The sequence below is a fragment of the Cnephaeus nilssonii genome (assembly GCF_951640355.1).
Source record: "Cnephaeus nilssonii genome assembly, chromosome: 4".
In the NCBI taxonomy this organism is placed as follows: Eukaryota; Metazoa; Chordata; class Mammalia; order Chiroptera; family Vespertilionidae; genus Cnephaeus; species Cnephaeus nilssonii.
In genome coordinates this window covers 106369737-106438259 of record NC_137075.1, presented here as the reverse complement: position 1 = coordinate 106438259, position 68523 = coordinate 106369737, and the positions used below count along the sequence as shown (strand labels likewise).

The window sequence follows — 68523 nt, the reverse complement described above, 5'->3', positions numbered from 1 at the left end:
CAGATACGTTAGGAAATGACAGTTCACATGGGGCTATGGGCCCTGGTAAGGCAGCGGTTCCTGACCTGGGCAGGGTGTGTGTGTGTGTGTGTGTGTGTGTGTGTGTGTGAGAGAGAGAGAGAGAGAGAGAGAGAGAGAGAGAGAGAGAGAGAGAGCAGGAAGGGTTCTTGAAGAGGTGGCACCTGTGGACCTGCAACTATGGCTTCTCCACTTGAGAGCAGACTTGGCCTCAGTCACCTTTGCATCTGCCCTCGGCCTAGCACAGAGCCTCGCACTTGGTGGTTGTGCAACGACCATGGCCCTGGGCTACCACCTTCTCGGGCACCTCAGAGGACCCCTCACTATCTCAGCCATGGCTTTCGCCTTTCTCTAGCTTGCTCACTCCCTAAGCCCTAGGTTAATGCGTTTATGTTTGTTTAACTTTGACTTGACGATTTTGTAGAACCCATTCAAAACCATCTTCCCGGTTCTCACCACGTCTTGGAAAAGGAGCTTTTCCACTGGGGGTCTGAGCAGAGCCGGGCACCCTGGGCCCCATCATTGCCCTGAGACTCCTCAGACCAAGTCCTCCTGTCAGCACCTGTCGAAGGTTCAGGTCAGTCAAGGGGCAGATGGCAGGGCACGAGGGGACAGGTGCCCACCGTCCTCCACTGTCAGCAACAGGGCGGCTCTCTCGACTTGTGGGTCTGCACCCGCTCACACTCCCGGCTGTGTGGGTCTGCACCCGCTCACCCTCCCGGCCATGTGGGTCTGCACCCGCTCACACCCCCGGCCGTGTGGGTCTGCACCCGCTCACCCTCCCGGCCGTGTGGGTCTGCACCCGCTCACCCTCCCGGCCGTGTGGGTCTGCACCCGCTCACACTCCCGGCCGTGTGGGTCTGCACCCGCTCACACTCCCGGCCGTGTGGGTCTGCACCCGCTCACCCTCCCGGCTGTGTGGGTCTGCACCCGCTCACACCCTCCCGGCTGTGTGGGTCTGCACCCGCTCACACTCCCGGCCGTGTGGGTCTGCACCCGCTCACACTCCCGGCTGTGTGGGTCTGCACCCGCTCACACCCTCCCGGCCGTGTGGGTCTGCACCCGCTCACACCCTCCCGGCCGTGTGGGTCTGCACCCGCTCACACTCCCGGCTGTGTGGGTCTGCACCCGCTCACACCCTCCCGGCTGTGTGGGTCTGCACCCGCTCACACCCTCCCGGCTGTGTGGGTCTGCACCCGCTCACACTCCCGGCCGTGTGGGTCTGCACCTGCTCACCCTCCCGGCCGTGTGGGTCTGCACCCGCTCACACCCTCCCGGCTGTGTGGGTCTGCACCCGCTCACACCCTCCCGGCTGTGTGGGTCTGCACCTGCTAATAGGAGTTTTTTGTTTTTGTTGTTTTTTTTGGGGGGGGGCAGTAGTTTCCAGGAAAGGAACACGAGTATCAATGAAACTCATTATGTCAGAAAGAGGAAAAAACACCTACTTTATGTATGAGCTACATTTTGAATGACAGCCTTTTTAAAAATATACCCAACAAAAGAAAACGTAGACAACGTGCCTAAGAGCCACTTGTTACGAAGACCTAATTTATCGAGCTGCGTCACGTGCATGCTCCAGCACCCGGCTGGGGCGGAAGCTGCGTACCTTGGATGTGGATCTTCCTTGATCTCTGCTTTCATGGTGTCCCCTTTCTGCTCAAGAGCCTGACCTCAGGCCTAAACCCCATGACAGCCAGTCCACGGTCTCACCCCTGCACGGCTTACAGCGAAGCTCCACCCCGCTTAGCCTCTACCTCCCCCCGACGGTGGCCACTGCTGCTGCCCTCAGCCACGCTCCGCCGGCCTCCTGCATCTGGCTATGCTCTCCCACCGGGAATGTCGGTCTCTTTTCTCCATGAAGAGTTGTCCCCCACCTCGCCCTTGACAGTTCAATTCATGTTTCCTTTCCTTCTGGAACCCTCTCGGATCCTCTTCAGCTCCTCCTCAATCCGGATGCCCCACCGTGAGGCATGTAGTCTGCTCCAGTCCTTCACACTCCGTGTTTGGGTCTCTGTGGGAGATGTGGAAGGCAATAGAGGGCAGCAGGCAGCCTGAGGCTGACTCCTAGGCCCTGCGGACTTGGAATTGAGCCTCAACTCTGTAACCTATTTCCTGTGTGACCTTGGGCAAGTTACTTAACCTCTCTGGATCTCAGGTTCCTCATCTATTAAAAAGAAAAAAAATGACAATAATATCTACTTTGGCCCTCACCAGTGTGCTCAGTGGTTAGAGCGTGAGCCCTCACACCGAAGGGTCTCAGGTTTAATTCCAGTCGAGGGCATGTACCTGGGTTGCAGGTTTGATCCCTGGCCCCTGTCGGGGTGCGTGCAGGAGACAACTAATCGATGTGTCTCTCTCACATCAATGTTTCTCTCTCACTCTCTTTTTAAAAAATCAATGGGAAAAAATAGTTCTCAGGTAAGGATTAACAAAATAATAAGAAGAACAATGATAATAATATCTACTTTGCAGGATGGTGGTGATTGTTAGAGGTAATGGGTGTAAATGCGCCTGGCAAACAGGGACTTTAATAATGATGGCCACCTTGGTGTTAATGATCGCTCTTCTGGCCTGGCCTTTTTTTCTTAAAGGAGTGATTAGAGAGAGCTGGCGGGCTGCTGCACAGACAGGAAGGCCTGACCTCTTCCTGATCCCCATCCTGTCTGCACATGCAAACCCTCCCCACCTGCTCCCCTTCCTCCCGCCACACACAAAATGCCGTTGTTGGCTCTGGGATAAATTGTGCACTTTTAAATGTATATATTTTTATTGATTTCAGAGAAGAAGGGAGAGGGGGAGAGAGACAGAAACATCAATGATGAGAGGGGATCGGCTGCCTCCTGTACGCCCCGCACTGGGGATCGAGTCCACAACCTGGGCATGTGCCCCGACCGGGAATTGAACAGTGACCTCCTGGTTCATAGGCCGACGCTCAACCACTGAGCCACACTGGCCGGGCTGGAGGGTTCTTTGAGAAAGCCAAGCAGTGCCGTAAAGCAGGCTCCGGATGGGGTGGGTGTGGAGATGGGAGGAGGCCATTCTATAAAGACCATTGCCCACGGGTAGCGGGAGCGCCTGTGGCTGAGCCGTCAGGAAGGGCTATTTCCTGTGCCTCCAGAGCCCCGTGCCCCTCAGCGGACAGAGGAGCTCGCCAGCTGCCCTGAGCCGCAGAGGGAGCCCCACCCCAGGGCTCTCGCCGCACCGCTCTGCTCAGGACAGCAGAGCCCGGGGGGGGGGTGCTAGAGGGAGCCCCCAGACCAAGCCACACACAGTCAGCCTGTCCCAGACCTAGCTCCAAGCCAGATCTGATTGCTTTTTAAAAATAAAGACATGGAGCCCTGGCTGGGTTGGCTCAGTGGACAGAGCGTCCCGGGTTCGATTCCAGTCAAGGGCATGTATCTTGGTTGCAGGCACATCCCCAGTAGGGGGTGTGCAGGAGGTGGCTGATCGATGTTTCTCTCTCATCGATGTTTCTAGCTCTCTATCCCTCTCCCTTCCTCTCTGTAAAAAATCGATAAAATAATTTTTAAAAAATAAGTAAATAGAGATAAAGACCTGGAACAGCTCTTGAGCTTCACTGTTGTGGCAGAGAATGCAGTTGTCACCTCCTATTTTGCAGGAGAGGCAATGGCCATCCAGAATGAAGGCCTGGTTTCCCAGATTCCTTTGCCGTCAGATGTGAGCAGAATGTCCAGGTCCTGCCCTTAAGGAAAGGGGCAGGAGGACGGGAGTTTATTCTCACTCAGCTCCACGCTGGGCAGCCCCCGGGGCCCGTGCTCCCGCAACCCCTGGGACCCCGCCTTCATCTGCAGGGCCCAGGGTTGCGTGGGCTCCCCACCTGGGTCTGCATTCAGGGGGTGACCGGGGCTTCAGCGCTGCCTGTAAATTATAGCGGGGGTTACACAAACCTACACACGTGTTAACTATACACCAAAAGGGATGAAAAGTCCATTTTACTGCATAATTTAAAGAACGAAATGAACGCACACAGACCTGTGTGTGTACATGTACGGGGGTGCAGGCACGCACTGTTTGTATACGTAGTGTTGGGCGCAGACCGGCAGCCCCAGTGTTGCCAGGATCAGATAGGGCCTCTTGCTAGATCAGTCAGCTCCATTGCGAAACACACACTTTAGGCTGTAGCCTACTTTTCTTTCTTTTCTTTTCTTTTCTTTTTTTTTTTTGGGGGGGGGGGTGTTAATCTGTACCCAAGGATATTTTCCATTGATTTTTTTTTTTTTTTTTTTTAGAGAGAGAGAGAGTGAAAGGGAAGTGGCGGGGTGGGGGGAGGGGGTGGGGGGACATCAATGTGAAAGAGACCCATAGATTGGTTGCCCCCTGCACAACCAGGGCCGGAGATCAAGCCTGCAACCAGGTACATGCCCTTGACCAGAATTGAACCCGGGACCCTTCAGTCCACAGGTCAACGCTCTATCCACTGAGCCAAACCGGCCAGGGCCCGACTTGTGATTTTAAAGCAAGACTTTCTTACTGACGTTAACGGTGTGTTGATTTACGTTATGGTGCGAGCTCCTGTGGTAGACGCAGATGGGCGCTTTGAGTAGCCCTGCTCCGGGAAGGGTGGCGACAACACCCGTGTTATGTACGTAAGGGCACTGTCACCGTGTTATGTACGTAAGGGCACTGTCACCGTGTTATGTACGTAAGGGCACTGTCACAGTGGGCAAGGAAGGCAGACATGGCATTGCCCTCCAGTGGCCAGTGCTGGGCACAGGGCCTGGCTGGTGACAGCAGGTGCCTAATCGGGTCGGTTGGAGAAGCGAGCAGGGCCTGAAAGGAGAAGGCGCTTCACACACAGCTCATTCCCGCATTCACCTGATGGATTTGTTGACCGCAGACAGACAGATAACGGACGCCATGCAAGGCCCACTGAAACGCCCGCTGAAGATGGCCCAAGAAGAGAGCCTGCACGAGGACCAAAAGGGTGACAATCTGTTGACATGTGTATCTTTCCTGATCGCAGAAAGGTTTCCTTGTGCACCCCCAGAATGAGCCCTTCTCTCCTGCCGCCCTGTTGTAAATCCAGAGACCTGTCCTGCGGGCGAAAAGTCAGACAAGACCGGCCCCTGAAAAGGCCAAGAGGTGAAGCAGGGGAGACACCATGGCTCCGCAGCCAGCACCCTGGCCTCAGTGCTGCCCACAGGAAGCAGCTGGCCCGGAGCAGGTGCCCCCGTGTAAGACCTGTTCCCCCAGCCGCCCAGCTGGCCTGGAGCAGGTGCCCCCGTGTAAGGCCTGTTCCCCCAGCCGCCCAGCTGGCCCGGAGCAGGTGCCCCCGTGTAAGGCCTGTTCCCCCGCCGCCCAGCTGGCCTGGAGCAGGTGTCCCCGTGTAAGGCCTGTTCCCCCAGCCGCCCAGCTGGCCTGGAGCAGGTGTCCCCGTGTAAGACCTGTTCCCCCAGCCGCCCAGCTGGCCTGGAGCAGGTGTCCCCGTCTGAGGACCTGTTCCCCCAGCCGCCCAGCTGGCCCGGAGCAGGTGTCCCCGTGTAAGACCTGTTCCCCCAGCCGCCCAGCTGGCCTGGAGCAGGTGTCCCCGTCTGAGGACCTGTTCCCCCAGCCGCCCAGCTGGCCCGGAGCAGGTGCCCCCGTCTGAGGACCTGTTCCCCCAGCCTCCCAGCTGGCCCGGAGCAGGTGTCCCCGTCTGAGGACCTGTTCCCCCAGCCGCCCAGCTGGCCCGGAGCAGGTGTCCCCGTCTGAGGACCTGTTCCCCCAGCCGCCCAGCTGGCCCGGAGCAGGTGTCCCCGTCTGAGGACCTGTTCCCCCGCCGCCCAGCTGGCCCGGAGCAGGTGCCCCCGTCTGAGGACCTGTTCCCCCAGCCGCCCAGCTGGCCTGGAGCAGGTGTCCCCGTCTGAGGACCTGTTCCCCCAGCCGCCCAGCTGGCCTGGAGCAGGTGTCCCGTGTAAGGCCTGTTCCCCCGCCGCCCAGCTGGCCTGGAGCAGGTGCCCCCGTGTAAGGCCTGTTCCCCCAGCCGCCCAGCTGGCCCGGAGCAGGTGCCCCCGTCTGAGGACTGTTCCCCCAGCCGCCCAGCTGGCCCGGAGCAGGTGTCCCCGTCTGAGGACCTGTTTGTCCAGTCGCCCAGATGGCCTGGAGCAGGTGTCCCGTCTGAGGACCTGTTCCCCCAGTCACCAAGCGGATGAGCAGGGCTCTCATACTTCCTCGCCTTCCCCACCCCTCCCTGACTTTCTCAGATTCCTTGGGGCTCACATTGTCACTCATTGATTAGACCCTTCCCATCCTCTTTTCCTGCCCTAGATCTGCAGCTCTGAGTATTTTGGTTCTTTGCCAAAGGCCAGTAAGCTTTGCCCGCAGAGAAAAGCACGCGTCCCTGCTGATAGCAACTCCAGAAGCTAAACACCTGCCCTCCACCTCCCCGTCCTGCTTGAGTTCTCTGGGTGCCCCTGGCACAGCCCACAGTGCCCGGCCTCTCTGCCATCGCAGACCTCCTGGCAGATGGCGGCAGCGTCTGCTATTTCAATGTATTATTTATGTGGCCCATTTCCACCGCCAAGGCCAGCCCACAAGGCATGCTGGATCCTGCGCCAGGAAACCACGCGCCCCCCCCCCCCCCCCCCCCCCCCGCTCCGCCCGCAGTGTGTACGCGCTCCGCCTCCGGCCGCACCTACCTCGCCCAGCCTTTCGCTTTACTGGGGCACCTCACTAGGCAGGAACAATGGGACCTCGGATAATAGGACAGTCACCGCAGTGCACGGCGGCTCTCCAGGCAGGGCGTGGGGGACACAAACACAGGATGGTTCGCGGCAGCTGCCGAGTTGTACCTGGCAGGCTGGAGCCCGGGGCTTCACGCAGTTACGTCTTAGAGCGAGCAACGCGTCATGCCATCTCTCTGGACTGCAGCCTCCCCACCTGTAAAATATAAATGCACTAGCTCCGCCCTGCCGGCCTCGCTGGGTGTGGCAAGGCTCAAGAGGAGCAGTGCGGCCTGGCCGGCGTGGCCCCCTGCACCCCCTGCATGGGCACCGTGACCTTCTGTTCAGTGGGGCGTGCAGGAGGCTGCCAGTCAGTGATTCTCTCTCATCGTTGATGTTTCTCTCTCTTCCTCCCTCTCCCTTCCTCTCTGAAATCAATATTTTAAAAATAATTTTTTAAAAAAATATATATTTTATTGATTTTTCACAGAGAGGAAAGGAGAGGGACAGAGAGCTAGAAACATCGATGAGAGAGAAACATCGACCAGCTGCCTCCCGCACACCCCCTACCGGGGATGTGCCCGCAACCCAGGTACATGCCCTTGACTGGAATCGAACCTGGGACCCTCCAGTCCGCAGACCGACGCTCTATCCACTGAGCCAAACCGGTTTCGGCTAAAAATAATTTTTTTAAAAAGAGGACTAGCTAGCCCTAGCCAGTTTGGCTCAGAGGATAGAGCGTCGGCCTGCAGACTGAAGGGTCCTGGGTTAGATTCCGGTCAAGGGCGCGTACCTGGTTGCGGGCTCCCGGCCCTGGGTGGGGGCACGCGGGAGGCAACCAATCGATACGTCTCTCTCACATCAGTGTTTCTCTCTGTCTCTCCCTCTCCCTTCCCTCGCTCTAAAAATCAGTGGAGAAGTATCCTCAGGTGCGGGTTACAAAATAAAAAAGGAATGGTGCGTGTAGAAGCTCACTGTAGGCCACACCGCTCCGGCTGCTCCGAGTGTGGTCCGCGGGCCGCAGCGTCAGCATCACCCGGGAGCTTGTTCCACACGCAGGCCCCAGGCCCCTCCCGACCCGCTCCTCAGGACGCTTTGTTTCTCTGTGTGGGTTTCTTACTGAGACCCCAGGCGATGTGCAGGAAGCACTGTGACATGCAAACACACGTGTGCTTTGGCGGGAGGAATGCGCAGTTCCGTGCGTGGAGCTTTCAGTTCGAATTCAGCTCCGCCCCTGACCGCCTTCGCGGCCTTGGGAAAGCGCTGGAGCCTCGGCTCCTCTGCTGGAAAACACTGTCACACACTGTCACACAGGACTGCGGGATGGCCCGGGCCGGTGGCTCAGTGGTTAGAGCATGGCCACTGCACAGGGAAAGAAAAGGCTGGGGCCCCAAGCGTCCCCGTTTCCCCGGGCTGGAGGGTCTGCAGGCTGCCCCCTAGCCACCGAGCACCCCATGTCCGGCACCTGGGGGCCCAGGACTGAGGTCAGCAAGTGAATGGTGGCGGAGGGAGGGAGGAACCATGAGCAGCCGATTTTTTACTAAGCAAACTTTTTAAAAATATATATATTTTTATTGATTTCAGAGAGGAAGGGAGAGGGAGAGAGAGATAGAAGCATCCATGATGATGGAGAATCATGGATCGGCTGCCTCCTACAGGCCCCACACTGGGGATCGAGCCCCAAACCTGGGCATGGGCCCTGACCTGGAATCGAACCGTGACCTCCTGGTTCATAGGTCGACGCTCAGAAGCAAACGGGATACAGCTTGGAGCTGCGCACACTTGGCCTGTGTTTCCAACGTCCCCGCAATGCTGGGCAATGGACTGCGCCAGGCCCGGCAGGGCCCCGTCCCAGTCATCGCCCGGCAGAGGGAGTGTCCCAGTCATCGCCCGGCAGAGGGAGTGTCCCAGTCATCGCCCGGCAGAGGGAGTGTCCCAGTCATCGCCCGGCAGAGGGAGTGTCGAGGGCCGCGTTTCACGGGCTTAAAACACCCGCTTTCAGGGCTGTGGTGAGCGGGCAGCGAGGCGGCACCGCCCTTGGCACGGGCCTCAGGAGAAGTCGCGGCTGAACAGAAAGCCTCCCTGAGCCCGGGGGCCTGTGCGTGGCCGCCGCCCGGGCAGCTGTGTTTTCCTGGCTCTGCTAATCCATGATTCCGGCCCACACGGAGCCTCGGGCCCCGATCCGCAGAGTCCCGACTCCTGGAGGCTGGAGCTTTGGTGGTGGTGGTGCTTTGTTTTCAGAAAAAGCTCAGCTATTTGTTTCAAGGACCCAACTAGTGTGGCCCTCTGAGCTTTCTGCCCTCCCAACAGAGCCTTTGAGGAAATCGAGTTAAGGAAATTCTCACAGACAGTAGTTTTATATTTTTAAATATATTTCTTATTGATTTCAGAGAGGAAGGGAGAGGGAGCGGGAGAGATAGAAATATCAATGATGAGAGAGAACCATCAATTGGCTGCCATCCTGCACACCCCACACTGGGGAGCCTGCAACTCACAACTCAGGGAATAGGCCCCGACCAGGACTCGAACTGTGACCTCCTGGTCCCTAGGCCAGGCTCACAGACAGAAGCTGTAGCTGCCCCTGAGGGCATCCTCCAAACCTAGACAATGGGCAGGTCAGCATGTGGGTCAACTGGACAGGTACCTCTGAGCACCGCCAGGGGGGGGGAGATTGAAGGACCACCCCCAGTTCTTCACCCCCTCTGTATTCACACCCTTGCCACGGCCTCATGTTGGGCAGAGAAATTCCCACTCCTTGATTTGGAGCTTGACCACGCTGCTTGCTTTGGCCCGTGAAATGGAATGCCAAGTTCCAAGCCTAGGCCTTCAGCACTTCCCCGGGCAGCTGCTGCGCCACCGTTCTGCCACGAGAGGGCGCGCACAAGCAGGAATGGAGCTCTCCCGAAATCCCGCCCTCAATTCCTCCAGGCCCAACGGGGTAGCAGCAGGGGTTCTAACAGGGTGGGACCCAGGGTCTCCCGCTCTTGGCCTGCTGCCCAGAGCGGAATTAATTTATTTACTACTTTAATTTAGTTTATTTTTTCAGGGTTCCCATTTCTTCTTGGATCAGTCTGTTAATATCTCAACGAATGTCCATTTTCTTTATACTGTCATAAAGAGGCATAGAGTTATTTATAATTTTTTCCTTGGTCTCTTTTAAATGTGATCAAGTACTCTTATTCTTGATGATGGTAGTTTTGTTTGTTTGTTTGTTTGTTTGTTGTTGTTTTGATGATGGTAGTTTTTGTTTTCTCTCAACTTCTTATTTCATCAAGGAAAAGTCTAGCCAGGGTTTTAACGTGTTATTCAAATAAAAGTTGAGATTGTTCATTTTTTTCTATTGTGTTTGTTTTCTGTTTCATTGATTTCTGCCCTTATCTTTATTTCTTTTCTCCCACGTACTTTGGATTTAATTTGCTCTTCTTAATTTGGACACATACTTTATTTTAAATCTTTCTTTTCTTCTAATACAGACATTTAAAGCTACACAAGAAATATTTCTATGTGCTGATTTGGTCACATCCTACACATTTTGGTGTTTTATTCATGCAAAATATTTTCTAATTTCACTTGTGATCTTTTTTACATATACATCTTTTTAAATTGTTTAATTATTTTTTTTAACTGTAAGAGAACATTTATTGGGTAAATTACAGAAGCAGAAAAAGTGATTCCTAGAAGAGATGGGCTGAGGAAACAAGTTCTAGAGGCCAAGGGAGGGCCCTGGGAGCTTGGGAGTGAGGAAGCTGATGGCATGTTGCCTGGGGCCAGAGGGGGGGGGGGGAGGGGGGGAGGATGCGGGGGAGGAGGAGTGGGAAGGGAAGGGAAGGGAAGGGAAGGGAAGGGAAGGGAAAGACACAGGCATGCTCCCAGGAGGGAAAGTGCCTAAATCTACATCTTTTTAAAAATATGTTTTTCTTAATTTCAAATAGAGGAAAGGAGAGGGAGAGAGAAACATCGATGGGAGATAAACATCTATCGGCTGCCTCCTGCACACTCCCCTACTAGGGACCCAACCCTGTGACCTACTGGTGCATGGGATGATGCTCGACCCACTGAGACACACTGGCTGGGCTCACTTGTGATTTTTAATTTGTCCCATGGATTATTGAGAAGTATGATACTCGATTCTCACCTATCTGAGGATTTCTATATATTTTGTTGTTATTGATTACTCATTGAAAAGCTCTGTGGCCAGATAATGTACTCTGTATATGTGTGAACTTCTGAAATTCAGGAGACTTATTTTGTGACCCAGTATGTGGTCTATCTCGGTGAGTGATCTATATGCTTTAGCCAATATTTTAGCCAGTATTTTTCAACTATCATTTTTCACCTATTATTTCTCTCCTCACCAATTACATGTGTGTTTTCACCTATTATTTCTCTCCTCACCAATTACATGTGTGTTGGGCCACTCAGTCCTATTGCACAAGTTACCAAAGCACGGTTCACTTTTACCATTTTTTTCCTTTTCTCTGATTTAGTTGGATTATCTTTTTTATCTTTCTTCAAATTCAGTTCTCTTATTGTGTCCAGTATGCTGTTAATCCCATTCCATAAATTTATAATGTCATATATTGTATTTTTCAGAGCCATGATTTAGCTCTTTTTTAGGGGATCCAACTCTCTCCTTGAATTTCCAATCTTTTCAATTTCTTACATATTCTAGGTTCTTATGTATATTTGTCAAAATAATTTTAGCCTTAGCTGGTTTTGCTCAGTGGATAGAGTGTTGGCCTGTGGACGGAAGGGTCCTGGGTTCAATTCCGGTCAAGGGCAGGCTCCTCCCCAGCCCAGGGCCTTCACAGCTCATGCAGGAGGCAACCAATAGATGTGTTTCTCTCACATTGATGTTTCTCTCTGTCTTTCCCTCTCTCTTCCACTCTCTCTAAAAGTCAATGGAAAATATCCTCAGGTGAGGATTAAAAACATTATTAATAATAATAATTTTAAAGTATATTTCTGATAAATCCAACATATGGGTCATCTGTGGAACTGTGTCTATTAACTGATTTTTTTTCTTGATTACAGGTTATACTTTCCTGTCTCGTTGTATGTCTTGTAAATTTTTTTAATGCTAGATATTTTATCTGGGAAGAGTTCATCTCTGGAGTTTAGTTATTTTACATTTCTTTACCCACGGCTCTTTGATGACTTTTAAGCAGGGGTTGGCCAATGATAGCCCATAGTTCAAATCCAGCTCACAACCTGTTTGTGTACAGATCATGAAATGAGAATGGCTTTTGCATTCTTAAAGGACCATGAAGAAAAAGGGGGCGGGGAGAGGGGAAGAAAACAAAACAAAAACAAAGACCATGTGTGACAAAATATTTACTCTCTCGTCCATAACATAATATTTGTCAACATTGGATTTAAAGAAAAAATTTTTGTTTATCTGTTGATTTCTTGTTTTTCAGCAGTAACATCCTTCCACATCTTAGCCAGAAGCAGCACTCACATTTAATTTCTATTTCCTGATTCGTGGAGATTGCACATCTTTTCATATATGTACTAGAGGCCTGGTGCATGAAATTCATGCACTCGGGGGTGCGGTCCCTCAGCCCAGCCTGCACCCTCTGGCAGTCTAGGAGCCCTTGGGGGATGTCTGACTGATGGCTTAGGCCTGCTGTGCTCTAAGCCATCAGTCAGACATCCTTAGCGTTGCCACGGAAGCAGGAGTGGCTCCCGCCACCGCCACTGTGCTCGCCAGCCATTAGCCCGGCTTCTAGCTGAGTGGCGCTCCCCCTGTGAGAGCACACTGACCACCAGGGGGCAGCTCCTGTGTTGAGTGTCTGCCCCCTGATGGTCAGTGTGCGTTACAGCAACTGGTCATTCTGCCATTCAATTGATTTGCATATTAGCCTTTTATTATATAGGATTGGTTATTTGAATAACCTCATTGTTGTTGTTTTTTATTTGGTTTCTTAAGTCTCTTGAATGTTTTTTCTACTAGACAGTTTGACTTTTTAATGATTTGTAGGAGTAATTTATATATTCTGGATATCAGTCCTCTGTTGGTTACATTTGTAACAAATGTTTTCTTCCATTGTGTTGGCTTGACTTTTCATTCTTCCCATAGTGACTTTATTGAATAGAGTTTCTTAATGTTAATGTATTCAAATTCATAACCTTTTCCTGTATGGTTCAGTGCTTTTCTTGTGTTTGGTTTAAGCATATGGTCTTCATTTACAAATTCCAGGAGACCAGAGCCGAATCCAGTTGGCACTGCTCAGTGGAGAGACTAAGAAGGTGGATGGGCTCCACCAGTGTAGCTCAGTGGGTGAGCGTCTACCTATGAGCCAGGAAGTCACGGGTTCGATTCCCCATCAGGGCACCTGCTCAGGCTGCAGGCTCAATACCCTGTAGAGGGCGTGCAGGAGGCAGCTGATCAATGATTCTCTCTCATCGTTGATGTTTCTATCTCTCCCTTCCTCTCTGAAATTAGTAAGATTATTTTTTTTAAAGAAGAAGGTGGGTGGTATACATTGGATTATAGGCTAGCCTCGAAAGTAGCTTTTATAAACAGTAAGTCTATTTGTGGTTTGGGTCCTTTTTAAAATTAACATTGAATTTATTGAAATAAAAATTAAAAGCTAATATCCTTAAGTTTTTATTAAGTTCTAATTAAAACCTTAATTTTCTATCTATAAATCTAAGAGGATCTTTACAACCTAGTTAATTAAATCCCCTAAGTAGTTTAGGTTGAATATATATTAACATAACCTATTTTCTTTTTAAGCATATATCTATAATTCCATTTTTAAACACTGCATTTGTTTCTAACAAGCAAAGCCTTCCTATGAACGTGGTGAATACTATAAACTTAATAAAAAAACATTTATAATTTTGAATGTTCATCTTTATAACGACCATTAAATCTCTCCCTGAAGTACTGTACTCCATTAAAAATGGATTCATAACTAATCTGTCACATATACCAAATTTGTGTGCACTAATATTCAATATACACAAATTATTCTTAAAATATTCCAAAAAATAATATCATTGGCTTTGTATTTTATTTTTTTCTTTAAATACTGTAATTATAAACATGCCTCTGTTTTTAAGTTACCTTCTAAGGTGGTAGTTTTTAACTGGGATGGTACTGCCCTCTAGGGGACATTTGTAGAATTTGATGGCATGTTTTTAGTAGTCATAGTGATGGAGGGATGCTCTAGTATTAGGCACAGAGGGGTCAGGATGCCTGCCGCCCTGACATACGCAGGACAGTCCTCACAGCTAGAAGTTGTCCTGTATGGATGTCAGAGGTCCCTTCATGTGAACAAAAAATTCATAGTTCCCCGCGCCTAGAGCTTCACCACGTTTTACACATAGGTATTTTTGTCTGGTTTTGATATAGATTGAATTTCCAGGAACTGCAATTATCTTGCAAATCAGGGAGACACTGTACTTTGATGTGTCCTGAACGTTACCAAGATCTGTTGACAATTTCAGAAAATGGTGCTCTGAGTAGCGATGTCCCTCGTGGCACCGGAGTCAGTCTGTGTGCAGCGTCACACTCAGGATGCGCAGTTCATGGGGAGGGATTATAGATGCATTCCTCAACCCCTCGTTTCAATGATCAAATATAAAAACTTCATAACTGTCAATTACATATTGTATTATCTTAAATCTAAACTCAAATGAAGCAACTGATTTGTTATACCTTCTGCTTTATTATATCTAGTACTTGAGCATTTAAATATTGAAATGAATAACTTTTATTTCTCTTCTATATTACAGTTTTGGCAGTATATTGTGTGTCACTAGATGATGTTGTGTATGAATTCCATTTCAGGATAGAGAGATTATTACAAAGTATTTTTGAATCTCAAACAATCTATAGGCAGCCCTGGGTTGATGGTTAAGATACTGCTGTCCTGACCCTGGGATTGAGCAATCAAGCGAGTGGGTGAAGGTGGAGGCCTAGAAGCAGCAACAGCCGGGTAACAAGGAACGCACCTAGCACCAGAGAGACCCCAAACCCAGGGGGACCCGCCCGCCGTGGGCAGGAGAGCGGCGGGAGCGGGCGGGGTGCGGTGCTGCCGCGGGCCACGGGGGGCGCCCTCGGGTCGCCCGGGAAGCCAGGCCCACGGAGCAGCCCTTCCAGCGCTGAGCGGGCACCATGATCAGTGAGTTTCGCTTTCCCGCGGGGCGGCGACCTGGGGGGGGGGGGGGCTGGCCTCCCCGACTCCCACCGCCCCCTCCAACAGCTCACTGACCCCCCCTTGTGTCCCTAGAGAAAGCGGCTGCTGCTGCGGTGGGAGGAGGTGAGTTACTGGGTCCCCTCCATCGCCAGCCCTCCGCGGCCCCCATCCTGGGGGTGGGGGCTTACCCACCCGCCTGCACCCCAGCTGCCTGCGGGAACCTTAGGGGCGGAGGGCCCCCCTCCCGCGGGCGGTCACCTGGGTCCCCGCTAGCTGCTCCTCTAGTGCTCCCTGGTGATGAGCATGCGGAAAGGGGGTGCAGTGGCTGCTTTCACCCCCCGCCTTTGCGCACACACACCCCGAGCCCAGCGGGGGCTGCTGACGCCCTCAGGGTCACACAGCAAGTCAGAGACCCGGCGGCGCCGCGCCCGCCCCGCACCCCACCTTGTCCTTGACCTCGGGCCCCTCCGAGCTGCCGTCTCCCAGGCGCGCAGGGCAGGCGGGTCCGGAGCCGCCGAGGGGGTGCGCGCCCCGGCGCCCCGTCCCCACCGGCCTCTCCCCGCAGCCGTGGCCGTGGGCGCCGTGCCCCTGGTGCTGGGCGCCGCGGGCTTCACCAGCGCCGGCATCGCCGCCTCCTCCCTGGCCGCCAAGATGATGTCGGCGGCGGCCGTCGCCCACGGGGGCGGGGTCCCCGCCGGCAGCCTGGTGGCTGTCCTGCAGTCCGTGGGTAGGTGTCCTGGGGGGCGGGGGGGGGGGGCGGGAGGGAGGGCCTGGGTCCGGGCGGGAGGGCCTGTCCCGCCCCAGCTCCCTGGTCCTTCGTCTCTCCCTGTCTGTCCTCCTTGTGGCTCCTGAGTGAGGTGGGGGGCGGGGTGGGGAAGGGTGGTGGTGGAAGAGGAGGTTCAGGGAGGGAGAGAAAGGAAGGAGCCCAGGGTGAGTGATGTCTGGGCTACGGGTCCAGCTCTACCCACAGCTGACACCTGGGTGGCCCTGGGTGGGTCCCCTCACTCTTGGGGCCTCAGGGGCCGCCTGTGTAAAGTGAGGGGGGACCAGTAGGGGCGGGAGCCTGTGGCCAGCTCTCCTCTGCCCCCACTTCCCAGGAGTTCCCCATCTCCTCTCTCCGCCGCCCCAGCATCCTCCACCCAGAGCAGAGCCTGCGGGTGTCAGGACCTACAGGAGGGACCCAGGTGGGGTCTCTGGGCCTGGGACCTCCGGAGGGTCCCCCACGCTCACCCTCTCTTCTCCCCCAGGGGCAGCTGGACTCTCCACGTCGTCCAACGTCCTCCTGGCCTCCGCTGGGTCCGTTCTGGGCGCCTTGCTGGGAGGTTCCAAAAAGGCGGCCCTTCCCCCTCCCCCAGCTGGCCCCGGGGCTGAAGGGGACCAGCCAGGAAAGAACACACCCCAGGTGAACCCTCCGAAACCCCCCCTCAGCTCCGAGAAGCCTCAGAAATAAAGGTCACGTGCACATGCGCCTCCCTGTCCTCGTTCCTGCAGGCCTGGTTGGGATGTTGTGAATTAGAGGCTCCTGGTCCCCCCATTCTCCGACCTGCCTTGTCATTGTCATGCGGCGGGGGGGGGGGGGGGGGGGTGATCAGGCACAGAATCGGTTGGCAGGAGGCTTGGCTGGTCCTGGTCTTACCAGGATGGGCTGTGTGACCCAGGGCCCCTCCCGGGCCTTCTTGGGCCTCTGCCCTCACTCAGGGGTGGGGTTGACACAGGTTCCTGCTGGGAGGCCGGGGTGAAGGGGCGCCAGGATGCATGTGGCGCCACGGACCCCAGAGCCCTTGGCCCTTCCTCCTCAGCGGGCACTAACAGCCAGCGCTGACCGACGCCCGCCTGCCGCCGCCGCGGGATGCCAGGGCGGGGGGAGGCTGGCAAGCAGCCCGCCAGACGATGCGCGATGCCAGGTGCTGCGGGCTCGGGCGCTGCAGGGGGAGGAGACGGAACCCAATGTCACTGGGAAATCCAACAGGAACTGACAGTCACCAGCTCCTACCCTGGCGACAAGGGCTTTGGGGTGTCCCTGAGTCTCCACTCACCCCCAGGACGAGGTCTTTTCCTGCCAGTGAAGTGTCATTTTCTGGAGTTGTTTGTTTGTTTGTTTGTTTGTTAAAAGGATTGAGTTGTAAACTAAATAAAAAATAGGGGTTCTGTCCTAGCTGGTTTGGCTCAGTGGATAGAGTGTCAGCCTGCGGACTGAAGGGTCCCGGGTTCGATTCCGGTCAAGAGCACATGCCCAGGTTGCGGTCTCGATCCCCAGGGTGGGGTGTGCAGGAGGCAGCCAATCAATGATTCTCTCGCATAATTGATGTTTCTCTCTCTCTCCCTTCCTCTCTAAAATCAATAAAAACATATTTTTAAAAATGCACTTACATAAATAATAAATGAAATAGGAGCGCTAAGACTTCTGCTTGCCCCCGTGGGGGGCCTTGAGGAGGCCCCGGCAGCACACGCTGCGTTGTGTAGACCGCGCCAAGGCCAGGTCCACTCAGAGCGTGGGGAGCAGGGAAGCGGCCACGCCCAGCGCCCAGAGAAAGCCCGAGGACCCACACAGCCTAGCTCTCCTGGCCCGGAGGGGTGAGTGCAGGCGGCAGCCGGCCCAGCGCCCACAGGACGAACCCATTCATTCTGGGCCCTTGCTTGGCGGCCTGTCTTCCCCGGTCTCAGCCTCCCTCCCCCGTCTGTGCTCCCTGGAGTCACCTGCATAAAACATTTGCACTCAAATCCCTGTTTCGGGGTCTCAGCCCCACTCAGGAGCCCACAGGGCTGAGCCCGAGACAGCCACAGCGCCCCATCGGATGGTTCCTGGAATCCGGTTCAGGCTGGTCCTGTCTCCTTCCCTCAGGATGAGGCGCGGGCAGGGGGCTCTACAGCCTGTCTCATTAGGACCCAGCTGGTGGGCACCCCCAGACAGGCCCAGGTCTGTCAGAATCCCGGCAGAGAACACAGCTCTGCCCCCCCAGCCAGGTTACCCTGGACCATGCCATGGGCTGAAGGCCTGGGAGGAAATCACTCCAACCAGCAGGCCATCCCTAAGTCTGCAATGTGTCAGGGAAAGCGTTGTGCAATTTCAATTGGAAAATGTTCCTTCTCACTGACCTTTCCTCTTGCACTAAAGATGCTCAGGAGAGTCAGGCGGGGTCGGCCCGGAGACAGTTGACACCGATGAGCCACTCCACCCTCCCTGCGCCTCCCCTGCCTCCTCACTCCTTTGAAGGTGCCTGACTCACGAGGAAAACAGTTTCATCTCCTGAGCACGGGGAGCAGCTGGGAGGGAGCCGGTGCGCCTGCAGCCGCTTAAGGCCCCACAGCGGGAAGAACCCACGCGGCGGCCACTCAGCCTCTGGGAAGGTGGCCATCTTCAGTAGCAGCGGGAGTTGGGGACGTTGGGCCATTTCTCTCTTTCTTTTTTAATTGATTTTTAGAGAGAGAGGAAGGGAAGGATAGAGAGATAGACACATGCATGAGACAGGACCATCACTGACCGGCTGCCTCCTGCGCGCCCCACGCTGGGGATCGAGCCTGCAAGCCAGGCACCTGCCCTGACCGGGAATCGAACCTGCGACTCTCGGTTCCTGCGCCGATGCTCAACCCCTGCGCCACGCCAGCCGGGCTGGGTCGTTTCTTACAGGGTCAGGTCATTTCTTTTAACAACATCCATCCAACGGGCGGGCGGCATCCTCTTCTTGGAACGGTGTGTGGCTTTTCTGTGGAGAGTCACGGACCGTGTCCTGACGGCAGCGAGTATCTTCTGGGTGCTGCTTTGATCCTCTGTGTCCGTGCTTTGGGAGCTGCCCTGTGGGCATTCAGGCTGCCCCAGAAGTTGCCGGGGGGGGGTGGCGGGGGGCAGGAGGACAGGGGGCAGGGCTCCTAGGGAACATGCCCTCCCCTGCCCTGGTCCAGGGGCTAGGAAGGCATTGCACCTCCATCCACATCCCTTCTGGGCCACTACACTCCCCTCGCCTCAGGACCCGTCTGTACCGTTTTCCACCGTCACAGACCAGCACTGTAGCTCCCACCTCAGGTCCCTGCCCGAGGGGGGAGTGCCCAGGGCGGGGGTGCAGGAGAGAGAAGGCCAGAGCCGTGAGGGGCTGAGACTTCGTGAATGTCTGATGACAGGCTGTGCCACCAGTGTCTCTTGCCGACTGAGAATCCCGGCAGAGATTCTGCAGGGTAGCCTGGGGGGGGGGGGGGGGGGCGCAGGTTCTGACCCTGTGACCTCCCTGAGCTTTTCCACGGGCACGCCCCCACCAAGGTGTGGGAATGTGAGCAGTTCTTTCCTTGGGCTGGTAAGGTTCCCCAGAAGACTTCCTCCCTCTGATCTGAAAGTCACAGCCCGGCCCGCAGCGTCCTGGGGGCCAATGGATGGAGATCACCGAGGGTCTCTTTACCTGGATGGACACTCATTTTTAGTACAAAGCTCCTGGCACCCCCTGGCACAGAGACCCACCTTGCCAAGGATAAAGCTCCGGTCTGCTAACGCGGTGCTTGGGGAACTGCCCGCTTCCTGCGGGGACTTCCAGCAGCCCTCCCGCCGCCAGCCCACCTTGATGGTCATCCAAGAAAGGAGAGAAAGAGAAAGAAGCAAGCAGTGAATTAATCCATACCCCAAGGGGGGGGCGGGGGGCGGGGGGTATGGATTAATTCACTGCCAGTGTGCTTAGTGGCTAGAGCTTTGGCCTGCACACTGAAGGGTTGAGGGTTTGATTCCTGGCCAAGGGCACATACCTGTGTTGCAGGTTCACTCTTCACCCCCAATCTTCCTTTCTCCCCACCTCCCCCCCAAAAAAAAAAACCACAATGGAAAAGTATGCTGTGGTGAGGATTTTAAAAACAATACCCAAGGGCTTTATTTTCATGGCTGCCTAGCAACCATGCATCACTGGCCCAAGTAGGAGCCACGGGAGGACACAGCCGCGTTCTTTAACTTCCTGCAATGCCCGCTGGACCCGCAGGGTTAGTGCCTGTTGGCAGCGGAGATCCTGTGAGGCTGCGGGAGGGCCCGGGCGGAGGGTGCAGGCTGTGAGGTCTGCGACTGGGTCACCCTCATGTTGGAAACCCTCCGTCTCTAAAACGCTCAAGGTTCGAGTGCAAGCTCCCTTTCCCCACATGCCTGCTACGGTCTGAATGTTCGTGCTCCCCCCTCCCCCCGAATTCATGTTGAAGTCCTAACCCCCAAGATGATGGCTTAGGAGGTGCCTAGACCACGAGGGTGGAGCCTCCCTGCCCGGAATCGAATGCCCTTGAGGAGACCCCAGAGAGCGCTATTGCCCCTTTGCTCAGGGGAGGGCACCCCGAAAAGATGGCTGTCCAGGAAGCAGGCCCTCACCAGGCACCTCTGCCGGTGCCTTGGTCTCTGGCTTCCCAGTCTCCAGGCCTGGGAGACATCGATGTCTCTTCTTTATAAGCCACCCAGTCTTTGTGATATTGGTTGCAGCACCTAATGCGTGAAGACCCTGCTGTCACCTGCCTTCCCCTGGGCACCCCTCCAGCAGTGCCCCCTCAGGGGCCATGCCTCTGGCCACGCGCCTGGTGATCCATGCCTCTAGCAGACCAGGATCACTGCCAGGAGAAGGCGGGGTCCCTGGCACCCAGCCCGGGGCCCTGACCCACCGCACTTGCTCAGAGTTGGGGGAAAGGTTTGCGTTGTGGGGGAGCGGGGACTGGGCCTGGTGGTGAGTTTCTCCGCGACCTTGTTCTGGGAAGAGAAGCACATTTCAAGACCAAGGCCCTGAAGGAGAACCAGAGCCCGGTAAAGCACGTGTCCCTCTGCCCCAGCTGTCCCTCTGCCCGCGGGGGGGCGCCGGCCACACGGGGCAGTGACCTGGCCGAGCCCGTGCTGTCGTAGGAAATGGCCGTTGGCTGCAGAGGCCAGGGGTGGGGCGCGTGTGCAAATGAGACTCTGGCTTCCACACAAGAGCTGCAAACAGGACGCACCCCCCCCCCCCCCCTTCTCCTGGCTGCACACAACCGGAGCCAGCACCCGTCCCGGCTGGGGTCTGTGAGCGCCTTCAGGTCAGCTCCCCCTAGAGGGGCAGCCGCCGGCCCACAGAGACGCTGCCCGGCTGGGCGGGGGGGTGGGGGCACATTCAGAGGCAGAAGCCGGGCAGGGGCAGCATCCAGTCTTCCCATTTAGGTTCCTCCCAGCTTACGGCACCCCAACACCGTGTGGCTCGGGAAAGAGGCACCCCAACCCCATGTGGCTCGGGAAAGAGGCACCCCAACCTCATGTGGCTCGGGAAAGAGGCACCCCAACCCCATGTGGCTCGGGAAAGAAGCGAGGCTTCCCCCACATGACTGCAAGCGAGAAGGAAGGAATCGAGAGGGGTGGCAACACCTTGTTTTTATTCTTTATTTTTTTCGGGGGGCGCGGCATGTGGCACACCGTCACCCCGGGTCTGGACCCCGCTGCATCAGGCACCCGGTCCTCTTCTCCGTACCGGGAGCGACAGGAAGCTAAACGACCAGGGACACCAGGGCCCCAGCGCTGCCCACGAGGACTTTGGACGACAGGGACATCCCGGCGGCTCCTGCGGAAGGAAGAAGCGGGCTGAGCTGAGCAGAGGGCCCAGCTGGCAGGGACGGGGCCTCTCAGGGGAGCCTGGGGCCCAGACACCCAGCCAGCACCCTCCTGGGTTTCCCACACCCAGGACCTCTGCTCTGGGCGGGCTGCTGCAGGCAGCTCCCCAGTGGGGTGAGTTCCGGGGTCACCCCGAGAGCGGGAAGCTGCCCTCCTCTCCAGGGGGGGCTGAGCCCCAGGTGGGGTGAAGACGCTCCAAGTAACCCGGCGAACCCTTTGGGCAGCGCCCACGGAGCCCACACAGCCCGGGCCGGGGCTCCCCCCGCCCTCCAGCGAGAGGACCCGGAGGGTGACACAGGCCCGAGGCCCGCTGGGCCAGGACCTGGGCTGGACCCTCTGAGGCCCTCGTCCGTCTCGCCCACCGGGGACACTTACCCACCGACTGCAGAGTAGCCACCATGCTGCCAGCGGCCACCCCGCCCCCGTTGGCGATGGCGGATACCGACATCATCTTGGCCGCCAAGGAGGAGGCGGTGATTCCTGCCCCGGTGAAGCCCACGGCGCCCAGGACCACGGGCACAGCGCCCACCGTCACGGCTGTCCAGGGAGAGGAGCTGGGTCAAGGCCACACTCAGGGAAACAGACCCCCCCACACACACACAAGCTTGGGGGGTCTCAAGGGGGTGGGGCACGGGGTGAACTCGGAACTTGGGAGAGACTGGGCCTGGTCAGCAGTCACAGGACAGGTGGGGAGAGCAGGTGGGGCGGCTGGGGACGGGGCTGGGCCCGGCTCGGGTCTGCGGCAGGACCCCCCGTGGGAGAGCCCCGTCCTTGGGCCTCAGGGTCCCCATTACTGCGCTGCAGGCCTGGGGCACGGCCTCCAGCTCCTGTCCTGGCGGAGGAGGTCTCCAGGACAGTCAGCCCGCACCCAGGGCCCCGCAGAGCCAGCAGCTCCCGGGCGGCGTCACCAGGAGCAGTCGGAACCCCGGGCCATTGTCTGTGCTCCGCCTGGGGCGGTCCGCCTCGGGGACCCTCACACAGCCCTGCGGCCAACACGGGCCCTGGGGCAGAGGAGGAAGTGGGAGCCCAAGTCCCAGCCACTGCTCTGCCCCGAGGGCACAGGCCCCGGGCTGCCTCCACCGGAGCCTCCCCTCCCGGGCTCTGCGGCTCCAGATCCGTTTCTAGCTCCTGGACCCTCCCTCCCTGCTCCTCTCCATCCTTCCATCTCCTTCCCTGGCATCCGGAGGCCCGGGCCAACCTCAGCATGCCCCAAGTCCCAGGATCTGGGGTCACAGGGGGACTCGAGTCCTTTCCCTACAGAAACTCACCTCCTCCGATCACCGCCGCGGCAGCCTTGACTGGAAACCAAAGGACAGTCTGTGAGAAGAGCCACGCTGGCCTCCCTCCCGCCCGGAGCCCAGGGCCACCGCGGGGAGGGGGCTGCCCAGGTGGGGACGCAGGAAGGAATGACCCTGCCCGACACTCCCCACACCCCTCCCCCCAGCCTTCACTCTGAGAAGTGGGGTTTCAGAGAGGGGCAGCTTCACGGTGCTGAGCTCGGCGAGTGTTGCCGGGCAGGCCGATCCCGGAGGCAATGCCCTACTAAGTGAACACGGCGTGGCCTGGAGCCATCGGGCACGGGGTTTCAGGTCCCGGTGCCTGAGCACTCAGCCTCAGGTGCAGTTTCGGGGTTTTATCTGTCTGCTGATTGGGGGAGGGGGTCCTCTAGCGAGCTGCATCAGCATTCCTCCCCAAGGAAGGCGGAATGCCTGGCCAAGTGACTTAGGGCGCGGTAGTTTGACTGGGCAGGATGTTAGCTCATCTAAAACGGGGCTGATGTTTGTTCAGTGGAGAATTATACCCGCTCCTCAGACGCCAGTCAGCCATGGCGGAGAGAGAATGGCTGACGTCAGGCAACACTGAGGAACGCCTGAGTGAGCGGATGCTCCTGATTCTTCAGGCCTGACTTGCCCTCTCCTCCACGCAGCCACCCAGACCCTCCCAACCAGAACTCGCCTTGCTCCCCTGAGGCTGGAGCTACTTAGCACTAGATCGTATTATTGCTTTTAAAATATACTAGTATATATATATATTGTTTGCCCTTAGCTGGTTTGGTTCAGTGGATAGAGCGTCAGCCTGCAGACTGAAGGGTCCTGGGTTCGATTCCAGTCATGGGTACATGCCCAGGTTGCGGGCTCGATCCCCAATAGGGGGTGTGCAGGAGGCAGCCGATGGATGTTTCTCTCTCATCGATGTTTCTATCTCTCTCTCTCCTTTCCTCTCTCTGAAATGAATAAAAACATATTTAAAAAAAATAAAAATCAAGAGCCCAGGTAGAAAAGATTTGCTGCCTAATGTTACTGCTCAGCAGCAGGAGTGAGGCCACGCAGGGGCAGTGAAGGCCCGACATCAGAAGGCCCAGGGGGGAGGGTGCTGCTTGCAACCTGCCTGAGGCAGCCCCCCGCCCCCGTGGTCACCCCTGGGGAGGGTGCTGGGCCCCTCATTTCCTTTCCACTTAAGCTCCCCAGGACCTGGCCCTTCCTGCCCCGGCCTCTTGCACAATGGCTTGTTTCCTTTTCCTTTAAAAAGATTTCTTTTAATTGATGAGAGAGAGAGAAAACGCATCAATTTGTTGTTCCACTTATTGATGGGTGCAATCATTGGTTGATTCTTACATGTGCCCTGACTGGGGGGTCAAACCCACAACCGTGGCACTCTCACCATCTGAGCCACGGGCCAGGGCCACGCTGGTTTTTCATTTGTAAACGAAGGGCAGCAGTGTCTTCGTCCGGGGCAGTTATGAGAATTCAACCCATGGAAATAACTACCAAAGACGAACGCTAAGCCTAGTGACTGGACCAGCGTTTGAGGAAACCCAGCGTGTTTCAGCATCAGCGGAGGCTCCTCCTTGTTCCTCACGAACAGGAGGGACCGGGGAGGGGGCCAAGGAGGGTGCCCGCTAGCCGAGGCCGGTTACCTGCGAGTGGGCTAGCGGTCACGGCTGCCACGGGGGACGCCAGCAGGGAGGAGGCTTGCAGCGTCCCCAGCATGGACCCCAGGGTGGATGCAGCGGAGCCCAGGGCGGCTTTGGATGACACCGTGAGCCCTGAGGAAGAAGGCGGGGTGAGTGCACAGGGGGCAGCGGCCAGGCCGGGGTCAGAGGCCCCGTGGCCGCCTTCCCCCCATTTCGCACCAGGCGTTTGGGCGGGAGGGGGCTGGAGAGAGAGGTCAATGCCGGCGGGCACACAGACGCCCCCGGGGCAGCAAGTGGACATGAGGCCGGAGGCTCGCCTAGCGATACTGACAGATCTCACAAGACAGTTCTTCATGAAAAACAAAACCACCGTGTGAGACCTACATTATTCTGTACGTGAAGGAGATCACACGCAAACAGAAAATACCCATTTTGCAAAAATACACAAATGAGAAACAGACACACATTAAACATATCAGAAAGGCTGACCTTGGGGGTGGGGGTGGGAGCAAAGGAGAAGAGAAACAGCAAAATAAAAGAAATAAACCCAAGAGGGGCTCGCGTGAACTAACAAAGAAAACAGGCCCAAACCGAAGAATTCTGCTAAAATCCACGCTCTGGACCTGAGACCCCACATTGCAAACTGCTCCGCAGGGCGAGACACATCGGTAAGAAAACTAAAGGAGGTGACGCCCTCGCCGGTTTGGCTCAGTGGATAGAGCATCGGCCTATGGACTGAAGGGTCCCGGGTTCGATTCTGGTCAAGGGCAGGCTTCTCACCCGCCCAGACCCTGGTCAGGGCCCATGCAGGAGGCAACCAATCGATGTGTTTCTGTCACATCAATGTTTCTCTCTGTCTTTCCCCCGCTCTTCCACTCTCTCTCTAAAAAAAAAAAAAAAAAAAAAAAAATCAATGGAAAATATCCTCAGATAAGGATTAAAATAATAATAATTAATAATAAAAAAATAAACCAAATTTAATAGTAAAAAAAAAAAAAGCCTTAACCAGTTTGGCTCAGTGGATAGAGCGTCAGCCTGCGCACTGAAGGGTCCCAGGTTCGATTCCGGTCAAGGGCATGTACCTTGGTTGCGGGCACATCCCCAGTAGGGAGTGTGCAGGAGGCAGCTGATCGATGTTTCTCTCTCATCGATGTTTCTGACTCTCTCTCCCTCTCCCTTCGTCTCTGTAAAAAAGCAATAAAATACATTTAAAAAAACCCAAAAAACTAAAGGAGGTGAGTTTGGGGGTGAACGCAGGGAAAATGAGAGCCAGGGAGCAAGGTCCCCTCAGTCTGGATGGGAGGAGACCGGGGCCCAGCGGGGAGGGCACCCAGACCCCAGCGTGCCCCTTCACCGGCCAGGACAGACCCCAGCGGGAGGCCCCGGCAGGTGACGCCACCCTCTCCCTCCCATGGGGCCCTGAGCAGGCCACTCCCTGGCCCTCCTCCCAGCTGCCTCCCGCCCCTCCCGCCCTCCCAGGAACACTCACCCACGGATGACAGCCCAGCCAGGACACTGCTGGAGGCCGCCCCGCCAGCTGTGGCCGTGGCCAGGCTCGCTGCCGACAGGATCTTCGATGACAGCCCAGCCAGGACAGTGCTGGAGGCCGCCCCGCCAGCTGTGGCCTTGGCCAGGCTCGCTGCCGACATGATCTTGGCGAAGACGGAAGAGGCTACGATGCCTTCCATGGTGCACAGAGCAATAAGCACGCAGGGGAGCCACACCTGCAAGAAGCTGTGTCACGGACAGGGACACTGGAACTGGGGTTTCCCCACCGCCTCTGCAGGGGCTGGGTGAGGGGTGGTTGAGAGGCTTCTCTGAGCTTGGGGGGGGGGGGGGGGGGAGGGCGCAGCAGGCCTGGAAAGGGCCCAGGGGTGGGAATTGGGGGGATGGAAGTGGAGGGTGAGGTGGACGGGGTAGATTTTATTTCTTCAGGTGGGCGGCTTCCTTCCCCCTGAAAACACATCGACTCCTTAGATATTTCTAGAACTCCCTTCAATCTCCATGGAGCAACTTAAAGGCACCAGAATTAGAAAATCTGCCCGGCTGGCTGATTGAGCGTCGACCTATGCACCAGGGGTTCAAGGTTCGATTCCCGGTCAGGGCACATGACTCGGGTTTTGGGCTCAATCCCCAGGGTGGGGCGAGCAGGAGACAGCCGATGATTCTCTCTCATCATTGATGTTTCTCTCTCCCTCCCCCTTCCTCTCTGAAATCAATAACAACATATTTAAAAACAAACAAACAACAGAAAAAGAATATCCGAACCAATTCCACTTTAAAGGGTTGCTCTAGGCTGCCGCTGTGATGCAACCCCTTCACTAGCACAATGGTGAGGAGGCCACCGTCTGCCTTGTATAAATGAGAAAACATTGTGTGGCACAGAGAGGGTGAGGGATTCCCCCAAGGTTACAAGGGTTTTATGTCCAAGTGCCATGGAGCCCTAGCTGGTCTGGCTCAGTGGATAGAGCGTCGGCCTGTGGACTAAAGGGTCCTGGGTTCGATTCCTTTCAAGGGCACATGCCGGGGTTGCGGGCTCGAGCCCCAGTAGGGGGCATGCAGGAGCCAGCCAATTAATGATTCTCTCTCATCACTGATGTTTCTCTCTCTCTCTCTCTCTCCCTCTGCCTTCCTCTCTGAAATCAATCAAAATGTATATTTTTTAAAAATTGCCACTGACCCATGTTCAGCTGCTCCCAAAGCTCTGGCTCGGCGTGGCTCTGATCTGCTCCCTTCTAACCATAACTGGCCTCTTCCCCCTGCCTCGCACCCCCACCCAGGAATGGACAAGGAGGGTTGTCCCCAGAGTCCTAGAGCCCCGGGGGCAGCTGGGGGCTGGGCCCCCTTCCCTCCCCCTTTCTCTGATGAGAAACAAGAGTGTTCTGGGAGTCGACCCACAGGGGTCTGCACTCAGTCCCTGAGCCCACAGGCCACCCCAGGGGGGGCCACCCGCCCATGTCTTACCTAGAGAAGAGGGTTTTCTGAAATGCAGAACTGACTCCGCCCGCCCGAGGGTTTGAGTGGTCACAGCATCCGGGAGGCGGAGCAGCTTCGCCCCCGGGGATGCAGAGAGCAAATGGGATAAGTTTTCTTTTACAGGAAACTGAAACTGCACTTGTTTCACAAGAAACTGAAACTACATTCCAGTGTTTCCCTCACCCACTCAAGGGGGAAAGCCAGCTGTTGTAGGCATGGAATCCGGCCTAGTACCCACCGCCGTCGGGTAACGGAAAACACTTCATCATTCAACTCAGGGGGGGGATGTGCTCTCTGCGTAGGGAAGATCATAAGAAATCAGATAAAAGTCATATAATAAAAGGGTAAACATTAACTTCTAACGGAGACAAGAAGGTGGTTTTCAGAAAAGCATTAATCCGTGCAATGGACAGATGTTCAGTTATTCCAAAAACCTATACCGAGGGCCCGCCATGCAGCCGTGGGTCTGGAGCAGAGGCTGTTATAATAATGTAACCCCTCTAATGTATGAAATAATTATTGTGTGAAATGTTTGCTGTATGGAAACCCCCAGTACTCTGTAACTTCCAAAATTAATGAACACCCCACTATCTTGATGTAAAGCTCTGAGCCCATAAAGTGTAAACGCCCTGCTCCCAGCATAAGGCACACCGTCTGGCCCACACCCATAAGGACACAAGTTGTTTACCGCGGTCTATATAACCCTGAGACCATCTTCAGTGGAGGTCTCCTGCCCGATAAGAGGAGGACTCCATGTCTCTCCGAGAGACAAGCCCCTGACTGCTCTGCTGTGTGAGCCTGAACCAACTGCGGCCGCCTGTCTGTCCCTGTCTTCGTCGTCTGTCCTTCAGTGTGCATCGCCGGGTGGCCTTTGCCGGAGCCTGGGACCCACTAGGAATAGGTAAATAAACCCTGTGTGATTGCATACTAATTCTGTCTTGTGTGTTATGTGTTCCGGTTCGGCTCAGCTGTCTAGACATTGAAGTACCAGGGGATAGGCCGTTACTGCTGACTCCTGGTCACCGGCGTTTGTCCCACTGAGTCTAGACAGATAATCAATTAACTGGGGCCTAATTGGGACAGGGCCGAACTAGACCACCACATGTGTCCCCCCGGGGCTTGCAGCTGTAAGGGAAGACCAGATAAGGTAAGAAACTGAATATACCGAGTGCGATTTGAAGAACTCCTGAAGCAAAAGGAGGTAGAGTCCAGGTATGAGAGGAAGAGGGAGGGAGGCAGGAAGTGAGGTCAGAAGTTAAGGGGGAGCCAGGCTGTGTGAGGCCTTGAAAATCCTTGCAAGGACTGGATCTTGTGCTCTGAGCGAGCTGGGAAGCTACGCAGGGAATGACAAGGTCAGGTTCCCTATGCCTGCAGCATGGAGAATAGACTGAAACGTCTGTCCTTTCCATGTCAGTATTCAGCATGGGTAATGTGATAGGAACATGTTCTTTTTTTAAAAAAATATTTTATTGATTTTTTTTACAGAGAGGAAGGGAGAGGGATAGAGAGTTAGAAACATTGATGAGGGAGGAACATCGATCAGCTGCCTCCTGCACACCTCCCACCCGGGATGTGCCCGCAACCAAGGTACATGCCCTTGACCGGAATCGAACCTGGGACCTTTCAGTCCGCAGGCCGACGCTCTATCCACTGAGCCATACCGGTTTTGGCCAGGAACATGTTCTTTTCATTCGCTTCCCTGTTCAGGAATCCACACCCCTCCCCCCAGCACCCCTCCCATCAGGTACGTTCCACACCAGAGGGTGTGGGAATTCGCACACTGAGAGAGTGTGGGTGGCATCGGTCTCACCACCCTCACAACGCCCACCCTGATTGCAGGGGGCTCACAGCAGGTGCTGAGGCTTAGCTCACTTCCGGGTGGAAGGACACCCGGCCAGCGTGTGGGGTATGAGTTTTACCAGCAATTCTACAAACTTTCAAGAGTAAATGCAACTTCTAGAGCTTCTGCCACCATCTCTTCCCAGCTCACTCTCAGATGATCACTTCGTATGTAATCAGGAAGTTAGATGCAATCACAAAAGAATTCTCTTTCCAATGTCAACTGCACCAACCGCCAGCATCTGTGTCCATAAACTCTGCCTTCCATCTGTGGCTTTGGGGAAACTATCCCAGCTCCTCCGATTTCATCCTCTCTTCCTATTCAAAGGCTTGGGTCTTGTATCTAATCTGCTCTGTCCTGAATCCCCAGAAACTGGGCTTGGCTGTGCTCCTGGTCTGGCTCGGGTGTTTATAAAGCAGTTCCACCCAGCAGGAGGGCCTTGCAAGCTCTAAGACCTAAAGTCACCACAAGGAGGGTCTGAAGTGAAAACTTGAACTAAAAGCAGTGACGGTGGGTAGTCAGGTCCGAGGCCAGTATCTTCCCTGACAAGGTCAACCTTTACCTTCACGGAGCCTGTTGTCTTTTTGCATCCATGATAGCATCTCGTTGGAATGTCCCAGTAATTTCCCTTTTTCCGGACCGTCAAAGCACAGGCACCACTCCCCGGAGACCACACATCCCCTCATTGTTATTGAGTTAATTGTTAACTGTTAACTATCCTGCACCCACTTGAGAAAAAGAAGTGTGTTCCTATAACTTTATTTTGTATTCAATCCCAGAGGTCTCCCCGCTTTGCTTCCCCCCCGCTCCCCGCCCCCAACCTATCACCAATGGATTTCATGCAATCCACTTACATCTCCTCCTTTGATTGCACTGTATAAAACAAGGTGAAAAACCGCCAGTCTCCGGACATTATCCCAAAATGTTGAGATTCTGCCTCCTGGCAAATGTTGACAGTTTGGCTCAAATAAACCCACAAAAATGTTTTTACAGGTTGGAATGTTTTTACGTGAACAAGGGGAAACTAGTTACTATAGAGAACAACATCCTAATAGCTTTCTGACCCCAAGCTCTTGCCAAGTGCCAGTCAATTTCTCTGCTGCCATCACAGCAAATTGTTGAAAGAGACGCGCGCATCTGCTCTCCTCTTTCTCACCGTACAGCTGCTCCTAAAATATGCACCGTACAGAATAGCAAATATTCTCAGGCATCCAGAAAGCTATCTATATATATAAAAGCATAAGCGACTGAGCTACCGAGCAACCGAACAACCGGTTGACCAGTCGCTATGACGTGCCCGGACCACCAGGGGGCAGACGCTCAGTGTAGGAGCTTCCCCCTGGTGATCAGTGTGCTCTCACAGCGGGAGCACCGCTCAGTGAGCTTACCAAGCAGCAGCAGCGGCAGGCACAGCAGAGCCAGGATGAGCGGGAACAGCGCAGTGCCCAGGCTGGGCTTGGGCTCCTCCCCAGCTGCCTGCCGCTCCATGCACTACTACATCCCTCTGGGGATGTCGGACTGCCAGTTTCAGCCCGTGGCCTGCAGGTATCAGGCTGAAACCAGCAGTCCGACATCCCCTGAGGGGTCCCGGATTGCGAGAGGGCACAGGCCAGGCTGAGGGACCCCACCAGTGCACAAATCCATGCACCAGGCCTCTGGTAGATAATAACACAGCAAATACTTATTTGCCTACAACTCTGTCAAGAACTCAAAAGATACGGGTACAATGAACACAACCTGAGAATCCCTTCTAACCCCCTTCTCCACTGCCCTCCCGAGAATGTATGGTTGCTGATTCCCACGCATTTTTCATACTTCCCCCATAGACTGCCCTGGGAGGCCCAGTCTTCCCTCAGGGGAAGCCCTTATGCTGGCTCTGGAGGACAGCTGCTGTCTTCGTCCGCTCCTGGCCTCCTTCCCACAGGAACATACTTCTCTTTCAGATACTGAAGCCCCTGCCTTGACCCTGAGCTGACTCAGGCCCTGGGCTGTGCCCCCAGCAACAAAAGGTGAGCCCAGAAAGACTGAAACCAATCGTCACATCCCATCACATCCAGAAACTGGGCCAGAGCAACTGGGTTAGGGATGAAGAGATGACTCCACTGAAGACACTAACAGGATCCTGGACCAGAGGCACTGCGGAAGGAGGCTTCCTTGCTCTTCAGCACAAGGTTCATAGAAAATGCTCCTCTGGGGACCCATGAATAAAGAAGAAGGGAGCCTTGCCCAGGCCAGTGTGGCTCAATGGCAGAGCATCAACCTATGGACCAAGAGGTCACAGTGCGATTGCTGGTCAGGGCCCAGGCCCAGGTTGGGGGGTCTTTCCCCAGTAGGGGGCATACAGGAGGCAGCTGATCAGTGATTCAATCTCATCATTGACGTTTCTGTCTCTCTCTCCCTCTCCCTTCCTCCCTAAAACTAATAAAAATAAAATTTTTAAAAAACAAAATATTTAAAAATAAATAATAAGAATGCCTGTTACTGCAGCGAGGGCCCACCCATCCAAAACCCTGAGATCCCCTCTGACCTTGATTACATCTGCTAAGGCCCTATTCCTGATAAGGCCAAGGTCACTCTGTCCCATCCGCATGGATTTAGGGACACAGCCCAGAAGAGGTACCACAGGGCACACGGAGACACTGAGGCCCGGGGCTGAGTGGAAACACCGGTCTCAGAGCAGCAAGCGGAGGAGCAATTTCCTGTCAATGCTGGCAAATGCACGCCCAGGCACAAGGCACATTTCCCTATGGGCCTGTTCTCCGACTGTCCATGCGCCCACGTGTGACAAGATGCACGCCCTGTTCCAGCGCGGCCCCTTTCCTGCAAGCCGTGCAGGGCGGGAGGAGGCCTCTGAGCCAGGATCTGCAGGGCTTTCCTGTAGGAAGGGGGAGCCCATCTCTGCATCACCCCTCCTCCTTGCCCAGTGTTCTGACAGGAGACTCATTGTGGCTGAGCAGCTCCCTGTGCTGCCGCCTCCCGCCAGCAGGGGGAGACCACGGGCCACTCGCAGTGACAGCCCACCGTGCTCTGCCCGGAAGTCCCGCCCCTCCCGGAAGTCAGCTGGAGTAGTCCAGAGACAGCAGGCTCCAGGGCCCAGGACTGTGTGACCTGCGGGGCCTCAGGCAGCACCGGACAAGGGGAGCCTCGAGGCCGACATGGCTCTGGGGGCGGCGGGCGGTGCCCTGAGGCGGCTGATCCCGCGGGGAGGAGCGTGCAGGCGACCTGGGGGCAGCGAGGCCCTAGGGCGCGGGCTGAGGACCGCCCCGCTCGGGCTCCGGGTCCTCCGGGCGTCGGGCCCCGCTCTGCTGCTCCAGCGGCCGAGGGGGCGCCTTTGGAGTCGGGGTTTTGTTTCTGAGAAAGACTCCTCCGCACGGGCCAGGCCGCCCTCCCCGCAGAGGGCCATGGAGCCCGGCGCCTGCTCTGCCCCGCGTGGGCCCCGCTCAGGGCGCTGCTCCAGGGCCTTCCCGGCCCAAGGCCTCCGGGGTCGGACCCGGATCCTCCTCAGCCCAAGGGTTCGGTTCCGGCGGGAAGTAAAAGCCACGGACCGACCACCTGCTGCAGGTCAGGCGTCCACTGGACCTGGGACCGGGAGGTCTTTGACCTCTGGGCCCTTCAGCCTTCCCCACGGCGGGACGGACACCGGAAATGCCGCCAGGGGCGCCATGGAGCTCCAGGTCTGTGGTGCCAGGAGAGGCCTGGCGGGACCCAGAGTGCGCCCCAAGCCCACGGTCCCTCACGGAGCTGCTCCTGCTCATTTGTCCATCAGACATCAGGTCTCTGCAGAGCTGTGTGCGAGTCCCGCCGGAATGACTGTGTGTGCTCACATAACTTCAGCAACATGGATGGTATGGCTCGTTTTCAGTGCTCTGCTAAGTTATGTTTTATATTGAAGACGTCAAATACATTCGAGGAAATGTGATGTACTCGAGTCAATCCATTCCTGTGTTGAAAACATTCCAACATAGTATTTTATACATGGATTTTCTGGATGGCTACAGTGTTCTAATATGTTTTTTAAAATCTATTTCTATTGGTTTAAGAGAAGAAGGGAGAGGGAGAGATAGAGACATCAATGATGAGAGAGAATCATGGACCATCTGCCTCCTGCACACCCCACATTGGGGACTGAACCTGCAAACATGTGCCCTGACTAGGAATTGAACCCCGAGGTCCTGGTTCCTTGGTTGATGCTCCACCCTGAGTCATGCCGCTGGGCTAATTTCTCTTTTTTAAGTTCCATTTGAACATGATGTCATGGTCATGGTTTGCTCTTCAGGTGGATCTTTAGTGAAGGGGCTCCAATAGGGAGTTCCCAGGTTACATTTATTATTTATTAAATAAAGACTATGCCCTGTCTATGGGCGCTGGCCTCTGTGAGGTCATGGCTCCCTCCTGCCCATCTGCGCCTTCTCTGGAGGCGTCTAGCATTTAGAGTTTGCCCTTCAGCAGTGACACGTGTATATGACACTCTGACCTGTCTGGTGGCGACGGGCTTTCTAAAGCGGTGGGGAGACGGGGGCTCCCAACTCCACGACCCTCCCTCCGTTTCCTCTTCCAGCTCCTGTTCCTCAGAGTTCGGTCTTTTCCATCTGGTGGCTGCGTGGCTGGGCACAGCGGCTGGTCCCGCAGGTCTGCCTGTGGCAGGTCTCCCAGACCGCCCCCTCCACAGGGCTCCATGCCCACCGGGCCCTGCTCCCGCCGCCGCCTCCGGGCTCGGTGTGCGTGTCAGACTGAGTGCTGTTGGATGTGCAGCGGTGCAGACAGACAGGTGCGGTGCTCTTTCTCCAAGGAGCCAGACGGCTGCTGGCCGAGGCCGCCCACCTTGACTTAGAAGGCGAGAGGGTGTGCTTACGGGCAGGTGCCAGTGCCGGGGCGGGTTGCTCTGTGCTGCATCCAGCAGTCCCTGCGGCCCTGGAGCAATGCTGCACACTCAGACCGGGTCTTAAAGCGTGTGTCCTCTGGGCGTGTGTATCCTGCTGTGTGTGTGTTCATGTGCTGATTTGAAAAGTACTACTCTTCCCGCATAAACACTTCAGCTGGCTGGAAAGGAGGGTCCCTGAGAGGAACTCGCTGCCGTGATTGTCAGGGGTTTGCGATGGCTTTTGGCCTGTTTTCTTTTTCACATACAATATATAATCTTTATTGTTAACATTATTACAGATATCCCTCTTATTCCCCCCAAAGCTTCACTCCACCTGGATCCCACCCCACCGCAGGCCCCTGCCACCTTATTGTCTATGTCCATAGTTACTGCATACATGCATATAAGATCTTTGTCTAATCTCTTCCCGCAATCCCCACACCCCATTCCCTCTGAGAATCATCCGTCTGTTTCATTTCCATGCCACTGATTCTGTTCCATTCACCAGTTTATTCTGTTCATCAGGTTTTTTTTATTCATTTTTAGATTCACTTGTTGATAGATATGTTTTTGTTGTCACTTTGTTGTTCATAATTTTTTATCTTTAACTTTTTCTTTTTCTTCCTCTTCTTAAAAAATACCCTTCAGCATTTCATATAATACTGGTTTGGTGGAGATGAATTCCTTTACCTTTTTCTTATCAGTGAAGCTCTTTATCTGACCTTCAATTCTGAATGATAGCTTTCCTGGGTAGAGTATTCTTGGTTGTAGGTTCTTGCTATTCATCACTCCGAGTATTTTTTGCCACTCCCATCTGGCCTGCATAGTTTCTGTTGAGAAATCACCAGACAGTCATATGGGTACTCCCTTGTAGGTAACTAACTGTTTTTCTCTTATTGCTTTTAAGATTCTCTCTTTGGGAGAAACCAAGATGGCAGCATAGGTAAACACCTAAACTGCTGCTTCACACAACAATATCAATACTACAACTCAAAGACAAAACGGACACCATCCAGAACCACAGGAAAGCTGGCTGAGTGGAAATTCTACAACTAAAATGAAAGAGGAAAGCACAATGAGACTCAGAGGAGATGCGAAAGGCTGAGGTATAGAGACGCGCACGCGGAGAGAACAGGCAACTGTGTGCACGGGCGGTTAAGTGCGCGGCTGGCTTTCTAAAGCGGTAGGGAGACGGGGACCCCCAACTGTGCTGAACTCCAGTTCCGGGCGAGTTTCTGGGTACCCCGACTCATTCAAGGAGAATCTGGACTGTCTGGCAGTGGGCTAAACTCGAGGGCGGCGTTCTCTCAGAGGTGCTTGCAGCGATTACTGAGGGACACTGAGACCCAGGGGCCTCATAGGGCAGGGCTGACGGGAAACCAAGGATGTCTGCTCCGCCCTGAAACTCCGCCCCATCCAAGCTGAGCCCAGAGGCTTTTGCATTTTGCAAGTCTTGTCTCATAAGAGTGTCTCCAGCACAGAAGTTCTTCCAGCGTAGACACAGCTGATCCTCACAGCCAGTTGGCCTGGAGGTCAACTCCTCCCAGTGATACCAACAACAATCAAGACTTAACTACAAAAAGGCTGAGCACACAGTCCACAAAGGGGTGCACCAAGAGTGTCCACCTCAGGTAACTGGGAAGGCTGAGTCACTGTGCTCTAAAGGACACCTACCACACAAAGCTACTCTACCAGCTCAGGGAAGCAGTAAAAATGTGGAGACAAAGAAACAGATCACAAATAAAAGAAATGGACGAAAGCAAACAACTGGATATAGAATTCAAAACCATGGCTATAAGGTTTTTCAAGAATTTCCTAGAAAAGGCCGGTAAATTTAGCGAGACCCTTGAGGATATGAAAAAGGACCAACTAGAAATTAAACATACACTGACTGAAATAAAAAATATCATAAAGAGACTTAACAGCAGACTAGAGGACCGCAAGAATCAAGTCAAAGATTTGAAATACAAAGAAGCAAAAAACACTCAGCCAGGAAAGCAAAAAGCAAAAGAATCCAAAAATTTGAAGATCGTATAAGGAGCCTCTGGGACAACTTCAAGCATACCAACATCAGAATGATGGGGTTGCCAGAAGAAGAGAGAGAGCAAGATACTGAAAACCTATTTGAAGAAATAATGACCGAAAACTTCCCCCACCTGGTGAAAGAAATAGATTTACAAGTCCAGGAAGCGCACAGAACTCCAAACAAAAGGAATGCAAAGAGGATCACACCAAGACACATCATAATGAAAATGCCAAGAGCAAAAGACAAAGAGAGAATATTAAAAGCAGCAAGAGAAAAACAGTTAATTACCTACAAGGGAGCGCCCATACAATTGTCAGCTGATTTCTCAACAGAAACTATGCAGGCCAGATGGGAGTGGCAAGAAATATTCAAAGTGATGAATAGCAAGAACCTACAACCAAGATTACTCTACCCAGCAAAGCTATCATTCAAAATTGAAGGTCAGATAAAGAGCTTCACAGATAAGAAAATGCTACAGGAGGTCATCACCACCAAACCAGTATTATATGAAATGCTGAAAGGTATTCTTTAATAAGAGGAAGAAGAACAAAAAGGTAAAGAGAAAAATCATGCATAACAAATACATGTCTATCCACAAGTGAATCTAAAAATGAAGTGAGTAAAACATCTGATGAATAGAATAAACTGGTGAATATAATAGAATCAGGGGCATAGAAAGGGAGTGGACTGACGATTCTTGGGGGGTGTGGGAAGAGACTGGACAAAAAGCATACACCTATGGATGAGGAGAGTGGGGGGGAGGAAAGGGCAGAGGATGGGGTGGGACCCGGGGGAGGGGAGCTATGGGAGGGGGGAGAAAGGGGAACAATTGTAATAATCTGAACAATAAAGATTTATGAAATTAAAAAAGAGTCTCTCTTTGTCTTGTGCCCTTGGCATTTTAATTATGATGTGTCTTGGTGTGGTCCTCTTTAGGTTCCACTTGCTTGGGACTGTGTGCTTACTGGACTTGTAAGTCAATTTCTTTCACTAAGTAGGGGAAGTTTTCTGTCATTATTTCTTCAAATAGGTTTTCAATATCTTGCTCTCTCTCTTCTTCTGGCACCCTCATAATTCGGATATTGGTATGCTTGAGGTTATCCCAGAGACTCCTTACACTATCATTATATTTTTGGATTCTTTTTGCTTTTTGCTTTTTCGGTTGGGTGTTTTTTGCTTCCTCGTATTTCAGATCTTTGACTTGATTCTTGGGATCCTCTAGTCTACTGTTGAATATCCATATATTTTTATTATTTTAGTCTGTGTATACATAATTTCTGACTGGTCCTTTTCCATTTTTTTATTTTTATTTTTTGGCATTCTCACTAAGATCTTTAAAGGTCTCAATAAGTTCCTCGGATGTTTCTAAAAGATTCTTGAATAATCTTTTCTTTAAATTTTTTACATTCTTTTTGTTATTATTATTTTATTTTTTAAATTACTTTATTGATTAAGGTATCACATATTTGTCCTCAAACTCCCCCTCCCCCATTCCCATCCCAAACCCCTCCACACGCATGTCCCCACCGCCCTGCTGTCCATGATCACTGGTTAGGCTCATATCAAGCACACAAGTCCTTTGGTTGATCTATCTCCCTTATCCCCACCCTCCCTTACCTTCCCTCTGAGGTCTTACAGTTTGATCGATGCTGTTCTTGTTCTTCAGTCTATGTTGTTCATCTTTTCCCCTAGATGAGTGAGCTCATGTGATACTAGGAATACACTTATAGGCACCGAAAATGAGACAAGCAATAATGGTTATGCTGAGAGGCAAATGAATCAGTCTATAGTGAGTTTCTTTATGGGCCAACAGTTCTTGAATAATCTTATATCTGTGGTTTTGAACTCTATATCCAGTATTTTGCTTTCTTCCATTTCTTTCATTTGTGACATGGTTCTTTGTCTCTGCATTTTGGCTGCTTCCCTGTGTTTGTTTCTGTGTATTGGGTAGCTGCTAAGTCTCCTTGAGTTGATAGAGTGGCCTTGGGTGGTAGGTGTCCTATAGGGCCTAGTGGCTTAGCCTCCATAATCACCTGAGATGGACACTATTGGTGCACCCCTTTGCGAGCTGTGTGCACAGTGTTGTTGTAGTTAAGCCTTGATTGCTGTTGGTATCACTGGGAGGAATTGCCTTCCTTGCCAATTGGCTGTGCAGACTAGCTGTGTCTACAGTGGAAGACCTGCTTTGCAGGAGACACTCTTATGGGGCAGGACTTGTTTCAGTGGGGCTTTGGTGCTCACTGAGTCTGCCCCTTATGGATGTGAAGGGTTGTAATCCGGTATGGTCTCACACTGACCACTGGGTACACTGGCTCTTGGGTCTCCATGGAGTGTAAAGTCAGCCACTGCCTGAGGCCACCCAGCAGGAGCTACAGAGAGATGTGCAGATTCCTCCTCTTTGTATCAGGTTTAGAAGTGCCCAGACGAGGCCCAGCTGGGAAGCAAGGCAGGCTGGTGCTGGTGCCAGCCTTGGGACTTTTATTGATAGCTTTGGGGTTTCCTGTTCCAGCTGCAGCTTGTTTGACAAGTTTTAAGCTGAACAAGGACAGGCCATTCATATATAAAAGCCGCTGCGCACAGCTTGGGTGGGGTTGTAAATTGGGTGGGAGGGGTGTCAGGGAATCTTCAGGGTAGAGCAAACAGAAATGGCTGCCAGTCAACCCTGCACCAGGGAAGTTCCAGCATAGGAATAATGACCACTGCTAGCACCTCCATCTGGAAGAAAGCCGCCCCGCCTTCTTTCCCCGATGCCACATAGTCCCGTTTCTCCCCGTATGTGTCTGGGTCCCCCAGAGTCTCGCATGGCACTGGAGCTCAGAGCAAGTGGGAGCTTGTAAATTCAGCTGTGGTGCTGGCCTTTTAAGAGGAGCAGCTGGGTCTCCAGCAGCCTGGGTGTCACTCAGCCTCTCTCCGCACTGGTGTTTACAGTCCTAGTCCTCATGGCCCGGCCCATAGGGACTTCTTTCCCAGCTGTGGGACCCTGGGCTGGGGTCTGGTGTGGGCTGGGGCTCCTGACTCCTCCAGGCGACCTCCAAAGGGGCGATCTCCCTCCTGATTAAAAAAGCGACACACCCCGGTGCCCAACCAGCCCACTCCACGCCTCTGCACCTCCCACCAGTCCCAATGCGCTTTCTTCTTGACCTCTCCAGTTGTAGGACTTCCACTCAGCCCGCCCTCCCGCGGTTCTGGATGACAGTTGTTCTGTATTTTAGTTGTGATTTTGATGTGGTTGTGGCAGGCAGCACGGACTAGTGCAGGCGTTTGCCTATGCCGCCATGTTAGTTCCCGACTTAAGGTCTGGCCTGTTTCCTTTGTGCAGGTCGGGGCTCCCTTTTGGAGGCCACGGTGAGGAAGTTGGACGACGTCTACAGAAAGGGAAGCGAGGCCAAGGAGAGTGGCATCCTGATCACTATCTTGGCCCTTTTGTATGACTTCCACCTGGTACAGTCTCTCCACATCTTCGCATTTTGAGAAAACGAGCTGGAACTGTCACAGAGAAAGGTAAGGAACTGATCCTGTTAAGGCTGAGAAATGGGGATTTTCGTTGAGAAATACGATGCTATGTCCCTGGCAGTGATCACGGAGACCAGAGCCAAAGCCAGCGGGGCAGGCAGCACGTTCCAGGACCAGACCAGGGGACGAGGGTCCCTCGACCTGCCTCCTAAGCGCTAAGTGCTCAGAAGCTGACCAGCACGTAAAAACAAGTGGGTCAATGTTATGTTTCATGTCCCAGCAATCTGTGATCGTCTGCTCCAGTGGTTAAGATGTTTCTATCGTTAATATGTGAACAAGCCTTGTTCCTTTACTAAGAACGCGAGTATTTTGTGAGTTTCAGAATCGAGTTATTTAACACTCATCTATTCAAAAAATCTTCACTGGGAAAGGCTGTGTGGCTCAGGGCTCAGGTGTCAGCCGACCTGGACTTCTCGCTCAGCCCCTGAAAAGCAATGTGACCTGAGTCGTCCAAGCCTCAGTTTCCCCTTCTAGAACTCAGGGCTGAGCAGAGCTCCTTCCTCGTTTCCTTTTCTGCAGATCAGAGAGAGGGGAGGGCGAGGAAGCCCCTAGGGGTGTGTGAGGAGCAGGAAGAGGGTTCGTGTGGGGCCCACAGGGGAGCAGGGCAGAGGCCGTTGCCAGGACTTGGGCTTTGCTCCTGGAGGCACCTGAAGGATTCTGAGTGGGAAAATGGCCTGGGAAGGCTTCGTGCTAATGGTCACCTTGGCTACAACGTAGAAGACAGGTGGTCAGGCAGGGAGACCCACCTTCAGGGTTCAGAGACGGTGGTGGGAGGAGTAGCTCAGTTGCAGGGGTGTGGGTGTGGGTGAGGGAGTTGGACCTGACCAGGCAGGGAATGGGTGGGAGGGAAGGTGGGGTCAGCCCATGTTCTCAGCTTGGGCCTTTAGTGGACAGCAGTACAGGCAGGAGACACAGGCTCAAAAGGGAGGAAGGGATCATCCTGAAACCCAGAAATGCTCACTGGGAGGTGCTGTGGTCTGAGCCCTCTGAGGATGCGCAACCCTTAATATACTCGGTGTACACTGTGAACGGGCGAGTGTGATGCTATGTGAATTACATGACTAAACAGTGAATACGTGAACACGTCTCAGACAGCGGTATCTGTGAGGTCTCTGTACTGTTCTTGCAACTTTTCCCTCAGTGTGACATTATTTCCAGTTTAAAAGTGAAAAAGGTGAACAGGCCAGGAGTGGAAGCAATGACCAGCGTTGTGGAGAGGAGGGTGACACAGAGCACAGGGCCAGGCGGGAGGAGCACGGTGGGGGGGGGGGGGTCAGTGGATGGAAGGGGGCAGGAGCGGGAAGGGGAGCTCTGTGGGCAGTGGTCACGGCCCGGGCGGGGTCTGGTGCAGGTCCGGTGCCGGGTTCACGTTAAAGGCTGCAGCGGCTGCAGTGGGGACGGTCTGCCTGAGACCATCGGCTTTATCAGCAGTGATGGCCACATGCAGAGTTGGTTTGTTTCTTCCCAAGTTGAGGTGATGACAGTTTAAAATGATGGCTCTCTCCTTCTTGTGTTTATATTTTTAAGACTCGCTGCGTTCTGGAAACGCTGTTGGTACTGAAGACCAGTGACATGCAGAGGATTCCGGGCTGTGAGCCTGAGCCTGTAGAGAAACCGAGGAAATTGCTAAGAGCGGAGGTGAGTCACTGTGACTCCTAACTGCTTTGAGTTCCCTGTGGACGTGGCCCCACCGTGGAAAGTGGGAGGAAGGTGGAGCTGTGGGCCAGGTGCCCGGCCTGCTCAGCAAGCGTTCGGAGGGATCGAATGGCAGCTGTGATTCTGTGGAGAGACCCTGTGAGTGGCCGGTGTACAGGGGGGTCCCTGTGAGATAAGCACCCCCCACACTTAGCCTGAGGGGCTGGACTCAGCTGCAGCAGAATCACCATAGAGCCTTCTGGCCCCTTTGGAAGAGGCCCCACCAGGACCAGAGGCGTTAGCCTAGCAGGAGAGGGGCTTGTCTGTGTCACCCCCCCCCCCCAGGTACTTTTACGTGGGGCCACAGCGGAGACCCACTGCCCTTTCCCGTCAGGGAAGTCCTCTGTCCTTCCTTAAAAAACATTTTTAAGGGAATTTATATATATTGGGTTCAGAGAGGAAGGGAGACGGAGAAGGAGAAACATCAATGATGAGAATCATTGATTCACTGCCTCCTGCACGCCCCACCCTAGGCATGGGGGCCACACCCAGGGCATGTGCCCTGATCTAGAATCGAACCATGACCGCCTGGTTCATAGGTCAACACTCAACCACTGAGCCAGGCCGACCAGGCTCAGGTGGTGGTAAAAATGCTTATATAAATAAAAGAATGGTATTGCTGGTTTACTTTCTTTAAGATATTCTTTGAACCTATAGGGGAATTTGGTAAGAATATATAACTGAAAAATTGAAAATTACCTTCTAAGACCTAATGGACCCACTTTTTCTTTAAATCCTATCCCGAGGATATGCTTACTGATTTGAGAGAGAGAGAGAATCATTGATGTGGGAGAAAAACATCAATTGGTTTCCTCTCATACACACCCTCATCGGGGAGTGAACGCCCAGCCTAGGTATGTGCCCTGACCGGAACTGAACCGACAGCCTTGCCGTGTAGAGACGATGCTCCAACACACCGAGCCACACCGGCCAGGTCATGGGACCATATTGAGGGAAGAAAACCTTATATGACTCCTAAGATTTGTGCGTATCCGAGGTCCAGCATACAGCTCAGTCAATGGGAGTTCATGGAACACCTTGATGACTTTGAGGTGATTGAATGAGATGCAGTGTGTGCAACGAGCTCATCACTGTGCCAGGCTTGCACTCACTCCTTTGTGGTTTCAGGAGGCCTCATCCTGTTTTCTGTGTCGCTGTTATGTATTTTCCTTAAAATAGCCATAAGTTCATAAATTTTGCATCATTTCTCTAAAACGTTGGCCCTGAAAATTGGGAACAAAGAGTTTAAATTTTTATCATCCAATTACTATCTCATTGGCGTAAGCTCATCAATTCAACTGTTATTGAAATCTTGATTTGCATAATGATAAGAAAAATAATTTTTAATATATCAAGATTCTTTTAATTATATGTTATTTGCTGTGTTCTCAGTTCAGGTCACTACATCTACAAATTTGTTTCCAGGTTAGATCTTATTTTGTTGGACATTAATTTAAATCACATCATGCATTCCACAAATGAAGGCTGTTAGATTTATGCAATAGTATCTACACGAGGAATGGATTGAGGTAGTTATGAAAAAGTAACCCCTCTAGGTGGGATTTTTTTTTTCATTTTTGTTCATATGTTATAGGCAGGAGTAAAATATTGGGGACGAGCTATAATTATAAGGAATATTAATGGTGCTCTGTTAACCGTGATTGTTCTGTTCTGATTAGAGAAAGCACGTTTTAATCTGGCGGAGAGTTGTAAGCCCTGGGACCTGGGAGCTAATTAGGGAATGCAGTCCACCCTTCTTCCTGAGAAAGGTCTAGATTAGCAACCTCGTTGCCTGTAATCTGGTCCCTGAGCCACCCACCCTCTGCCAATTCCCCAGCCTGCCTTGCCTGTAATCTGTAACCACTATACCTTGCCTACTTTCCCAGGCCTGAAATTTCTACTTTCCCGTGGGATCTTTGTCCTTCTCCCCAAGATAAGCAGCTGGATTATGGAGGTGGGGTAGGGAGGGGGAGGCGGGTACAACAGACGTTTGTGGGTGACCTGCTGTTCTCCCATTCTGCTGCATTAATGGAATAAATGCTCATATATGAGTCAACCCTGTCTCTGCTTCATTGGCTCAAGTGACCAGCAGCCTGGACCCATTGGTTGTCTGGTTTTACTTTCAGTAAGTTTATAACAGTTATTGGAGCTGAATCATTAATATAAATGATAATCGGTACCCCCACCCCCCATCACAAGTCCAAAGATTTCATCTACGTAAAACAATTTAAATTTATCTTAAATTAAGAACGAGTTTTTTAATTAACCCAAGTAAAACCATTACTAGTTTAGAAATAATTAAAACACTTTTAGCCCATTGATTGGCAGCCTAAATGTTTAAATTCTGTTCTGAGTATACCTGTATATTTGTTCTCTAAATGTCTTTCTTGCATGGGCTAATTTAGTACTCCTTGCACAGAAAGCTTTGTACAAAATCCTATTGTTAAAATATTTTCCAGTCTGGCCAGCATGGCTCAGTGATTGAGCGTCAAACTATGAACCAGAAGATCACCGATCCATACACAGTCAGGGCACATGCCCGGGTTGGGGCTCGATCCCCATTATGGGGCGTGCAGGAGGCAGTAGATCAATGCTTCTCTCTTCATGGATGTTTTTCTCTCTCTCCCTCTCTCCTTTCATCTCTGAACTCAATAAAGATATATTTTTTAATAAATAAAGTATTTTCCAAATATACAGCAGTACTTTGTTCATTTTTCTTATAAATTACACATTGGTTAGTGGTCTGTCAAATTGTTTTGTAGGCAGTTGACTGGTGGACATCAGGGGTTCTAATGTATGAACTCTTCACAGTCGATGGGGAGAAGAATTCCCGAGCTGAGCTCTCTAGGTAAGACTTCACAAAATAAAATGAATGTGTTGTTCCCTTAAAGGAATGGGTCAAATCTTTGTAATTTGGGAAAAAAGTAATTTTTCAAAACGTGGGTAGACATATTAGAATGAAGTCGTTAGTTTCCATTTATAATGATATAGGATCTATAAATATAACCTTTATGTTTCTTCATGTTTTATGTGCCCAGCTAGATCTTAAGTTTTGTAGGGAGAGTGTCATAATTTTTGAGTATTCCAAAGCAGTTAGCATGGGGCGTGAGCCGCTGGCAGAGCCGTTTAGAATGCGGGGCCTAGGGCGGGTGGCATGGAGACAGTGGAATGTTAGGTGCAGAGTCGGTGGTTGTGGAGTAGGTGGTCGTGGAGTAGGTGGTCGTGGAGTAGCTGGGTGCGGAGTAGCTGTGTGCGGAGTCGGAGGGTGCGGAGTAGCTGGGTGCGGAGTCGGTGTGTGAACTGTCAGTTTGTGGAGAGTCGGTGTGAAAAGTCGGTGTAAGAAGAGCCGGTGGACATAGAGTCGGTGAGTGCAGAGCCTCTTCCTGTGTCAGAAGGGACTCTCCCTACCTCCCCCTCGGGGCTCTGTGAAGACTGAATGTGCAAGGACAGAGGGCACCTAGCGCAGGGCTGGGGATGGGCAGAGAGACGGTGCCCAGGTGACTCAGTGTCTGTGCGCAAACCCTTCCCGCTGCCAGGCACTGATCAGAACCGCGTCCACTGGCAGTAGGTCCATGGCTTCCCTTCTACCAAGAAACTTGGGTTCTGGGTCATGGGGGTAAAATGAACAGGAGATGGAAAAGCAGGAGCTACCGCCCACTCCCAGTGGTTAGAACCGTGCGTGGGGCCAGGCTGGGAAAACTGCCCTCCGAGAGCAATGGACACATCCCGTGTGTGCGTGTTCCCACACTGTGACGGCAGTGGGGGAGACTCAGCCCCCGAGGACACCCAGTGGTTCCAGGAGGGATTCTGGGCGGGAGCAGAGACGAGGGAAAGAGCTGAACGGTTCCCCCGTGTGTGCTGGGCCCGGGGACAGGAATAGGCCCCAGGGACTCCTCCCGTGAGGGGCCCGTGAGGGACCAGCCTTGGCTTTGCACACCCAGCAGGTGCCTGACACCCGGAGGCCCATAGCACTGTGTGTTGTGGCTCAGCCCTCATTTCCGGGAAACTGTCCAGAGCTGTTGGTTTTCCAAGAGGACAGGTGTGAACTGTTCAGAGGGGAACTGTGTGTCTAACAAAAACTTGCCCGAACAGCCATTTATTTCCAGCACCCAGATGAGTGGAGTGACTGTGGAATTGAGAGGCCTAGGCTCAGCCCTCAAACCCGGGATAGCTCTTAGCCCCACCCCTTCCTTGTTAAGGAAACGGGCTCATGGAGTCCCATACCGATCAGCAGGTGCACTCGTCCAACCAGACGAGGCGGTACACGTCAGGCACTCTCGCATCATGTGTACTGGAGATGGGGCAGTTTGAGGTTCATGTGGTCGCTTCCCTGGTTTTCTGCTCCTGGTTGATGCTGCTGCGGACACAGGGACTGCTGCCAGCCAAGAGGCATTTGCTAAGCTCAGCGGCTTAAGTGGGCACCACAGAAGGCCCTCAAAACAGACAGGGCCTGCCTGTCGGGGTGATGCCCAGGTTGCGGCTCCATGCCGAGGGGTGGCCTGTGGGAGGCAGGCGATCAATGATTCTCTCTCATCCTTGATGTGTCTATCTCTCCCTCTCCTTTCCTCTCTGAGATCAATAAAATTATATTTAAAAGAAATATATTAGAGGTTAGGTGCATGAAATGTATGCTCCGGGGCGGGGGCCCTCAGCCTGGCCTCCTGCACCCTCCCCAATCTGGGACTCCTTGGTGGATGTCCAACTGCCGGTTTAGGACCAATCCTGCAGGGATCAGGCCTAAACCGGCAGTCAGCCATCCCTCTCGCAATCCAGGACTGCTTGCTCCTACTGCTCCCCTGGCTGCCTGCCTGACCGCCACTTAACTGCTCCTCTGCCAGCCTGATCGCACCCTTACTGCTCCCCTACCCACCTGATCGCTCCCTTACTGCTCTCCCCTGCTGCTGGTTTGATCACCCCTACCTACTCTCCCCTGCCGGCCTGATGTTCCCTAACACCTCTGCTTTGGTCCCCACCACCTTGGCTTTATCCAGAAGGACGTCCAGAAGACATCTGGTCTAATTAGCATATTACCCTTTTATTAGTATAGATATTTTAAAAAATAAAACAAAACAGATAAGGCCTGGCTGCTGTGTTGCTTTCCTGAAAGGATGGATGTAGGTGGGTGATGTGGCAAAAAGGGTCTCTGCTGGCACCTAGGATGTGGGTTGAGCTGTGATTTGGGGTCCCCATGGCCTTTCCAAGACATGTTAAACCAGCTAAGGGCCTCAGAGCTGCCCGTCCTCCCATCACTTGCTTTACAGCCCTGTGCTGTGCGTCACTTTGTTCACACATCACTGACCTCGGGTGTCTCCATCACCTACCACTGGGTCAGCATGTCTCAGTGGCTGTAGGTGTCCCAGCTGGGCCCTGTGTTGGAGTCACTTCTGTGTAGCTGTGCCTTAGGAAGTGAGCAGGTGCATGGAGGCTCTGCATCCTGGGGAGTGAGGGCAGCTGCCCGGGGCAGGGCCTGCCCAGAGGGTGCCCTGGTGCGCATCCTCACGCCACCCCTCTTCCTGCACTAGGAGCCTGGACACATCCCCCAGCAGTTCCTTGAGGAGCTACTGGGGGATAACATGGCCCTCGAGGCTGACCAGGGCCAGAAGATGGACCACCCCGACCACCGGAGCTTGGCGCTGGGGCAGCCGTCAGAAGGTAGGCAGCAGCCCCTGGTGCTGGGGAGCCAGCCTGGCTGCAGCTTCTCCCTCAGCCAGGGAGCTGAGCCCTTGGCTCTGAATCTCCTGGGCCAGCCCATCCTCAGCCCAAGTCCAGAGGGTTTTATTCCAGGGCCATTTGGAACTGTTCATTGCCATTCTCCCCAAGGAGAGCATGAAGGGTCTGGCAGCCTGGAAGTCAGGACATGAACTACAAAGTAAGGGCTGCCAGTCTTCTCAGCTCCCATGTGAACAGTCCCAGGAGCCTTCAGAGGACAGCACGCTGACCCCAGAGGCTGTCTTCGATCTGTCCGTGGGGGATTGAAAGCTCTGATGGCAGGAGCCTTCCCCAGCGGTCGCTCACCTGCATTATAACAGCGGCCTGGGCTGGTTTCCTCCGGTCATGTCATCATCAGACAGATGGGTGCAGTCTGCTTGCTGTCTCCCGGGGCAGGGGCTGCTCAGTGACACCTCCTCCCGAAGGGCCTTACCCAGGGGTGGCAAGTACTGGGCACACGCGCCCCAGAGGCTCTACCCCCCGCAGACACATGGTCAATTTTCGTGCACCCCCACACTCCCAGCTGAGCCCCCCAAAACCCCCCACTCTGAGGGTTGGGAGAAACCATGCCATGTCTTTGCGGTCTCTGTAAGTGTCTGAAGTCCTTGACTTGACAGTCAGGTTAGAACTTGGCAAAAAGTGGTTCCAGCAGTTCCACCGTCTTGAACCTTTGTATTGGCCTGTCCACGGTCACCTGCTTTCTTCTTAAGCTCTGGGTGGCTCCCCATGGAGCCCAGATGAGCCAGCGGAGGGGCCACAGCCGACAGCGACAGCACCCTGTGAACAACAGGCCATCCAGCTGACCGTGCCCGGTCTTCACACCGAGGCTTCAGGGGGACGGCCCTCTCGGAGGGATGACCGTCTCGGGGCGGAGACAGAGCGGGGAAGCGCAGGCCCTGGAATCTGGGCTCTGACTCCACTCTGCTCTTCAGCCTCCAGCCGGATCCTGGCATTGGAGGGAGACCACGAGACCCTCCAGGGCGCAGTCCGGGAGCCGCAGGGCGACGCCCTGGCCCTGCAGGAGGGCAGCGGCGCATGCACGGAGCTGCAGAAGGAGACCCAGCAGCTCCGGGAGCAGGTAACGGGGGTTGGTGTCTGGAACACATGGGCAAGCCGGTGGCCGCGTGTGCCGTGGAGGGACCGGTTTGCGGTTACCCTTAAAGCCACGTTCACGTTGTCCCTTGACTGTGGCACGGGCTGGGTCTTTGGCTCTGCAGGTGGAAGAGTTGGGGATCCAACTACGGAATGAGAAGCCCACCAGCGAGCACCTGAGCGCCCTCAAAGGACAGCTGTTGAAACTCATAGACACCCTGAGGCTGTACAGGGCCAAGCAGGTAGGCCCTCCAGAGCGCAGGCCCCCTGGTGCCCTTGTCTGCTAGAGGGAGTGTCCAGGATCACAGCCGTGTCCTGGTCCTTGAGCAGTGATTCCTGGTGACCAGTTCCCTTGCTCAGCTGCAGCTCAGACCAGCAATTCTCAGCCACGGCAGGGCCCCGGGTCAGGTATTGCCTCCCAGGGACACTGGCCATCTAGTTGTTGATTGACAGGCCGGGGGGGACGAGAAGGGAGGTGCTGCTGGCTGTGCAGGGTGGGTGGTTGTTCTGGTAAATATCAGGGTAAATTAGTTGCTAGTGTTGTTAAGGTATTTTGCATCCTTACTGATGTTCTCTGTACTTTAAAGAAATATGGTTTTAATTGTGGTCAAAGAGGGGAGCCAAGGAGCGGATCCAGAGAGCCGGCGTCATTTGCCCTAAAGGTCCCATGTGTGGAGAGGGCGCAGGACTCATGTAGCCCCATGTGACGGTCCGTTCATGCCGTGGCCGACCCAGCGCAGTTCCTTAAGTGCTGGGAGAACCGCCCTCAGCACGGCTGGGTGCTGCCTGCCCCGAGGGTCCCTGCTCTTTTGGGGTCTGCACTTGCCCTGCTCTTGGCCCCTCACTGCGTGTGGGGTGCAGGGATACGGAGTGTGTGGCTCCCTGGGGCCTGCACCCAGTGAGGCATCCTCACCTTTTCCCCGACAACCAGCAGGGGGCCGAGGAGGAGCAGCGGGAGGAGCTGCGGGAGCAGCAGAAGCAGCTGACTGACGTCCAGGAGGCCCTGCTGCAGGAGCAGGAGGCCAAGTCCCGGGTCACCGAGGAGAACGAGAGGCTGCGGCAGGAGGTCGCCAGGTAACCGCCTCCGCCCCTGCAGCGGCACCTGCCGGGTTTCATTCACACCAGCTCACTCAGCACCCGCTGAGCTCTGCTCCAGTGAGGCCCAGTCTTCACACCCCCCCGCCCCCGTCACGGTCACAGCTGATGGTCACAAGGGGAGGGGCCTCCAGCTGGTGGCTGGGATGGAAGGACTAGTGACAGCTGGGATGGAGCGTGGTCCAGGGTTGGAGGGCCGCCCCTCCCCCACGAGGGTGGTGATGACTGTGTCGGGCACGGGCACCTACATCCTCTCACACCTGCGATCCCGGGAAGGACATGTGCTCGCTCCCTGTCGTTCCCGCGTTCCCTGTTGGTGAATTCACCTCCTCGCTGACATGCATTGTCGCCCCACATCGGTCTCCGTGGCCTTTCAGCGGACTGTCCAGAGGGCTGGACACGGGAGTCTCCGGATGTGCACATTTGCAGCTGCGGTTGAACAGGCCTCTGACCCCTGCCTCGTTCAGCTCTCACACTGCAAATGAACGTCCCTTTCGCGGTCCATTGAGGGCCACGGAGTTCTATTTTCGTGCTTTTCGGTGGCGACTTTGCTGTGTGGAAATGGCCCCCGAATGGAGTGCTGCCATGCTGTCTAGTGTCCCAAGTGCTGGGCCTCGGGGAAAATACCCGAGAGGCACCTGAGGGTCCTCAGGCCTGAGCTCTGGTGCTGTTGGCTGTGAGCATGTGAACCAAAGCGCCTTTAGGTCTGGATTGGTTGACGAAAATGTGGCCAGAGACTCCCAGGAACTGGTGGGACGGTTGCAGTTACACTGAATCAGTGCTTGCAGTGGCTTCATAGGACATTATCCTGCGAATCGTGAGAATTGACGGCGCTATTATCTTTTTTCCAAAAAGATGAGGAAAGAGGCTCCGAGTAAATAAGTTGTTCAGGTCAATGCTGAGTGTGGTGGCCCAGTCAGGACTCAAATCCAGGTTTTGTGTCCACCCAGAGGCTGAGCACGGGAAGCCTCCTTCGCACAGCCTTGTTTTAACGTACATCAGGGGCGGCACATCAGGTGCCTGCGGGGCCCGGCAGGTCCAGCAGGTGGGGAAGGAGTGTCCGCGGCAGGCCAGGCCCCCGTGGAGGATACACCCCCTCTGAGGGCTGTCAGCTGGGCGGCAGGCCCGTGCTGCTGGGTCATCCTTTTATTTCTGCTTTTTAAAAAATTTAATCCTCATCTCAGGATAATTTTTCCACTGACCTTCAGAGAGAGTGAGAGGGAGGGAGGGAGGGAGCGGGAGACAGAGAAACAGCGATGCGAGGGACCCATCTATTGGATGCCTACAGCACACACCCCTCTATGCCGCTGAGCAATCCCACAGCCCAGGTACATGGCCTTGACTGGGGATCCAACCCGCGGCCGACGCTGTCACAAGGTGACGCTGTCACTGCGCAGCCACACCTGCCAGGGCCTTTGCTTTATGCTTTCTCCCCGCCCTCCGAGAAGGGCGATAGCTGAGTGTTGATGTGAAACTTGACATTTTAAAATATGGACTAATTAATTAATTGAAATTCAATAACAAAGCCTGTGTGGGCCAAACAGGGCCCCTCTGTGTTCCCATTGAGTCCATGAGCCTCTGGTCATGGAGATTTCAGGTAGAACCCTTACCCCGGGAATGCCAGTCGGGTAATAATGACGATGATGATGATGACGATGATGATGATGATGATGATGATGCGGATGTCAGTGTCTTTACATAATGCTCCAGAACCTCCTATTTTATTTGTCTCAGGAGTTGCAATCAGAAAGGGGCTTGGACTGGGGAGAAGAGCTGGGCAAGGACAGAGCTTCAGAGCAAAGATGTTCTGATTCCGTGTTTTTCAAAAGTGTTTCAGTGCAAGAACCCTTTTTCCAAAAGGCGGACCTGCAGAGCCTTCCATGGGAAGGGCTGTCACAGGCTGCTCTGGTGAAGTGGGTCCGAGCCGCCCTGTCCTGTGTCCCCAGGCCCTAGAGGGGCAGTTGGGGTGGCAGCATCGAACCCCAGCGGACACAGTTTGAGAACCGCTGATGGTGCTCAGCCCTCATGTACTCGGGACAACCTGAGGCCCAGAGAGGGGGTGGGTTTGATGGGGGGCACACCTGGGCAGAGGCTGGGAGTGCTCCTGAGCCCTGGGCCCTGCGGCTCTCCACCCCCAGACTCACCTCCTGGACCGAGCAGCTGCAGGGGGAGCAGGAGGAGCTGCGCACCCAAAACCGGGAGCTGCAGGCCTCCCTGAGGAATGAGCAGCAGAATTTCCGGATCTCCCAGAACTTGTACCACGAGATGATGGCGGAGCAACGGTCCAAGGAAATCTCCCTGACGAAGATGAGCGTCCAGTGCGAGGTGAGGCCTGGGGCTGGTGGGCCTCAGGACACCGGGCGTGAGCCCTGGGCTGACAGCCTGGGCTCAGCCAGGTCCGCAGGGGTCCTCATGGGCGTCTGGGCCCAAAGCCTGTGTGTGAACGTCACCCTGAGGCCGAGAGGAAGCCAGAGGCGTTTAACGGGGACAAGCACCTTGGCTGGGGGACGTGTTAGAAAAGACCTGGCACCGGACCTTTGCTTCTTTCTTTTTTTAAGTACATTTTTATTGATTTGAGAGAGAACACGGGAGAGGGAGAGAGAGAGAGAAACATCAATTGTGACAGAGAATCATCCTTCAGCTGCTTCCTACAGCACCCCAGCGGGGGATCCAGCCGGCAACCTGGGCATATGCCCTTGACCGGAATGGACCTCAGGGCCCTTTAGTCCGCGGTCCGATGCTCTCTCCGCTGCACTAAACCGGTTCGGGCCTGACTTTGCTTTTGCAGGGTCAGGTGGGGGCATGGAAACAGCCAAGTGCCGTTTGCTCTGTCCTCTCCGCTGAGCTCTGTGCTCTGTGCTCCCCGTGTCCTCGCATTGAATTCCCTCAATGCCTTTGTGAGCTGGGGGGCCGTCCTCATACCTCTGAGCTAGTGGGTCTGGACTCCCGTTTGTTTGAAGCCAAAGCTTGGGCTTTCCTGCCCCTCCCACCGGATGATATTCTGGATCAGGAGTTGAACCACCTCAGCCCGAAATTCCTATCCAGCCCGTCATTTATTTTATTGATGTCAGAGCGAGGAAGGGAGGGGGAGAGGGGGATGGAAACATCAATGATGAGAGAGCATCTGTGATGGGCTGCCTCTGCACACTCCCTCCTGGGGATCGATCACTCATCCTGGGTGTGTTCCTTGACCAGGCATCTCACCAAGGGAACTCCTGGTGCATGGGAGGCCGCTCCACCCACTGAGCCACACCCGCCGGGCAGCTTATTAATGAGACAGTTTACATTCCTTTTCAAAACGGCTGTGACGTCCTCAGAACCTGCTGTACACTTTGCACTTATGGCGCCTCCCAGCTCAGACTGGCTGCGTGTTCAGGGCTCAGTGGCCACACGTGGGCAGTGGCTGCCTGACTGGCCGGTGCCCTTGGCCTCCCCATGTCATTGGCTGTGTTGGTCCTTCCGACGGGTGTAGCTCCTACCGAAATGGCCATCTTGTGCGCGTGGCCTTTTCTTCTTTGGGGAGCCGTTTCCCAGCAGGGGAGCCCCAGGGCCGTGGTGTGGGAGACATTGTGGATCTCTGTTCCAGTCGCTCACCCGCTTGAGGAAGGACTTGGAGGAGGAGAGACGGCACCTCTGGAGCCAGATAGACACCTTGAAAGAGCTGAACGAGAGCCTCCTGGAAGCGCGTGCCGGGACCTGGACTCCCCACATGTAAGGGGCGTGGGGTGACCGACGTCTGTCCACAGGGCTCCGGGCTTCCAGCTCCACGCCCAGGCCTCCACATTCAGGGCAGAGAGCCCCCTGGCGCACTGGCGTCCCCAGGGCAAGAGGACAGGCCATCTTCCCAGCGCACCCGTCTCTCCGTTCCCAGGAATGGGTCTAGATTTCTGCACGGAGGGCTGGTTGGATTTTGCTGGTTTACAAGACATGTCCCACTGCCAGACCCTTCTCCCTCTGCTTCTGAGTGAAGCTCAGTTTAAAAATATGACAGAGGTCAAGAGAGGCACCTGGGCAAGTGATCCAGGTCACGGCTGAGCCCTTTCCGTGTCTGATTTCCCCGAATGGGCTGGAGAGAGGGTTGTGGGTGCTCAGTGATTGTCCTCTCTCTGCTGACATGACACGGACCTGGCTGTGGCGTAGGCCCTGCCGGGTGCACAGAACCAGTGACCTGGTGGCCACGCACCAGCAGGGCTGATGGGGTGTGAGCAGAGCTGTGTGCATAGCAGACACATGTTGAGGAGCTCCATGTAGGTGTAGAAGGACGCGTAGTGGTGAGAGTCGGGGTTCTGCTGCTGACCCGGATGGGGACAGGGCTAGCCAGTGGGGCGGGAGTTGGGGGAATATGAGGGTAGAGCACGGGCGGCCTGGGTGCAGGGAAGGCACACGCAGTGGCAGGAGGGAAGGCTGGAGCCGGGGGCACTCAGATGTGGAAGGCCCCCAGGCCTCGCTAAGGGGTGGGATTCATGGGAGTGAGTGTTTATGGGAGGCTGGTCTACAGGGCCGAGGCTGCTGCCCGGAACGAGGCAGGAGGGAGAGGCTTGGTGCTGGAAACCTTGTGGTTGGAAGTCAAGTAACCCGAGAGGCTTCTGGTGGGCCCAGGGTGGCCTTCACCCTTCGGTGTTGTGCTGACGGACTGTCCTTCCTTGTGATGGGGAATGGCTGGCCATGAGGGGCAGAGGGACATGGTCACAGTGACCACAGGGTCCCTGTCCCAGCCCCCCGGGGTCACGGTGCTGCTTCACCGTTCTCCTGGATTCTTCTGCTCAGCTCCAGCTGGCTCGGCACCCACTCAGGATGGTTTACAGGGAAGGCACACTGTAGTTTGGGGCAGAAATGACTGTGGCCTGAGTTGACTCTCTGTAACGCAGTGCGTACAAATGACCAGCGGAGGTTGGGCAGGTGCCAACCAGCAGCGTCGGGGCCTGGGACCCAGGGGCATGATGTGCTGATGGTTTGCATTGGACAGTGTCTGCAGCAGGCCAGGGAGTTGGCCGGCTTCCTGAGTTGCTCCGAGGGGAGTCTTCCCAGCCCAGGGAGGGTTGCGGGGCCTGCCCGCAGTGAGTTTGTGCACCTAGAGGTGGGGGGTCGGTCAGAGCCAGAAGGGAAGCGCTCTAGCATAAGGCCGAGGAGCACGGCTGTGGGAGGAGGAGAACACAGACTGAAGAACAGGTGCCGAGACAAGGGCTTGCTCTCCGGAGATGAGGTTCCGCCTGGTCCTTGTGCTTCAGCAGGTCTCCTCGCGTGTCAGGTTCCCAGGCCCACGCCACGTGCTTCCTCCCCATATTCCCCACGTGACGAGCATGACGGCCACGAGCACCGTGATGTCTGAGTCCCAGGAAAATGCCGGCCCTTCTGGGCCAGGTCCCAGCCTGGGTCAATGAGTCCATTTACACGTTTAATTTAAAGCCAGGTCGTTTTCTCTTTCTCCTCTGTTTACAGAGATTCATTGAAGACCATGCCTACAGGAAAGGCGGAGGAGGAGGACGTATTTACAGATCTGTACGAGGCCCAGTTTCCTGCTCCCAGGATGTGAGTTGATCTCAGCGGCTGTACCTTAAACACAGAACAGAGAGCTGCTCTTTCTCGAGTGGGGAAAGCCATGTGGAGCAGGGACCAGTTGGGTGGGCCCGCACCTTCCCCTCCGTGGCAGGTCCCCTGTGCGCACGTCCCTCCCAGCTCTGAAAGAATTGAGTTTCTTTCCGTCCTGCCCTCAGGGTCATCCTCTGAGGGATGGTGGATGCCAGCTGGCCTTGAGCCTGGGGAAGGGGCAGGGAGTCTGGTTTAGAGCCACTGAAGCAGGACTCTCAGGCTGTGTCTCCAGGTTTCAGGACCTGGAGCGTCGTGTTTCTGTTTGGGGAAGGAAGTGTGGGCCGGACACCGGGGCCAGCACCCATGGTCTTCAGGCACAGGAACCTCTTGGGATTCCCTGCATTCCTCTGGGGTCTCTGGGACCCAGGGTGGCTCACCATCACATTCCCTTCTCCAAAGCAGCAGCCCTGTGGCGGGCCAGCTTGGTCCCTGAGACTGCCGGGCTCAATCCAGCAGGCCTTCCCCGGGGCCCGGCCTGAGCCCCAGGGGCTGGGCTTTCAGATCGTCCTGTCCCAGCCCAGCCTTGAGGCCAAATCACCATGAATCCTGCCAGGCCTCGCTGTTGACACCCCAAAAGCACAGAATATCCCACCCTCCGCCTGTCCCTGTGGGGACGGGACACTGAGGCATCGATGAGGAAAGGGAGTGAGCTGGGGAAGCACAGTGCTGCTCCAGCGCAGCCAGGATGGAACCAGATGCGGTTCTTCTTGTGACATGAGGATGCCATTTCCGGTTCGCTGCAATGGGTTACCCTATACGTTCACTGCTTTCATTCATTTATCTTTATGTCATTTTATTTATCCTATATAATAAAAGGCTAATGTGCAACTTGTGCCCTCAACCCGGACTTGGACCCGGGACCGGGGCCAGCCAGCCCACTGCCTGTGTTCCCTCCCCCAGGCAGGCCAGGCCAGATGGGCCCGGTATCGGGTTGGACCAGCCACACCCCACCCTCGGACCAGTTCGTGCCCTGGGCCTCTAGTGTATATATTTGAAAACATATTGTTATTGATTTCAGAGAGGAAGGGAGAGAGAGAGAGAAACATCAATGATGAGAGAGGATCATTCATTGGCTGCCTCCTGCACGCCCCACACTGGGAATTAAGCCTGCAACCCGGGCATGTGCCCTTGACCAGAATGGAACCCAGAAACCTTCAGTCCATAAACCGACACTCTCTCCACTGAGCCCAACCGGCTATGGCCATTTTAATTTATTTTAAACGTCACCTGGGGGTTGGGAAAGAGGAGAGAGAGACCTCAATATGAGAGAGACACATTGATTGGTTGCCATCCCACACACGTCCCCACTGGTCCCAGGGATAAAACTGCAACCTAGGTACATGCCCTTGACCCAGAATCAAACCCTTGACCCTTAGGTGCTTGGGCCAATGCTCCAACCCCTGAGGCACGCCGGCCAGTGTTCACTCCTTTCCATCCAAGTGGCCCCCTGGGCCCTGCCCTCTTGCCCCTCACCCAGATTCCTCAGTGCCGGGAAGGGGCAGTGTCTGCCCGCCTGTCCCACCCGCTGTTAGCTCAGCCGGAAGTGAGGAGGCCTGCTCTCCCGGAAGTGGTCCTGGGATGGACCATGGCCAGCACACCCAGGGGAGCACGGACCTCTTCCGGGGCCTCCCGTGACCCAGGTGGAGGGCTGCATGGGAAGTTCTGTTTCCCGAGAGGCTCGTGCGGGTCTCTGCCCCCAGGAACGCCTCTCCCCTCCCTGGTCTGTGCGAATGACCTGCACATGGTGTCCCATCCCCGGAGGCCACATGCGACGATCATGGTGCTGGTGACACACGTTCTGGGGAACCTGGTGCTGAACCCCAAGTTAACGGCCACTTCCCCGGCTGGAGGGGCAGTGAGGGCGGCAGGGTCCTGAACCTCTCCTTCTAACAGGAGGAAGCGCTGGAGTCGAGGCAGAGCCTTCCTCAGATTCTTCCATCGCCAGAGAAACGGCTCAAGAGGACAAGCCCAGTCCCCCACAGAGAGCCCTCCCAGGGCCCTGGAGGCCACCCCAGCGTGCTCGTGCTGGCTGGAAGACAGAGATGCCCGCCGTGGGCCCCCGACTAAAGGTAGGAGGCGCTGGCCTGGCTGCAGGAGGGCCATGAAGGGGAGGATTGCAGGCCTCCCTCGTGGGCGGGGCAGAAGCATGGAGATGCGAGCTGGGTGTGCACATGTGTGCGTGGAGCCTGAAGGGGGCGCTCCGCACACCCACGTCGGCCCCTTAAGTGTGTGAACACCCAAGTAGAACATGTGAACCCACGTCTCTGTGGTGGCTGTTTCGTCCCAGAACCATTGAGTTCCTTCAGCATGAGAAGCCTCCCCATCACGTACACTGCGGTGGGTCCTCGAGTATCCAGAGCGGATCTCCATACAGTTACCGCAGAGACAAGCTCAAGAGAGTGTGTTTGTGGGGTTCCTGGTCTCTGCCAGGCCTCGGACTAGCCATTTCTGTAGGGAGATCCCCCGCAGGTAACACGTCATGGACATCTGCCGGGTCTTCAGCAAGGCTCAGCCTCTGCTCTTTCCCTCCCTCTAAAAGCAGGTGGGGCTCTCTTCTCCCCCTGACCCGGCCCTGAGCCCTCCCTCCAGGGGGCGCGCCTTTAGGGCTGTGGTGGGCGTGAGCCAGAGGTTCCAGGGGATTTCCAGCTGCGTGTGCTGCTGGCGTTTCCTGAGATCTCAGAGGCTGGCCGCTGGCAGCTGCCCCATTTCGTGCTCATAGAAAGACAATGAATGGGCGGTGGCAGTGACGGTTTTGTCGGCATTGCCACCGGCCCGCAGTGACGGGGAGAGATGCCCCGAGCTGCACCCTGGTTTCAGAGAAGGAAGGTGTGGAGGGGGGCGTTCATCTCACCACCGACTGAACAAAGCCATCGCCTTAAACGCGGTTTATTCTCATTCACTTGGAAATACCATTTTATCGGTTACTTACCTATAAACCCGCCAAGCGTGCGCCCTGGGAAGTTACATTTGCTGAGGGACACTAGGACTTTCTGAGGACGGGGCCATGCCTGAGACCCGTGCGCTCCCAGGGGCGGGCGGTACAGGACCTGACAGGACCCAGGGCCGGAGACAAGCCGCCCTGTGAGTGTGACGGCCACCAGCCGTTCCGGGCCGTCACCACTTCCAGTCCTGCTGTGTCGCCCGAGATGCAGAGATGAGTGTGCGCTCGCGGACACGCTGTCTGGGCTCCGGTGCTCGCATTCCCGGCCTCTCAGGAGGCGAATTAGGGGAAACGCTCACGTGCAGGGAAATGGTCCTGAAGCTCATTGACTTATTGACATTGTTTTATCTAGAGGGTTCTGCAGCCTCAGGTTTCCATACTGGCCCTTCGAACTTTTTGACAGGTATCACCTCGACTGTGTGATCGGCTAAGTTGGCTAGTGAGCGATCATCAGCCTAATTGAGTTAACTTTCTGAGAAAAAACTGCTTGACGGGTCCAGCTGTCGTGTGGATCCCGGAGTGAGCAGGGCCGCGGTTGGTGTCAGTAACAGCAGCCGTGCGATGGTGCTTGCTGGGCTCAGCGGCCTTCCGGTCGTTCACCCGCTTTATCCGTCTCCGTGAGTCTAGCTGCCGGGTGAGCTAGGCACGGTCCCTGTCCCCTGTTCAGAGTGGGAAGTGAGGCTTGACAGGGGTAAGCACTGGCCCAGAGGACAAGTGTTGGAGCTGGGATCCGAACCGGGACTGACAGCTTACGGGGCCCGAACTCTTACCCTCTGTGAGCACGGCCTGCGCTTCAAGCTGCTTTGGTTCCTGGAGATGCTACCCCTTGGGGCGCCCGCACTGAACAGTGGGCCCTTCTCCTTCGGTGTGAGCTATGGCCAGCAGGGGGTGCTGTGGGGGAAGAAATAACAGGTGCAGCCCTGCACTTGAATCCTCCATCAGAACGCGGAGAAATCCCTTCTATTCATGTACGTGACGTGTTGAGGGAGTCAGACCACTCGTCTGCTCTCATGAGACTATGATTTGAAGGTTGTGAAGGGCAAACCTAGAGGAGAGGATGCGTCGGGATCTAAACTGCGATAATCCTTGAGTTTGAGGGAGTTTGGGTATCAAATAGAGGTAGGTATTTTCATTATGTTCAAATCATCCTGCCTTAGAGGCTGTTAGATGTCCAAGAATCATGAGTGAGCACTGCCCGTGTGGCTCAGTGGTGATAGCATCGCAGGACCGAAGGGGCACAACTTCGATTTCCAGTCAGGCGCACTTTCCTCGGTTGCAGGATTGATCCCCGGCCGCGGTTGGGGTTCGTGAGAGAGGCAACCAGTGGATGTATCTCTCTCTCATTGATGTTTCCCTCTCTCTCCCTCCCTCCACCTACACCCTCCTTTCCACTCTCTCTCTAAATATCAATGAGCACAATACCCACCGTGAATACTTTTTAAAAGAAGTATTATGACTGAGTAGTTCAGGTGAACTACTTCCCTGCATGCAGCAGGCCAGAAACATGCCACGAAGTGTCCCAAGGTCTTTGCAGAGGAGCAGGAGTTAGTTGTGTGTGAGCCACGTTGTCAGGGAGCCTGTCACTAACATGGAGGAGTAAGCCCAGCAGCTGAGGCTCAGTTGGTTGAGCATCGTCCCATGAACCAGGAGAACATCTTCTGATTCCCGGTCAGGGCACATGCCCAGGAAGCGGGCTACATCCCCAGTACGGGGCGTGTAAAAGACAGCCAATCCATCTTCCTCATCATTGATGTTTCTATCTCCCTCTCCCTCTCTGAAAATCAATAAAAACACATTGGACCAAAAAATGGAAGAGTAAGAAAAGCCGCGCCCTAAATCAATAAACACCCTTGTTTAATCATTTCCCCCGTTGAAATGGAAAAGTAGTCTAACGCGTCGTCTCCTGGAACAACACAGAATTCTCCTCTCGAGCCACGCAGAGCGCTGGCTCCCGGGCGCCACGCCCTGAGCTCAGTGGAGTCAGAGCAGGAGTGGCTCACCGAGTCCTGGTTCGGGTTGGGCCGTGGGGAATGTGGCCGTCTCTCCGGGGCTGGACAGGATTCTGATTTTCCAAGTACATTTAGCGAAGGTAGTGTCATGGGTCATTATTCAATTCATTGATTTGCTGTTTTCTGTGTTTTTTCTCCTTCCTCCCTTGGGTTATCCGGGATAACAATTTAGCAACCAGGCAACAAAAGAGTGCCTTTTGGAGCAGGAAGAAGAAGGACGAAGTCAAAGGCAAGCCTCCAGGGGCCAGCTCGACTTTGTCTAACCTTCTACGTTTCTGCACCTGTTGAGACAGCCCACCCTCTCCTCCCTAACTAGCCTCTCCCTCTTTTCCCACCCCGAAGATTTATGATCCTTTCCCTTTATCCCTGTCTTGACCATATACCCTTTATTTCTGAAAATTTAAAAAAAAGAACAAAATCAACAACAACAACAAACAAAAAAGCCCAAAGAAAATCAGTACTTATGGAAGAAAAAAAACAAAAGATCCTGTAGCAAATGGAAACCTCTATCGCCATGACAACAAGGCCACATCAAAGCCAAGGAGTCCCCATCGCACTGTCTTCGTCACTGGGTGGGTCCTCTATTTGGACTCTGGCGCTGGCCCTGCTTCCTGGGCTGCCACGGCCTGGCCCTCCCTCCGCCGGGCTCCCGTGGGCGCACATGGAAACACGAAGTGTCTCGGCGTGGCTGCTGTCTGTCCATCTCCGCCTCTCTCTCCTCATGGTGAGTTCACACAGTGGATGCCTGATTTCAAGTGGTAACACGAGGGTGCCTCAGACCTCACAGTGGGTGTAACATTGAGGGGCTGAGGGGCAGGGGGGCAGGTCCTGGGAGAGTGAGGAGAGGGCCTGCAATCCCGACAGTTGGGGGGGGCTCCGGGCCCACAGCCCCCCGGCCTCCTGGACCAGACGCTGTGCAAAACAGCCTTGTCCTCAGGCTCCTGGAACTCCAACCGCGTGCATTTGCCACTTGTGTTTGGAGAGCCCATCCCCTGTCCCACTACGAGCCCATCCCTGTCCCACTGCGAGGTAGCTGAAGGTCTTTTAGGGGATTTTCCCTCATGGCTTTTTAAAATTGGGATTCTATTTACCTTTGATAAGAGTATTGTTCATGGCAGAAAACTCAGAGATTGCAGGAAAGCACAAAATACAAGGTGAGCTCCTTGTGCAGCCCACGGCACCATGCGGAGACGAGGATTCTTAAACAAACGGTTGTTGGGGTGACCACCAACTTGGTTTTCGAATCCCAAGGGTGCCATCCTGGACCGTGAGGGCCCGGACCACAGTCTCGCGTGGCCCTGAGCAGACACGGGTCAGGGTGCTTTTAAGTCAGGGATCTGAGGACACAGTGTCACACAGCGGGTGTGCCCAGGAGTTCATGTGCTGGTCTGGTGCCAACATTTTGTGGCTCCTCGTGAGTTCGTCCTTCATGTTCTCCCAGCTGCGCAGGGCCCGTCCTGTGAGCGATGGTTGAAGCAAGGGCGGCCTCCGGGCCTCGGCTCAGGTCTGCGGCCAGGGCCTCCCGTTCAGACCGCGGCCGTGAGGCGCAGCCCCGCTTTTGTCCCCGGGCTCCGTGTGCCCTGCTGCCTCTGCTCTAGGCCTCGGTGTGGTCGCCCCCTTGGCATGGGATGTTGCAGCCCCATTTCTCACTGTCCTTCTCCGCCCCAGGCCCCGGGGACCCAATACTGACGGGAGGCCCCGCCCCCACCCCCACCCTGGGGAGGCAGCCTGGACTGCACAGATGCCTCTGCTGACCCAGCCCCCAGCCCTGGCGTCCTGACCTCGGGCGCTGTGTGTGCTGGGGCGACGCTAGGCTGTGAGCAGGCCCAGCAGGAGCGGAAACTTTGGTCCTGGCCGTGTGGTCTGCACAGGGGACACCCTGGGGGGAGGGCCCTCCGAGGACCCTCCTGCCCTCACCCCCGCCTCTCTGTCCTCCTCTCTTCTCTGTAGGACACTCCCAGTGGCCTGATGACCTGTCAAGGGACCTGGTCAGAACCACCACGCTCTCCTGACCACCGACCACTGACCACCGGGGGCCAGGCAGGCCCACCTGCCAGGAGAGGAGGGAGGAGGCCTCCAGCTCTGTGCCCGCAGGAGGACTGTCAGCCCCGCCCGGGAAGCTGCTGGAGGCGGGCGGTGTGTGAAGCCCAACTTGAGACCAGCTGAGGCCGAGGCCCACCCAGTGCCCCTGAGGCAGCCCCGCCTCCCAGAGCCTGTCTCTGGGCAGAGCCGGACACCACACGGCTCCCCGACCTCCCACACAGCTGCCCGCTGGTGCCCGTCCCTGAACGGGGTCGTCAGCCTGGCCTCGGCCCAGCTGCTTGTGGCCCGTGGGCCGGAGACCTGCAAACAGGAGTCTCCCTGCAGCCGGAGGTTCTGAGGCCTCGGGGGGCAGAGAAACAGCCAGCCGCCCCCTGCCACCCCCTCCCAGCTCCTTCAGGGCCTGGGCCCCCAATGCTGACCACTGGACAGGAGGCCCTTCTCACCGGCTCCCCCAAAGGAATCGAGGCTGGCTCCCTGCAGCCATCCGCCACGGCCCGCCACGGCCACAGGAGGCGGCGGCAGCTCCAGCCCAGCACCGCGCAGCCCCGGCTGCCAGGACCGGCCTCAGCCCCCGACACTCAGGGCAAGTGGCCCCCGTGGTCCGGAAACTTGACTCCGTCTCCAGAAGCCTGGTGATCCCAGGAGAAGCCCCGTCCGGCCAAACTACAAAGCCCTCGAGGCCCGGGGTGGACCCTGGATCAGGCTCACTGTTCCCCGAGCATTGCCTGCCAGGCCTGGGCCCACGCCCCTCAGCCAGGGCCCGGCGGCCTGCCAGGCAGGTGGCCTCAGCTTTGCCTCTCTCCAGCTGGCTCCTGGGCCTCCCGGACCTGCCCCCCTGCTCGCTTTTCTACAAACACTGGCTCTGCCAGGCCTGGGTCAGAGAGAAGCCCGCCCACCGCCCCTCCCTGCAGCGGCCGCAGTGTGCAGAGGGGGCCTGTGCGAGAGGCAGGTGCAGCCTGATGGGTATCGCGGCTGCAGCGCCCAGTGTCCCCATCGAGGGTCAGACTTTGGTTCATTGTTTCTGAGTGACTTCCTGGGATAGAAACCAAATTTAATGTATTACATACTTGTGTAGGCACTCGTGAAATATATGTGCTCTGAAGTGTCCCCCAAATGTATGTACCACAGGGTGTTTCCCCAAATGTACCCGCATTTTAACAGCTGACAACGCCATTTTCACTCCTTCTCAGTGTTAACGGATTTGACGGAATGGGTGAGGCCAGACTGAGCCTTGAACAAAGAAGGTGTATCCTCTGGACTTTCTTATGGGGACACGTACAGGATGGAGGGTCTGGTCCCGACCGGGCCACAGTCCGGGCATCCAGGGCCGCTGTGGACAGAGGATGCGCAGAAACACCGAACGCAGCGATTCTCGGTGTTTGCGGTTCCATTGCTTCATCATCAGCAGCGCCGGGACCAGACTAACGCCACCGTGGAGCCGCAAACATCAAGCATCGCTCCTTCGGTTCGGTATCTGTGCGCATCTCTTTCAGCAGCTGCCCTCGATTCCTCGACTGCTGGGCGTTGGGTACCCTAAACTTCACCTTGTATGTGTCCCCGTAAAAAGCCTCGTGGAGAAATGTTCTCCATTCAAATCTTAGTCTGTCTGCACCCATTTCTTCAAGTCGGTTAAACCTGAAAAGGAGTGAAAATTAAGTGCCTTAGCAGCTGTTAAAGTGTGTACATTTTGGGGGGACACTATATTTCCACTCAGTGAGGTACAATTTTCCATCATGTGTCTGACCTCTCTATACCTGTTTTTTGGGGGGACACCCGATATTTATATTCAACGGAGAGCAATTTTCCATCATGTGTCTGACCTCTCTATACCTGTTTTTTGGGGGGACACCCGATATTTATATTCAATGGAGAGCAATTTTCCATCATGTGTCTGACCTCGGTAAACCTTTTGGGGGGGGCACCCTATATGTACATTCAGTGGGGAGTCATTGTCCATCACATGTCTGACCTCGGTATACCTGTCTTATTGGGGGACAGGTCCATCACGTGTCTGACCTGTTTGTAACTGACTTTTGGGGGCACAGCCTTGTTCAGGGGCTGCGGGTCCAGGAGAGGAGTCACCCAATATATTTACATTCTATGGGTGTCCTTTTCCATCACGTGTCTGACCTCTTTGCTCCTGTTTTGGGGCACAGCCTGTATTTACATTCAATGGGGACTCAGTGTCCGTCAGCAGCCTGACCTCTGTAAACTGTTTTGGGGCACAGCCTATGTTTACATCAGTTGGCGTCCATCTTTCTCGTGGGGAGTCGCACCTGCTGTGTGTATGTGGCCGGGTTGCTGACATTCGTGGCCTGTTGTTTGCTAAGGTGCTCTTCCTGGGATGGGCTCGGCCTGGTGCCTGGGGCTCTCTCAGGAGGGTTTCCTTTGGGGCTAATGTGCTGAGAACTGGGGACGCTCACAGGGTCTGTCTCCCGAGTGCTTTGGGATTGTCCTAAGTCGGCATTGAAGGATGGGTTTGTAATAAATGAGTTGGAGTAGAATTGAGTCCTCGTTTTCCTCTCCGCTCGTCACTGGCAGCGATGTCGGGGCTCCGGGCTCCCCGCGTCGGCCCCCAGGCTCCTGGGCCCTGGAATGCAGCCCTGCCTGGGCCCGGAGGTCAGAGAAGGGGAAGGAGGCTCCCTGTTCCCCGGCAGCAGCTTCCCCCGGCCTCGGTGTGTGTGAGTTCCTGGACATTGAATCCCATTTTGATTTGGGATTCATGTCACAGCAGGAGCTCAGCTTCAAAGGATCCTTTGGATTTTCCAAGGCGACTCCACTGGGAAGAGGCAGAGGAGGGAGGAGGACGGCACGTGAAGATCCCCCCTGACCCACTCTCACGGCGGCCTGTCCAGCTGCCGCCTGCGTGTCCCCTCCTTCCTCACCAGCCTCTGCTGTCAGGGCCTCCTTGCCCTCCTTTCCCGTTCTTTCCCGAGGCCCTGCTCCCGTGGGAGCCGCGCACTCAGCGAGCCGCCCTCCCCGTGCTGGGAGCCGAACTGAGCGCAGGCCCTGCAGGCCGCCTCCCCTGCGCCTTGGGCTGTGGCAGGGTCTGACCCTGGCCAGGCCCCCCTGGGAGCTCTCAGCCTCTGTCCCCTGCCTCTCTCCCGTCTGGGACAGCTCTCCAGGGTTCCCACTGGCCAGTCCCTGGGTCACTCCTCATCCCCTCCACAGACACTCATTGAAAGCTTCCTGGGTGCTGGCTCCCGGGTTCCACCGTGGAGGCACCCCCCCTCCCCCTCTGCAGGGCTGAGCACCTGCTCCCCTAGCACTGACCACTCCTGAGCTTCAGGCCTGAGGTCGGCTGCCTCAGACCCCCTGCCCGGGCTGCAGGCTTCCCCCACTCTCCCTGGCTCCTCTGGGCTCCCTGCTTACCCAAGGCACCAGCTGTCCGTCACAGAAGCCCAAAGCCCGTGGTGCAGGCGGGACCCCTCCTCTCCCACTCCCCACAGGTGGTAGCTCCCCTGAACTGGGAATGGGCCTGGAATCTGCCCGCCCCTCTTAGCTGACTGTTCTCATCCCAGGTCCCCCCGACACCCCTGTCCCTGAGTCTTGGCAGGGGCTTGCCAACTGGTCTTCCTGCCTCCCGCAGCTTCTCAGCCCCATGGCGCCTCTGGGCATCCCCCCGGTGACCTTCTTTTTGAACCTCCCCTCCCTCAGCCTCCACACTAGCTACACCCCTCCCTGTGCGATCTAGGTGCTCCATGTGGCTCAGCTATGGGTGCACCCCACCCGCTATCACCCCCTCCAGCCCCAGACCAGCGGGTGCACACCCACAGCTTCCCTGCCATCTTCCCAGAGGCTGCAGGCACCTGTAGCCCAGGCCTCTCCTGGAGCCTCCAGGTCTGTTCCCAGCTTGGATGTCCCCAAGACACCTCCAACCCAAACTGCTCAGCACACCGTTCACCATCCTCCCACCAAAGCCTCTGTGCTCCTCCTCTCATCACCTCTGTGCCCTGCACCCAGACCATGCTGGGCATCCCTCTCTCTTCCCTGGGTCCCATCCATCACTCCCTCAGCTGCTTCCAACTCTGACATCTCACTCACATGCCACCCAACCCAGGTGGTGGCCCCCTGGGCGGTACCACGGGGTCCTGTTGCTGAGAGGGCATCCTGACCACGCCCTCCTGAGCTCCAGGCCCCCCCCCTCTGCACTGGATGGGAGCTGTGTGGTCTGGGGGGTGGGAAACATCCCGGTGACAGCTCAGGGCTGAGGTCTGCCTGCAGAGAGGGTGGGAGCACCTGTGGCCCCCGAGGGGCTCCCCCGGGAGAGCAGGACAGTGAGGGAATGGGAAAAGGTCGGACAAACCTGGGGAAGGAAGCACCCAGCCAAATGCTTATCGACCAACCAGAGGAAGAGGAGGGAATATGTTTATATGTATGTGCACACACACACACACATACACACACACACATACACACACACACACACACACACACGTATATAAACATGTAGATACACAACCCGTTGATTCCCTTAGAAAGCTCTCATTGATTTTCACCAAACACGTGTACTTACAGCCAAGCTGTGCTTGCCCTCGACTGGCGGGTGAGTGTCGTTCCCACGAGAACGTTGGGTGAAGCTTTCTTTTCCGTTAGCAGGTGAGACAAGCTGAAGGCGTGTGTGGGATCCTCACTCTTTTGTTCATGATGCGAGTGACTACTCAGTCTGGGGGTGCTTTTCTGAGTGTGATCCCAATTCTCTTCATTCCTGTAATGGGTTTGCCCTGTAACGCCTACAGACATCTTTGTAAAACCAGAGAGAGGATTTAAGTGCCATAATATTCACCCAGGACACACTTGCAGGTTTAATCTTTACTATTAACATTTTCTTCATCACTTTCTCACGTCCAGAGACAATAGGCACAGCAGAAAACAAATCAAGTCCTGATTTGGAAACACTGGCCAATTCCTAGGGTGTAAATGTTTTCACCAGAGGCCACTTCAAGCTGCTGACACGGTGTCCCTAAGCGTGGAGATGGGACTAGGTGTGCGGTGCCACCTGCTCTATGATATCACCCCCACGCAGGTACAATGGGTCTGAGTAACCCCAAGAGTGTGGGTAACAGGGAAAAAATGACAAGTGGTAAGTTTTAGAGTTTCCTTTTAAACATATTTATTTGTTTGGTTTCAGAGAGGAAGGGAGAGAGAGAGAGAGAAACATCAGTGATGAGAGAATCATTGATCTGCTGCCTCCTGCATGCCCCCCACTGGCGATCAAGCCTGCAATGCAGGCATGTGCCCTTGACTGGGAATCGAACCGTGCCCTCCTGGTTCATTGGCTGACGCTCAACCCCTGAGCCCCGCCAGGCGGGCAGTTTGCCCGTTTTAAATATTCGAAATGTTCGAGGTGCGCGGCCAGCAAGGCAGCCTCTCTGGGATGGCAGCTCCGACTCCATTTTGAATGACCCGTTATATCATTTTTCTCAAAGGGAGCAGACCGGCTGTGGGCTTCCCACACATCCACTCCCCCCCCCCCCCCAACTTCACAGCAGCGCCCAGAGGCCCCTGCCCACGGGAAAACGGAGACAGACCTGGGTTTGAATTCAGGCCCACCACCTATCATTCTGGCATGCCCCTCAGCCTTCCTCAGCCTCCACTCCTCATCTGTAAAATGGGCCTCCTCCATCATCCGTGCACGGAGGGGGTGCCGGGCCCAGCTGGTGTCCTCGAGGTGTATGTGGCCGCCCGCAGTGAGGCCAGGCGTCTGCACTTCGGGAGCGTGTGTGATCCAGTGCTGCTGCCTACCCCACACATGCAAATGGGGGGGGGGGAGGAGTTACCCCCGAGGGTTAGCTTCTGTCTGTAAAGTGGGGTACCCCTCCTCTGCAGGATCATTGTGGGGGTTCAGGTTGATACTGCGGGGACGGTGCTTGGCGTGGCGCCGATGCTCAGCGAAGCTGGTGTCCTGGTCCTGGCGGGACGCGGGTGCTGAAGGTGAGGGCACAGGCCTCCCGCGGCCCCAGGCCTCACCTTCCTCTGTCTCTGGCAGCAGCCGGTCCGGTGCCAGGGTCCTCCCGCGAGTCGCTGGTAAACCTGGTCTGCTCTGGAGTGCACGGAGGGGACATGAACATTCTGGAAGCGAGTTCCTCGGCGGTGGGTCTGGCCCCGGTGCCCAGCCTGAGTCTGTGCCTTCCCAGGTCCAATGCTCCTCACTCCCCAGTGTGCCTGACAGTCCCTGTGTCCGCCTGCCGCGGTGTAAGCCACCAGGAGCGCCCGCTGTGCCGGCGCCCGTGCTGACCACCGCGGGCCAAGCGCATTTCCTGACGCCTACTGTGCGCGGAGCAGCCCAGGCGAGGAAAAGCAGCTTTCCTCCGGCGTCTGAGATCCCCATAGTAAGGACAGATTACCAAGAGAACAAGAAAAGGAATTAATGAACAAGTATACTTCCTGTCCACATGGGAGAGATGGGGAGGGGAGGGGGGAGAAATTACTCCCCTGAGGTGCCTAACCTCCAGCGGAAAGCTGCTGCCTGCAGCTGAGGACAAAGAAACGGGGTGGAGGGGCGATTATGGGAGGTGACCAGGAAAAACGGGAGGGCCAGGTCGCCAAGCAGCCGTCCGTCTGTTCCTCCCGCTGATTAGAGTCCTGGCGACTTCGACCCATCCTGGCCTTCCCCGCGGAGATGCCCTCTCCAAAGACCCAGCCCTTACAGAGGTGGCTTCTGCTCTGTCCGCAGAACTTCTATGGTATCCGCTGTTTCTCAAACTAATCCTTATGCCGCCCGGCTGGCGTGGCTCAGTGGTTTGAGCGTCGACCTATGAACCAGGAGGTCACGGTTCGATTCCCGGTCAGGGCACGTGCCCAGATTGCAGG

At 55.2% G+C, this 68523-nt stretch overlaps 3 protein-coding genes across 6 annotated transcripts; 2 read left to right on the top strand and 1 right to left on the bottom strand.

Annotated features, from left to right (window-relative positions):
• The first annotated feature begins 14654 nt into the window (after positions 1-14654).
• LOC307097505 (interferon alpha-inducible protein 27-like protein 2) lies at positions 14655-16339 on the top strand. Its single transcript, XM_079767645.1, has 4 exons — positions 14655-14815; positions 14924-14953; positions 15396-15557; positions 16078-16339. The coding sequence occupies exons 1-4, from the start codon at positions 14809-14811 to the stop codon at positions 16278-16280; spliced, it is 402 nt and encodes a 133-aa protein (XP_079623771.1). The 5' UTR covers positions 14655-14808; the 3' UTR covers positions 16281-16339.
• Positions 16340-21155: 4816 nt separating this feature from the next.
• LOC307098377 (uncharacterized protein) lies at positions 21156-31742 on the bottom strand. Of its 2 annotated transcripts, none has more exons than XM_079769090.1 (6): positions 31665-31742; positions 25811-26045; positions 24325-24453; positions 22676-22705; positions 21783-21944; positions 21156-21357 (listed from the first exon to the last, which is right to left on the bottom strand). In XM_079769090.1, the coding sequence occupies exons 1-6, from the start codon at positions 31725-31727 to the stop codon at positions 21284-21286; spliced, it is 693 nt and encodes a 230-aa protein (XP_079625216.1). In that variant the 5' UTR covers positions 31728-31742; the 3' UTR covers positions 21156-21283. The 2 variants fall into 2 exon arrangements, with proteins under 2 accessions (XP_079625216.1, XP_079625217.1); XM_079769091.1 differs by lacking the exon at positions 31665-31742 and adding an exon at positions 27286-27437.
• Positions 31743-32223: 481 nt separating this feature from the next.
• On the top strand, positions 32224-62307 carry LOC307098082 (uncharacterized protein). Of its 3 annotated transcripts, none has more exons than XM_079768538.1 (14): positions 32224-32982; positions 39344-39525; positions 41065-41175; positions 43995-44080; positions 46755-46884; positions 47874-48019; positions 48159-48275; positions 48968-49107; positions 51267-51453; positions 52715-52839; positions 54568-54657; positions 56611-56786; positions 59840-60391; positions 61618-62307. In XM_079768538.1, exons 5-13 carry the CDS (start codon positions 46806-46808, stop codon positions 59953-59955), a joined length of 1176 nt encoding a protein of 391 aa, XP_079624664.1. In that variant the 5' UTR covers positions 32224-32982; positions 39344-39525; positions 41065-41175; positions 43995-44080; positions 46755-46805; the 3' UTR covers positions 59956-60391; positions 61618-62307. The 3 variants fall into 3 exon arrangements, with proteins under 3 accessions (XP_079624664.1, XP_079624663.1, XP_079624665.1); XM_079768537.1 differs by having other exon boundaries at positions 48965-49107; XM_079768539.1 differs by having other exon boundaries at positions 48965-49107; positions 58062-60391.
• Positions 62308-68523: the final 6216 nt, after the last annotated feature.

Coding starts and splice junctions, on each gene's coding strand:
- LOC307097505 (XM_079767645.1), top strand. Junction 14,954..15,395: donor TGCTGCTGCGGTGGGAGGAG/GTGAGTTACTGG, acceptor CTCTCCCCGCAG/CCGTGGCCGTGGGCGCCGTG. Junction 15,558..16,077: donor GGCTGTCCTGCAGTCCGTGG/GTAGGTGTCCTG, acceptor CTTCTCCCCCAG/GGGCAGCTGGACTCTCCACG.
- LOC307098377 (XM_079769090.1), bottom strand. CDS start 31,727: ATGCGGATGGGACAGAGTGACCTTGGCCTTATCAGGAATAGGGCCTTA. Junction 26,046..31,664: donor CCTTAGCAGATGTAATCAAG/GTCAGAGGGGAT, acceptor AGCTTCTTGCAG/GTGTGGCTCCCCTGCGTGCT. Junction 21,945..22,675: donor CGCGGCGGTGATCGGAGGAG/GTGAGTTTCTGT, acceptor CTCCCTGGACAG/CCGTGACGGTGGGCGCTGTG.
- LOC307098082 (XM_079768537.1), top strand. CDS start 46,806: ATGGCCCTCGAGGCTGACCAGGGCCAGAAGATGGACCACCCCGACCAC. Junction 51,454..52,714: donor AGATGAGCGTCCAGTGCGAG/GTGAGGCCTGGG, acceptor TCTCTGTTCCAG/TCGCTCACCCGCTTGAGGAA. Junction 52,840..54,567: donor GGGACCTGGACTCCCCACAT/GTAAGGGGCGTG, acceptor CTCTGTTTACAG/AGATTCATTGAAGACCATGC.